At 43.5% G+C, this 72089-nt stretch overlaps 1 protein-coding gene across 2 annotated transcripts; it reads right to left on the reverse strand.

The window, feature by feature from the left end:
* Positions 1-26826: 26826 nt before the first annotated feature.
* Positions 26827-42935, reverse strand: MCM3 (minichromosome maintenance complex component 3). Of its 2 annotated transcripts, XM_004018889.5 has the most exons (17): positions 42760-42935; positions 41604-41716; positions 41043-41251; positions 40177-40307; positions 37868-38106; positions 37073-37181; positions 36224-36377; positions 35742-35873; positions 34929-35137; positions 32858-33032; positions 32404-32530; positions 31355-31505; positions 30622-30762; positions 29634-29737; positions 29136-29221; positions 28682-28751; positions 26827-27582 (listed from the first exon to the last, which is right to left on the reverse strand). In XM_004018889.5, exons 1-17 carry the CDS (start codon positions 42835-42837, stop codon positions 27384-27386), a joined length of 2427 nt encoding a protein of 808 aa, XP_004018938.3. In that variant the 5' UTR covers positions 42838-42935; the 3' UTR covers positions 26827-27383. The 2 variants fall into 2 exon arrangements, with proteins under 2 accessions (XP_004018938.3, XP_011956233.1); XM_012100843.4 differs by lacking the exon at positions 41604-41716 and having other exon boundaries at positions 42760-42812.
* Between the last annotated feature and the right edge of the window lie 29154 nt (positions 42936-72089).

Genomic DNA, 72089 nt, shown 5'->3' on the forward strand with positions numbered 1-72089 from the left:
TTTTAAAAGCAGATTTCATATATATATATATTTATAATTTTTGTGACTTGATTTTTTTTCTTTAATATTGTGTTTTCAAGAATCCAACCTCTACTCTAGATTTTTAATCTTTGCTTTTTGGTATTTGTAATCAATTTTGTACCTTTAAGAACCCAATCTTCAGTACCCATACTTACTTGGGAGTGAGATTACTGGCTTGACTGCTCTCTCCCCCTTTGGACTCTCCTTTTTCTCCACCAGGTCCCCTCTATCTCCTCCCTCCCCCTTCTCTTCTCTACCCAACTCTGTGAATCTCTTTGTGTGTTCCGGACTCTGGAGAACACTTAGGGAATTGATCACTGGCTGGATCTGTCTCTCTCCTTTTGATTCCCCCTTTTATACTCCTAGCTACCTCTGTCTCCTTCCTCCCTCTTCTCTTCTCTATGTAACTATGTGAACATCTCTGAGCGGTCCAGACTGTGGAGCGCACATAAGGAAGTGATTACTGACTAGCTTGCTCTCTCCTCTTTTGATTCCCCCTCTTCTACTGGTCACTTCTATCTTCGTCCTACCTCTTCTCTTCTCCATGTAACTCTGTGAACCTCTCTGGGTGTCCCTCACTGTGGAGAAACTTTTCATCTTTAACCTAGATGTTTTATCATCGGTGCTATATAGATGGAGAAGTCTTAAGGCTACTGTAAGAATAAGACTGAAAACAAGAGGCGTGAGGCTTAAGTCCAAATCCTGAGAACACCAGAGAACTCCTGACTCCAGGGAACATTAATTGATAGGAGCTCATCAAACGCCTCCATACTTACACTGAAACCAAGCACCACCCAAGGGCCAACAAGTTCCAGAGCAAGACATACCATGCAAATTCTCCAGCAACACAGGAACATAGCCCTGAGCTTCAATATACAGGCTGCCCAAAGTCACTCCAAACCCACTGATATCTCATAACTCATTACTGACACTTCATTGCACTCCAGAGAGAAGAAATACAGCTCCACCCACCAGAATACCCACACAAGCCTCCCTGACCAGGAAACCTTGACAACCATTCAACCCCACCCACAGCAAGGAAACTCCACAATAAAGAGAACTCCACAAACTGCCAGAATACAGAAAGGCCACCCCAAACACAGCAATATAAACAAGATGAAGAGGCAGAGAAATACCCAGCAGGTAAAGGAACAGGATAATGCCCACCAAACCAAACAAAAGAGGAAGAGATAGGGAATCTACCTGATAAAGAGTTCTGAATAATGATAGTGAAAATGATCCAAAATCTTGAAAACAAAATGTAGTTACACATAAATAGCCTGGAGACAAGGATTGAGAAGATGCAAGAAAGGTTTAACAAGGACCTAGAAGAAATTTAAAAAGAGTCAATACATAATGAATAATGCAATAAATGAGATCAAAAACACTCTGAAGGGAACCAGCAGTAGAATAACAGAGGCAGAAGATATGATAAGTGAGGTAGAAGATAGAATGGAAGAAATAAATGAAACAGAAAGGAAAAAAGAAAAATGAATTAAAAGAAATGAGGACAATCTCAGAGACCTCTGGGACAATGTTAAACACCCCAACATTCGAATCATAGGAGTCCCAGAAGAAGGAGACAAAAAGAAAGACCATGAGAAAATACTTGAGGAGATAATAGTTGAAAACTTCCCTAAAATGGGGAAGGAAATAATCACCCAAGTCCAAGAAACCCAGAGAGTCCCAAACAGGATAAACCCAAGACCAAACACCCCAAGACACATATTAATCAAATTAACAAAGATCAAACACAAAGAACAAATATTAAAAGCAGCAAGGGAAAAACAACAAATAACGCACAAGGGGATTCCCATAAGGATAACAGCTGATCTTTCAATAGAAACTTCTTCAGGCCAGGAGGGAATGGCAGGACATACTTAAAGTGATGAAAAAAATAACCTACATCCCTGATTACTGTACCCAGCAAGGATCTCATTCAAATATGAGGGAAAAATCAGTAGCTTTATAGACAAGCAAAAGCTGAGAGAATTCAGCACCACCAAACCACCTCTCCAACAAATGCTAAAGGATCTTCTCTAAACAGGAAACACAGAAAGGGTGTATAAACTAGAACCCAAAACAATAAAGTAAATGGCAACGAGATCATACTTATCAATAGTTACCTTAAATGTAAATAGGTTGAATGCTCCAACCAAAAGACAAAGACTGGCTGAATGGATACAAAAAAAAAGACCCCTATATATGTTGTCTACAAGAGACCCACCTCAGAACAAGGGACACATACAGACTGAAATTGAAGGGCTGGAAAAAGATATTCCACGCAAATAGAAACCAAAAGAAAGCAGGAGTAGCAATACTCATATCAGATAAAACAGACTTTAAAACAAAGGCTGTGAAAAGAGACAAAGAAGGACACTAAATAATGATCAAATGATCAATCCAAGAAGAAGATATAACAATTATAAATACATATGCACCCAACATAGGAGCACTGCAATGTGTGAGACAAATGCTAACAAGTATGAAAGGGGAAATTAACAATAACACCATAATAGTGGGAGACTTTAATAACCCACTCACACCTATGGATAGATCAACTAAACAGAAAATTAACAAGGAAATAGAAACTTTGAATGATACAATAGACCAGTTAGATCTAATTGATATCTATAGGACATTTCACCCCAAAACAATGAATTTCATCTTTTTCTCAAGTGCTCACAGAACCTTCTCCAGGATAGATCACATCATGGGCCATAAATCTAGCACTGGTAAATTCAAAAAAATTGAAATCATTCCAAGCATCTTTTCTGATCACAATGCAGTAAGATTAGATCTCAATTACAGGACTAAAACTACTTAAAATTCCAAGATATGGAGGCTGAACAACACGCTGCTGAATAACCAACAAATCACAGAAGAAATCAAAATATGCATAGAAATGAATGAAAATGAAAACACGACAACCCAAAACCTGTGGGACACTGTAAAAGCAGTGCTAAGGGGAAGGTTCATAGCAAGACAGGCATACCTCAAGAAACAAGAAAAAAGTCAAATAAATAACCTAACTCTACACCTAAAGCAACTAGAAAAGGAAGAAATGAAGAACCCCAGGGTTAGTAGAAGGAAAGAAATCTTAAAAATTAGGGCAGAAATAAATGTAAAAAAAGAGAGAGAGAGAGAGAGAGAGAGAGACCATAGCAAAAATCAACAAAGCCAAAAGCTTGTTCATTGAGAGGATAAATAAAATTGACAAACCATTAGCCAGACTCATCAAGAAACAAAGGGAGAAAAATCAAATCAATAAAATTAGAAATGAAAATGGAGAGATCACAACAGACAACACAGAAATACAATGGATCATAAGAGACTACTATCAGCAATTATATGTCAATAAAATGGACAACCTGGAAGAAATGGACAAACTCTTAGAAAAGTACAACTTTCCAAAACTGAACCAGGAAGAAATAGAAAATCTTAATAGACTCATCACAAGCACAGAAATTGAAACTGTAATCAGAAATCTTCAGCAAACAAAAGCCCAGGACCAGACCGCTTCACAGCTGAATTCTACCAAAAATTTAGAGAAGAGCTAACAATTATCATACTCAAACTCTTCCAGAAAATTGCAGAAGGTAAACTTCCAAACTCATTCTATGAGGCCACCATCACCCTGATACCAAAACCTGATAAAGATGCCACCAAAAAAGAAAACTACAGGCCAATATCACTGATGAACATAGATGCAAAGATCCTTAACAAAATTCTAGCAATCAGAATCCAACAACACATTAAAAAGATCATGCATCATGACCAAGTGGGCTTTATCCCAGGGATGCAAGGATTCTTCAATATCCAAAAATCAATCAATGTAATACACACATTAACAAATTGAAAAATAAAAGCCATATGATTATCTCAATAGATGTAGAGAAAGCCTTTGACAAAATTCAACATCCATTTATGATTTAAAAAACCCTCCAGAAAGCAGGAATAGAAGGAACATACCTCAACATAATAAAAGCTATATATGACAAACCCACAGCAAACATTATCCTCAATGGTGAAAAATTGAAAGCATTTCCCCTAAAGTCAGGAACAAGACAAGGGTGCCCACTCTCACCACTACTATTCAACATAGTTTTGGAAGTTTTAGCCACAGCAATCAGAAAAGAAAAAAAGAAAGAAAAGAAAAGGAATAAAAGGAATCCAAATTGGAAAAGAAGTAAAACTCTCACTGTTTGCAGATGACATGATCCTCTACGTAGAAAACCCTAAAGACTCCACCAGAAAATCACTAGAGCTAATCAATGAATATAGTAAAGTTACAGGATATAAAATCAACACACAGAAATCTCTTGCATTCCTATACATTAATAATGAGAAAAATAGAAAGAGAAACTAAGGAAATAATTCCATTCATTATTGCAATGAAAAGAATAAAATACTTAGGAAAATATCTACCTAAAGAAACAAAAGACCTATATATAGAAAACTATAAAACACTGGTGAAAGAAATCAAAGAGGACACTAATAGATGGAGAACTATACCGTATTCATGGATTGGAAGAATCAATATAGTGAAAATGAGTATACTACCCAAAGCAATCTATAGATTCAATGCAATCCCTATCAAGCTACCAACGGTATTTTTCAGAGAACTAGAACAAATAATTTCACAATTTGTATGGAAATACAAAAAAACTCGAATAGCCAAAGCAATCTTGAGAAAGAAGAATGGAACTGGAGGAATCAACCTACCTGACTTTAGGCTCTACTACAAAGCCACAGTCATCAAGACAGTATGGTACTGGCACAAAGACAGAAATATAGTTCAATGGAACAAAATAGAAAGCCCAGAGATAAATCCACACGCCTATGGACAACTTATCTTTGACAAAGGAGGCAACAATATACAATGGAGAAAAGACAATCTCTTTAACAAGTGGTGCTGGGAAAACTTTTACAAGTCAACCACTTGTAAAAGAATGAAACTAGAACAACTTTCTAACACTATACACAAAAATAAACTCAAAATGGATTAAAGATCTAAACATAAGACCAGAAACTATAAAACTCCTAGAGGAGAACATAGGCAAAACACTCTCTGACATAAACCACAGCAGGATCCTCTATGACCCACCTCCCAGAATATTGGAAATAAAAGCAAAAATAAACAAATGGGGCCTAATTAAAATTAAAAGCTTCTGCACAACAAAGGAAACTATAAGCAAGGTGAAAAGACAGCCTTCAGAATAAGAGAAAATAATAGCAAATTAAGCAACTGACAAAGAATTAATCTCAAAAATATATAAGCAACTCCTGCAGCTCAATTCCAGAAAAATAAATGACCCAATCAAAATATGGGCCAAAGAACTAAACAGACATTTCTCCGAAGAAGACATACAGATGGCTAACAAACACATGAAAAGATGCTCAACATCATTCATTATCAGAGCAAATAAATCAAAACCACAATGAGGTACCATTTCACGCCAGTCAGAATGGCTGCTATCCAAAAGTTTGCTGCTGCTGCTGCTGCTGCTGCTGCTGCTGCTGCTGCTGCTGCTGCTGCTAAGTCGCTTCAGTTGTGTCCAACTCTGTGCGACCCCATAGATAGCAGCCCACCAGGCTCCGCCATCCCCAGGATTCTCCAGGCAAGAACACTGGAGTGGGTTGCCATTTCCTTCTCCAATGCATGAAAGTGGAAAGTGAAAGTGAAGTCACTCAGTCATGTCCAATTCTTCGTGACCCCATGGACTGCAGCCTACCAGGCTCCTCCGTCCATGGGGATTTTCCAGGCAAGAGTATTGACTGGAGTGGGTTGCCAGTGCCTTCTCCGATCCAAAAGTCTACAAGCAATAAATGCTGGAGAGGGTGTGGAGAAAAGGGAACCCTCTTACACTGTTGGTGGGAATGCAAACTAGTACAGCCACTAATGGAGAAAAGTGTGGAGATTCCTGAAAATACTGGAAATAGAACTGCCATATGACCCAGCAATCCCACTGCTGGGCATACACACTGAGGAAACCAGAACTGAAAGAGACACATGTACCCCAGTGTTCATCACAGCACTATTTATAATAGCCAGAACATGGAAGCAAACTGGATGTCCATCAGCAGAAGAACGGATAAGAAAGCTGTGATACATATACACAATGGAGTATTACTCAGCCATTAAAAAGAATACATTTGAATCAGTTCTAATGAGGTGGATGAAACTGGAGCCTATTATACAGAGTGAAGTAAGCCAGAAAGAAAAACACCAATACAGTATACTAACACATATATATGGAATTTAGAAAGATGGTAACGATAACCATGTATGTGAGGCAGCAAAAGAGGCACAGATGTATAGAACAGAGTTTTGGACTCTGAGGGAGAGGGACAGGGTGGGATGATTTGGGAGAATGGCATTGAAACATGTACATTATCATATGTGAAACGAATCGCCAGTCCAGGCTTGATGCATGATACAGGATGCTTGGGGCTGGTGCACTGGGATGACTCAGAGGGATGGGATGGGGAGGGAGCTGGGAGAGGGGTTCCGGATAGGTAACACACATGTACACCCGTGGTGGATTCACGTCAATGTATGGCAAAACCAATACAATATTGTAAAGTAAGTAGCTTCCAATTAAAATAAATAAATTTAAATTTTAAAAGGAAATAAAGAATAAATAAACAGAGATGAATAAAACAATTACTGGGTTAAAAATACTCTAGAAGGAACCAATAGTAGATTAATGGAACCAGAAGGATGGATGAGTGAGCTGGAAGACAGAGTGGTGGAAATAACAGCTGAAGAGCCGAAAAAAGGAAAAAGAATGAAAAGAATTGAAGATAGCCTCAGAGACCTCTGGGCAGTATTAAATGCAACAACATTCAAGTTATAGGAATCCTAGAGGAAGAAGAGAAAAAAGAAAACCCCTGAAGAAATTTTTGAAGAGATTATTGCTGAAAACTTCCCCAGCATGGGAAGGGAAATAGTTGATCAAGTCCAGGAACCAAAGAGAGTCCAATACAGCGTAAACTCAAGGAGAAACACATCGAGACACATACTAATCAATGGATACAAAAATGAGACTCATACATGTGCTGCCTACAAGAGACCCACTTCAGACCTAGAGACACATACAGATTGAAAGTAAAAGAATGGAAAAAGGTATTCCATGCTAATGGAAATCAAAAGAAAGCTGGAGTGGTAATTCTCATTTTAGACAAGATAGACCTTAAAATAAAGACTATTACACGAGATAAAGAAGGATACCACATAATGATCAATGGATCAATCCAAGAAGAAGACATAAAAATTGTAAATATCTATACACCCAACATAAGGGAACCTCAATACATGAGGCAAATACTAACAGACATAAAAGGAGAAATTGACAGCAATACAATAATAGTAGGGGACTTTAACACCCCACTTATACCAATGGACAGATCATCAAAACAGAAAATTAATAAGGAAACACAAACCTTAAATGAGACATTAGATCAAATGGACCTAATTGATATCTTCAGAACTTTTCACCCAAATACAGAATACTCTTTCTTCTCAAGTGCACATGGAACATTCTCTAGGATAGACCACATCTTGGGTCACAAATCAAACCCCAGTAAACTCAAAAAAATTGAAATCATATCAAGCATCTCTTCTGACCACAATGCTATAAGACTAGATATCAATTATAGGGAAAAAAAACTGTAAAAAGCACAAACATATGGAATTAAACAATATGTTTCTAAATAACAAACAGGTTACTGAAGAAATCAAAGGGAAATCAAAAAATTCCTAGAAACAAATGACAATGAAAACACAACAATTGAAAACCTATGGGATGCAGCAAAACCAGTTCTAAGAGGGAAGTTTATAGCAAGACAATCCTACCTTAAGAAACAAGAAAAATAGCAACAACTGGGAAAGAATAAAAAAATACCCAAAGTTAGTAGAAGGAAAGAAATCATAAAGATCAGAGTAGAAATAAATGAAAAAGAATGAAGTAAACAATAGTAAAGATTAATAAAATTAAAATCTGGTCCTTTGAGAAGATACAATTGACAAACCATTAGCTGGATTCATCGAGAAAAAAGGAGAAAAATCAAATCAACAAAATTAGAAATGAAAAAGGAGAGGTTACAACAGACAATGCAGAAATAAAAAGGATCATAAAAGACTACTATGAGCAACTATATACCAATAAAATGGGCAATCTGAAAGAAATGGACAGATTCTCAGAAAAGGTCAATTTCCAAGACTTAATCAGGAAGAAATAAAACTTATGAACAAGCCAATTATAAGCACTAAAGTCGAAACTGTGATAAAAAATCTCCTCCCCCTCACCCTGCCACCCCAAGAAAACAAAACCCAGGGTCAGATGGCTTCACAGGTGAATTCTATCAAACATTTAGAGAAGAGCTTATCCCTATCCTTCTAAAACTCTTCCAAAAAAATTGCAGAGGAAGGAATACTTCCAAACTCTTTCTATAAGACCACCATCATCCTGATACCTAAACCAAACAAAGAAAACACAGAAAAAGAAAATTACAGGCCAATATCACTGATGAACATAGATGCAAAAATCCTCAACAAAATTCTAGCAAACAGAATTCAACAACACTTTAAAAAGATCATATACCATGATCAAGTCGGGTTTATCCCAGGGATGCAAGGATTCTTCAATATACACAAATTCATTAGTGTGATACACCATATCAACAAATTGAAATATAAAAACCATATGATAATCTCAATAGATACAGAAAAAGCTTTCAACAAAATGTAACACCCATTTATGATTTTTTTAAAAATTCTTCAAAAAGTGGGCATAGAAGGAACCTACCTCAGCATAATGAAGGCCGTATATGATAAACCCTCAGCAAACATTACTCTCAGTGGTGAAAAACTGTAAGTATTCCCTCTAAGATCAGGAACAATACAAGGGTGCCCACTCTCACCACTATTACTCAGCATAGTTTTGGAAGTCCTAGCTATAGCAATCAGAGAAGAAAAAGAAATAAAAGGAGTCCAGATTGGAAAAAAAGAAGTAAAACTCTCAATGTCATTTGTAGATGACATGATACTATACATAGGAAACCCTAAAGATACCATCAAAAAATTGCTAGAGCTAATCAGTGACTTAGCAAAGTGGCAGAATATAAAATCAATACACAGAAATCACTAGCATTCCTATACACTAACAATGAAATATCAGAAAAAGAAACTAAGCAATCAATCCCATTTAGCACTGCAATGAAAAGAATCAAATACCTAGGAATAAATCTACCTGAGGAGATAAAAGAACAGTATACAGAAAACTATGATACACTGATGAAAGAAATCAAAGACAACATAAACAGATGGAGAGATATTCCATGTTCCTGGGTTGGAAGAATCAATATTGTAAAAATTACTATACTATTAAATGTAATCTACAGATTCAGTGCAATCCCTATCAAATTACCAACGGCATTTTTCACAGAATTAGAACAAAAAATCTAACAATTCATATGTAAACACAAAAGACCTCGAATAGCTAAAGCAATCTGGAGAAAGAAGAATGGAGTTGGAGGGATCAACCTTCCTGTCTTCAGACTGTATTACAAAGATACAGTCATCAAGATAGTATGGTACTTGTACAAAACAGAAATATAGACCAATGGAACAAGATAGAAAGCCCATAGATAAACCCATGCACCTATGGATATCTTATGTTTGACAAAAGAGGCAAGAATATACAATGGGGCAAAGATAGTCTCTTCAAAAAGTGCTGCTGGGAAAACTGGACAGCTATGTGTAAAAGAATGAAATTATAAAAGAATGAAATGTTTACTTCTTAACACCATACACAAAGATAAACTCAAAATGGATTAAAGATCTAAATGTAAGACCAGAAACTATAAATCCCTTATAGAAAAACATAAGCAGAACACTCTATGATATAACCCACAGCAAGATCCTCTATGACCAACCTCCTAGAGTAATGGAAATAAAAAGAAAATACACAAGTGTTACCTTATTAAACTTAAAACTTTTGCACAACAAAGGAAACTATAAACAAGGTGGAAAGGTAACCCTTAGAATGGGAAAAAATAATAGGTAATGAAACAACTGACAAAGGATTAATTTCAAAAATATACAAGCAGCTCATACAAATCAATACCAGAAAAACAAACAACCCAATCAAAAAATGAGCAAAAGACTTAGACACTTCTCGAAAGAAGACGTACAAATGGCTGATAAACACATGAAAAGACACTCAACATCACTCCTTATTAGAGAAATGCAAGTCAAAACTACATTGAGATATTACCTCATACTGGTCAGAATGACCATCATCAAAAAAAATACAAACAATAAATGCTGGAGAGGGTGTGGAGAAAAGGGAACACTTTAGCACTGTTGGTGGGAATACAAATTGATACAGTCACTATGGAGAACAGTATGGAGATTCTTTAAAACACTAGGAATAAAACCACCATATGAAACAGCAACCCCACTACCAGACATATATCCTGAGGAAACCTAAATTGAAAAAGGCATATGTAACCCAATGTTCATTCCAGCTCTATTTACAATAACTAGGATGTGGAAGCAATCTAGATGTCCAGCAATAGATCAATGGTTAAGGAAGCTGTGGTACATGTATACAATGGGATATTACTCAGCCATAAACAGTAAGCCATTTGAGTAAGTCCTAATGAAACGGATGTATCTAGAGCTTATTATACAGAGTTAAGGGAGTCAGAAACAGAAAAACAATTATTGTATACTAACATATAAGCTAGAATCAAGATTGCCGGGAGAAATATCAATGCAGATGACACCACCCTTATGGCAGAAAGTAAAGAAGAACTAAAAAGCCTCTTGATGAAAGTGAAAGAGGAGAGTGAAAAATGACACCACCCTTATGGCAGAAAGTGAAGAGGAACTAAAAAGCCTCTTGATAAGAGTGAAAGAGGAGAGTGAAAAAGTTGGCTTAAAGCTCAACATTCAGAAAACGAAGATCATAGCATCTGGTCCCATCACTTCATGGCAAATAGATGGGGAAACAGTGGAAACAGTGTCAGACTTTATTTTTTGGGGCTCCAAAATCACTGCAGATGGTGATTGCAGCCATGAAATTAAAAGATACTTACTCCTTGGAAGTAAGTTATGACCAACCTAGATAGCATATTCAAGAGCAGAGACATTACTTTGCCAGCAAAGGTCCGTCTAGTTAAGGCTATGGTTTTTCCAGTGGTCATGTATGGATGTGAGAGTTGGACTGTGAAGAAAGCTGAGCACCGAAGAATTGATGCTTTGAACTGTGGTATTGAAGACTCTTGAGAGTCCCTTGGACTGCAAGGAGATCCAACCAGTCCATTCTGAAGGAGATCAGCCCTGGGATTTCTTTGGAAGGAATGATGCTAAAGCTGAAACTCCAGTACTTTGGCCACCTCATGCGAAGAACTAACTCATTGGAAAAGACTCTGATGCTGGGACGGATTGGGGACAGGAGGAGAAGGGGACGACAGAGGATGAGATGGCTGGATGGCGTCACTGACTCGATGTACGTGAGTCTGAGTGAACTCCGGGAGTTGGTGATGGACAGGGAGGCCTGGCGTGCTGCGATTCATGGGGTCACAAAGAGTCGGACACAACTGAGCGACTGAACTGAACTGAACTGACTGAACATATATATATGAAATCTAGAAATATGGTACTGATGAACCTATTTGCAGAGCAGTAATGGAGACACAGACATTGAGAACAGACTTATGGCACAGGGAGTGGGGTGAGGAAGGAGAAGGCAGGAGATATGGAGAGAGTAGCATGGAAACATACACTACCTTATATAAAATAGATAGCCAATGGGAATCTGCTGTATGACTCAGGGAACTCAAACCAGGACTCAGTAACAACCTAGAAGGGTGGGATGAGGAGGGAGGTGGGAGAGATGTTCATGTGGGAGGGGACATAGGCAAACCTATAACTGATTCATGTTGATGTTTGGTAGAAACCAGAGCAATACTAGAAAGCAATTATCCTTCAATTAAAAACAATTTTTTTAACATAAAAAATTTAAAAAAGAAAGGGGAATCTAATCAGAAATACTGGTACAAGCTAGCAGTATACATGTGGATACAGAAATTAATGCCTAGAAGTGAAGGGCTTCCATAGCAGAAGGCTGAAATTATGGCATTGTCCATGGTGGTCAGGTGGTAGACCATGAAGACAATGAAATCGGAGGCTAAAAAATGATGACCAATGTTGGTGGCTCAGATGGTAAAGAGTCTGCCTGCAATGCGGGAGACACAGGTTCATTCCCTCAGCTGGGAAGATCCCCTGGAGAAGGAAATGGCAACCCACTCCAGTATTCTTGCCTGGAAAATTGTATGGATGGAGGAGCCTGGAAGGCTACAATCCGTGGGGTCGCAAAGAGTCGGACACTACTGAGAGACTTCACTTCACTTTAATGTTATGAATGGCAAAACATTTGGTAAATGATTGCGTGCAACAACTTCAGAGGCAGACATTGTACTTAGAGATCCAATAATACCTCCAGAGGAAAGTGAAAGTGTTAGTTGCTCAGTCGTATTCGACTCTTTGCGATTCCATGGACTGTGGCCTGCCAGGCTCCTCTGTCCATGCAATTCTCCAGGGAAGAATACTGGAGTGAGTTGCCATTTCCTTCTCCAGGGGATCTTCCTGACCCAGGGATTGAACTGGGGTCTCCTGCATTGGAGGCAGATACTTTATCATCTGAGCCACCTGGAGGGCCCTGGAAAATAGAATATCAGCTATGTGTGTTGGAAGCCATCACCTGTATTTAGCAAGGTAACACAAGGAAGACAGCTCAGGAAAGAGTTGGCAGGTCTGAGAAAAAAAAGAAAAGAAAATGAAGAGAGTCTAGAAATTCAGGGCCTTTCAAGATGGAAAAAATCCCAACTATTTCTATCCCTCCCCCAAAGCAAAAGATACAATTGGAAAAGCCTTTGAGACAGGAATCCCTGGTAAAAAACCTTTCATCCAAATAAGTTTCCTAAAGGCATGAATCAAAATGAAGCATTTGGAAATTTCTTAACATAGGTAAAAGCACTCAGAAAAAAATGGTCTAAGGGTAGAATTCTAGTAATCTACCATTAAATCAAGAGAGGGGGGAGTTATAGGAATGAAAAAGCAAAGAAGTAGAGATGTTCTAGGAATTAAGCCACAAAGAGAACTGACTTAAGTAAGAAGTTCAGGAAATTTTTGAGTTCTCAAAATTAATCATGAACCAAACCTCAGTCCCGTAACCATCTAGTAGCTGGGACAGGGCACCAAGGGAGCTACACTTGCCATGACTATTTCAGATGTGGCCAAAGAGATCATTGGGGGAGAAAACCTCCCAGGTAGGAGGTGGAGGCAATGACCTCAAAAAGTATTGAGGAGGTAAGCCCCCCTCGAAAAGCAGAATTGGGGTATGATCAAAGAACATTCCACATGCTCTGGCCATTGGATCCCCACAGTGTCAGCCAAGCAGGATTTCAAGGTTGTAACAGATCAAAACTACTGCATACATTTCCCATTCTTTCTCTGTCTAAATGGAAGAGTTTTACCCTAATCTAAACTGACCGAGAGAGAGATAGTAAATAATTTTATAGGGTTTTCTGCTTATTTTCACTTTTCATCAGAGCTCTGACTCATTATTAACAGCCAGTTAAACAATGTTGTTATATAACAGGTTTAAAGAATATTTATAAAGAGTTAAATGGCAGATGAATGGATAAGAAAGCTGTGGTACATATACACAATGGAGTATTACTCAGCCATTAAAAAGAATTCATTTGAATCAGTTCTGATGAGATGGATGAAACTGGAGCCAATTATACAGAGTTAAGTAAGCCAGAAAGAAAAACACCAATACAGTATACTAACACATATATATGGAATTTAGGAAGATGGCAATGACGACCCTGTATGCAAGACAGGAAAAAAAGACACAGATGTGTATAACGGACTTTTGGACTCAGAGGGAGAGGGAGAGGGTGGAATGATTTGGGAGAATGGCATTCTAACATGTATACTATCATGTAAGAATTGAATCGCCAGTCTATGTCTGACGCAGGGTGCAGCATGCTTGGGGCTGGTGCATGGGGATGACCCAGAGAGATGTTGTGGGGAGGGAGGTGGGAGGGGGGTTCATGTTTGGGAACGCATGTAAGAATTAAAGATTTTAAAATTTAAAAAATAAAAAACTAAAAAAAAATAAAAATAAATAAAGAAAGAAAGAAAGAATTAAATGCAAAAAATAAATTATCACTATCTTATTATCATATCATTCACTATCTTATTCACCAAACAAAAACTATTAGCATATAATTTAATTTAACTCCACTCTTTTTTTCCAAATGATATTAAAATACTCTCTCTAATTTCCCTGAAGCACTGATTTATATTAGAGTTAGACTCCCTGAATATGGGCTAAAACATTATGTCAGAATGGCCTCAAAGCATTATGGTTTTATTCCCAACCTTCAAGTTTTCTTGCAGCTCTTCTCCTCAAGCACAAAAATTCTTCCTCCTCTTGGTCCATTCAAATGAATTAAGTATATGTTTTATTTGCCTTTTCAGTCTGGAGATCATTTTGAAAGTCCATGTCCCATTCCCTTTCATAAACCATCTTCTCCATCCCCTACTGGACAAAAAACATGGATCATTCTTACAACTATAAAGTCAGAGACCCTACAAACTCCACATGATCGTTTTTTCTCCCTTTCAATGCAAAAGATTGTTTCTAGTTTCAGCCTTCTTTGTATCCAATTCATGTTTACCTATTTGAGTCAAATATTCAAACCCACTATGTGTTGGGTTAGCCAAAGATATAAGATGTTACAGAGAAACTCAGATGAATCCTTTTGGCCAACCCAATATTTAATAGAACCTCTGAAAAGTGACACTCCATAGCAACCAGTTCTTTTTTTTTTTTTTAAGGTCAGTTTATTTCCACTGTGAAAAGATTTTCAAGAACAAAACGGCTCTACTTTCGGTTTAAAATCAGAATTCATTACAGTGACTGTTTGTCGGGTGCAAATACTGCCAGGGTCTTCATATGCTGATGTCTGTGGGCATAGGAATTACTTGGGGCTTAAACACAGAAACCTTCTTCCCTCTCACTTTTCCTTTCCCTCTCCTTCTCCCTCTCTCTCCCTTCCTCTTCCTGTCTTTCCCTCCATGGGTGTGAGGATGTGTATATCTGTCTATTGCCCAAAAAATCAGTACAATTCCTGATCTTCTGATGAAAAGGTGAAGAACCTATGAAAGAATTACAGGGGATAGAATTCAAAGGGGACAGAAATGAAGGAAGAGGATTGGAAGCAAAGGCTAAAAAGGAGAAAAGTAACCTATGATGCGGGGAGACTTAGGAAAGGATTTTCCCAGAGTGCTGCATGAGAACCCTGGATGGAATAGAGTTGAGGTTACTGGAGAAAAGTTCCAGACTGCATGCAGGACTACTTAATTCTGAATCTATTCTATGAACCATGGAGCTATTTGCACCAGAATTGTATCTCCTTGTTAACAGAAACACCATTTATTAAATGCTCATTCTGTGTCAGTCACTGTGCTGAGTACTTGACACAGATAACAAGAAGAAAAATAAAAGTACTATCCAAAGAAGAAAATCAACATTACAGTTTCCTCCACCCAGGAGTGCTGTGAACTTTCTGTCAGACCAGATAGTATTTCTGTTTTGGAGAGAACTCACCTTGGGCCTTTTTGGAAGTGCAAAGAAAAAGCCATCTCTCTCCAGGGTAAACACAGAGAGGGAAGTTCTATTCTTAGAGGGTGAAACAGAGAAGGAAATTGTTACATATACAATTAACAGGAACTTGAGTTATCACTCCAGAGAAGAGAAATGGAGAGAGATGCCAGTTAGAAACTTCAGAAGCTGACATAACAAGGGAACTTTACAGACTCCTGAGTCTAGTATTCAAACTGTTTCCACGTCTACATTGTGCTTTAATTCTCTTCCATGATTTCCACGCCTGGAATAAAATTCTTTATGTGCAAAACAGTCCTATGAGGGCCACATAGCAGCCAAGTGACGCAGAAAGAAAGACAAGGCAGCCTCAGGAAAGGAGCCAGCAGAAATGGGTCAACAAGAATTTGGAATGAAAAGTACTTTCCTGGTGGTCCAGGGGCTGAGATTCCTGTGCTCCTAAGGCGGCGGGCCCAGGTTCGATCCCTGGTTGGGAAACTAAGTTTCCACATGCAACAGCTAAGACCCAGCACAGCCAAAAAATAAATTTTTAAAAAGAAGAAGAATTTGGAATGAGAAAGTAAGCACAATCCCCCCAACCCCCATCTAGAAAACTAGAAGCTGGGAACTTGTTAAAAAGGCAGAATCTCAGTTGATGGATGTTAATCAGACTTAGTATGGTGATCATTTAGCTATATATGCAAAGATGGAATCATTGTTTTATACCTGAAACTAATATACCAGGTCAATTATATCTCAATTATATATATAAAAAAGAAAAAGTAAAAATGTTTAAATTAGAAGAAAATAGATAATGAATATATGAAGAAACAGGTTAGCCTCAAAAACAAAGTAATGTAAATTAGAACAGAATTCCATATTTAGGCTATGAAATTGGCATAGATTTTTAAATGTGAAATATTAACAGGAGAATAGTAAAAAGGGGCATTTTCAGGTATTTTAGCCAGGAGTATATTGGTACAACTTTTGTAGGGTATTTGATAATGTAAAGCAAAAACCTAAAAAAATGTTCAACCCCTGGGAATTGTTCTAAAGAAATAGAGAAGTACTCAAAGATCCACGTACAAGAATATTCAGTGTGGGAAAATTGAAAATATACTGGATTTCTAACAGTAGAGTAATAGTTAAGTACCTGTTAGCATGTATTTATGATAAAACCTACGTAGCCACTAGAAATTATTTTCCAAGAAAATTTAATAACTAAAAATATCTTTTTCATAACAAATTTTGAAAATGTTAAGGTGCAGTTCTTCATATAAAGCAGAATGTTCCTTTGATGTAGATAGAAACATACTATATACATGCCTGTATATATTTGTGTATATATATATATTAATGTATACTTGGAGAAAAGCCTGAAAATATATGCAAAAAATAAATGCAGAATCTTGGGCCCTCATGGCAAATCTATTGAATCAGAGTCTTCCTTTTTATAAAATTTCCAAGTGATTCTCCTCACATGAAAGTCTGTGGTGTACTGCTGTAAGGAACATTATAGAAAGTGTGGGACATGAGAAATTTCTCATGAAATCACAGCGGGGCTCACTGGACACATTCCATTTTCTAAAGCTAAGAAATTCAATCAAGTACCCTTGAGAAGTGATTGGGATAAGATCAGAGCCTTAAATCTCAGAGGTGCACTCCCTTGAAGCTAAGAACTGTGCACCTCATCTCCTGCTCTGGAGGGTCTCTTGGCAAGGCTAGGGATAGAGAGACCAGGAAAGTGAGGTCCTTTCAGGTCAAAACTCAGCAGCCACTGCTTTGGGTTGACCTGACCAAGCCACTCATAAGCAAGCTGCCCGCAACTCAGGGTTTCGTGCAGGCTTTCACTTACTCAGCAAAACAAGCTAGTTTCCTGCATTGAGGTGAATGGTATTAGTCAACTGACTACCGGAGTGCCATGCTCGGGGAAAGCCCAAGTGAGTGTTTGTCAAATGTTCCTGGCTTCCTCCCACCATAATTTCTCCCCAGCTGTTTCTACGAGGGTCGTTCATTAACCAGGGATCAGCAATGTTTGCTCCTGGACTTTCCCCCAGTCCCATGCAGACAACCCACAGAGTTTTGGGGGTGGTGAGTGGGGATGAAGGAGCTTGCCCCAGAAAGATGCCCTTGTACTCCACTCTTGCCTCTAGGTAGGGATGACCAACCCCTGAGACAGTGGCCTAAATCTGATGCATGGTCCCAACCTAGTTTGTTAAAGGAAATCACCTTCCCAAACCATCCACATGCAAGAAACTCATTTTCCAGATTCTGCTCCACAAAATGTTTTGTATTTCTGAGCCCTTCTCCTCTGAAGATCATATCAGTTCTTCTGCTGATTTAATCTCTCAGTTGTGTCTGACTCTCTGCACCCCATGGACTGTAATGGACTGTAGCCTGCCAGGCTCTGCTGCCCATGGAATTCTCCAGGCAAGAATACTGTAGTGGGTAACCATTGCCTTCTTCAAGGGATCTTCCCAACCCAGGGATGGAACCCGGGTCTCCAGCGCTGCAGGCAGATTCTCTACCGTCTGAGCCACCAGGAGATTTAGGATCCACCCAAACTCCTGGACTCTTCCACAAAATCCATCTCCTCTGATGCAAAACCGACTTCTATCTGTCTCTCTTCTGGCCTCTCTGCTTGCTCTCATGGCATTTCATTCAGCAATTTCTGGAGAAAACTTTTCTATTGTCCCCTTGAATGGCTATTTTTATGTACTTTGGCTTTTTAAACTGAAAAGCTTAAGTGTTTGTTCCTAATCTGCTCTCTGAATCTAAAACTCTTTAGAAGAGACACCCATGACTTCTGCACACCCACATGCCAACAAAGACATCAGCCATGGCTGATGCTCAGTGCATACTTACTCACTTGGCTTAACTTGATGGTCATACTAGTAAGCTTCTTCTTCCACCCAGTTTCTTACTAACTGAGGAGGATTAGAATATGCCACACAAAAGATGCCACTTTGGCAAAAGGATTAATTTGAACTGAAGGCAAACTGAGAAACAGCAGACTCAGGAGAAACTCTCTGCCTTTCCCTGTTTCTGTCTAAACATGCTCGACTCTGTGTGATCCTATGGACTGTAGCCCACCAGGCTCCTGTGTCCAAGGAATTTTCCAGGCAATTTTCCAGACAAGAATATGGAGTGGATTGCCATTTCCTATTCCAGGGGATCTTCCCAACCCAGAGATCAAACCAGAGTCTCTTGCATCTCCTGCTTTGGCAGGTGTATTCTTTACCACTGCACCATCTGGGAAGGCTTCTGTCTAAACACCAGGCATTAATTTCCCTTTGTAAAGGTAACATAGATCTCTATTTGTAAAGGAAATTCACATATTACAAAGAGGGGGACAGCTCTTATTGATGGAAAAGACACCAACTTGAGTCGGCATAACAAAGCCTACTAAATTACCCTTATCTTTAATTCACTTCAGTTCAGTTCACTTCAGTCCCATCATACTATGTTGATTTACACACCTGTACCACCAAAGAACCCTGCCTCTTAGTTAAGGTGTCACCACTTGGGGATTGCCTGTATAAGGGACTGATCCGAGGTACTGGCAGTTCTATCTTCAGTTCAGTTCAGTCGCTCAGTTGTGTCCGACTCTTTGCGACCCCATGAATCGCAGCACACCAGGCCTCCCTGTCCATCACCAACTCCCAGAGTTCACTCAGACTCACATCCATCAAATCGGTGATGCCATCCAGCCATCTCATCCTCTGTTGTCCCCTTCTCCTCCTGCCCCCAATCCCTCCCAGCATCAGAGTCTTTTCCAATGAGTCAACTCTTCCCATGAGGTGGCCAAAGTTCTGGAGTTTCAGCTTTAGCACCATTCCTTCCAAACAAATCCCAGGGTTGATCTCCTTGTAGTCCAAGGGACTCTCAAGAGTCTTCTCCAACACCATAGGTCAAAAACATCAATTCTTTGGCGCTCAGCTTTCTTCACAGTTCAACTCTCACATCCATACATGACCACTGGAAAAACCAGTAGACGGACCTTAGCTGGCAAAGTAATGTCTCTGCTTTTGAACATGCTATCTAGGTTGGTCATAACTTTTCTTCCAAGGAGTAAGCATCATTTAATTTCATGGCTGCAATCACCATCTGCAGTGATTTTGGAGCCCCCCAAAATAAAGTCTGACACTGTTTCCACTGTTTCCCCATCTATTTGCCATGAAGTGATGGGACCAGATGCCATGATCTTCGTTTTCTGAATGTTGAGCTTTAAGCCAACTTTTCACTCTCCTCTTTCACTTTCATCAAGAGACTTTTTAGTTCTTCTTCACTTTCTGCCATAAGTGTGGTGTCATCTGTATATCTGAGGTTATTGATATTTCTTCCGGCAATCTTGATTCCAGCTTGTGCTTCTTCCAGCCCAGCATTTCTCATGATGTACTCTGCATAGAAGTTAAATAAGCAGGCTGACAATATATAGCCTTGACGTGCTCCTTTTCCTATTTGGAACCAGTCTGTTGTTCCATGTCCAGTTCTAACTGTTGTTTCCTGACCTGCATAGAGGTTTCTCAAGAGGCAGGTCAGGTGCTCTGGTATTCACATCTCTTTCAGAATTTTCCACAGTTTATTGTGATCCACACAGTCAAAGGCTTTGGCATAGTCAATAAAGCAGAAATAGATGTTTTTCTGGAACTCTCTTGTTTTTTCCATGATCCAGTGGATGCTGGCAATTTGATCTCTGGTTCCTCTGCCTTTTCTAAAACCAGCTTGAACATCTAGAAGTTCATGGTTCACGTATTGCTGAAGCCTGGCTTGGAGAATTTTGAGCATTACTTTACTAGCGTGGGAGATGAGTGCAATTGTGCAGCAGTTTGAGCATTCTTTGGCATTGCCTTTCTTTGGGATTGGAATGAAAACGGACCTTTTCCAGTCCTGTGGCTACTGCTGAGTTTTCCAAATTTGCTGGCATATTGAGTGCAGCACTTTCACAGCATCATCTTTCAGGATTTGAAATAGCTCCACTGGAATTCCATCACCTCCACTAGCTTTTTTTGCAGTGATGCTTTCTAAGGCCTACTTGAGTTCACATTCCAGGATGTCTGGCTCTAGGTGAGTGATTACAGCATTGTGATTATCTTGGTCGTGAAGATCTTTTTTGTACAGTTCTTCAGCTTTCCCCATATACTCACCCTCCCACTATCTACTTGCCCTAAAAATTCAACACTCCCTCCTTCCTTTGTCTAGTTATGTCTCTACATTTATGACTCTTTGTTAAAATGGTATCTAAGCCACTGAGTCTAATTGCATCTTTGAGTGTTCACGTCTTTTCTGCAAAAGCCTCTGTATACACACATAATAAATCCTTTCTCTGGAAATCTGTTTTTGTCTGTTTAATTTGCAGGACCCAAGGTACTGAATCCAAGAGGGTAAAGGACAAAGTTTTTCCTCTCCTTCATTATTTTCAACTTCTAGTAGACCAGTAACTTATGAAAAGTCTTAATTAGGACTTCCCTGGTGATAAGAATCCACCTGCTAATGCAGGGGACAGAACATAGGTTCGATCCCTGGTCCAGGAAGATTCCAGGTGCTACAGAGCAACTAAGCCCCTGCTTCACAACTAATGAACCCACACACCACAGCTACTGAAGCCTGAGCCCTAGTCCGTGCTCTGCAACAAGAGAAGACCACGCATGGCAAGGAAGAGTAGACCCTGCTCACCACAACTAGAGAAAGCCCACACAAAGCAATGAAGACCCAGCACAGCCAAAAATAATTAAATTTCAAAAAATCTTAAAGAGGGATACTTTGGCGGAAAAAACAGCTTACAGGCACACAACATTGGTTTCAAGTATTTAGAAAATTTCTTGAAAGGGAGAGGGATCAGACAGTCACTAGACCATACTAAAGCTTGATAAACATCTGTAGTGACATTCCAGAGAGGAATGTTGCACCGGGAGCTCTGTTTGAACTGAACCATCTCCATGTTCTCTTCCAATTTTGGAATCTGTCTCAGTCTTGGGAGTAGAGGTGTGTGAGTGCACACATTTTTGTGAGTGTGTGCATATCTGTGGGGGGTGAGGAGTAAGGTATCTTCAGTTTTTTCCTTTTTCTGAAAAGCAATTTGAATCATTCTAAGTGCCATCACTTCATGTTTTCCATGAAAATACAGATTAAGAAGAGAAAAAAATGGAGTGGGGGAGGACCAGAGAGAAAGCCACTGAAACCAGCACATTTCGGAGAAATGTGTCACTTTCACTCCTGTGTGGACTGACTCAGAATGACAAACGAATCTCAGGTTATCCTAGTGTTCCTAGAAATGCTGTAGAACCACAAGATGAAATGGGTTTCCCATGAGAGACAGTTCTTCATCTTTGCTGAGGCGAGGGGATGAAGAATGCTTGAAGAAGAGGGTGGAGGAGAACGAAATCAAGAGAGAAGAGGGGAGGGAGGGAGGAAGGACAGTGGAAGGGGCGAAACAGAGAGGAAGTGCTTCCAGTGGGCAGAGCTCCTCCCAGATCTGCTCCATTGTACTCGTCCAGCAGGAGATCAGAGGAAGGTGGTGGGGACATGGAGAGAAAATGAGGACTCTTGAGAAGGTTCTTGGCCACACAGACCTGAGCACTTACCTAAACTGGAGAGGAAGCTGCCTGTAAATTGCACATGACCATGTGTATTACGCAGGTTTTATGCCAACCAAGAAACCAGAGGGGACCTCATTGCCAGATTTCCTATCCTGTGATCCTGTCACACCCACAGGTGTCCTGAGCACCCCTTCACCTAGCACCCAGGTTAGATTATACCTTGGCTTTCTGCCTCTATTGTGACTTTCAGGAGTAATCTGACTCAACCCTCTGACTAACAAGGGTGTTGGATGGTTTTCCTACAGATGGACCCAGCAAGTGAGCCTTGCCTGGATCCAGGCTTCCCACTAGTCTCCACCTACAAATGAAGGGATCTCTCTCTCCAGCTCTTCCAGGGCTGTTTTCCTCTTTAACAAAATGCTACGGGGAGGAGGAAAATGATTATAATATTAGTAGCCTTACATTGTAGATAAAGCCATACAGCTCACAAAGTTCTTTTCAAATATACCACTGTATTTGAAGCCCACAACAAACCCATAAATCTCTCCACTTCACAGGTTAAGACTGCAAGGAAGCAGTCATGTTTGACTCTTTGCAACCCCATGGATTGTAGACCACTAGGCTCCTCTGTCCATGGAATTCTCCAGGGAAGAATACTGGTGTGGGTAGCCATTCCCTTCTCCAGTCAAAAGTCACAGTTTTTAAATAGCAGAGCAGAAATTCAAACCCAAGGCTCATGATTCTGAGTCAAGAGAAGGAAAAATAACTTCCTCCAGTTGCAGGCTGGAGAACATGCAAAACCCGGCTCCCAGGGCCTGGTGGAGAGTGAGGGGTTGTCAGAGGATCAGACTTGCAGGATGAGCAGAATCTTCTAAGCCATGTCTGCCCTGAAGTCAGGACATCTGAGACACTCTGCCTGCTCTCTGAAGAAGATGGGAAATGAAGCCAGTCTTTCATCTTTTTTTAATTTTAAATACTTTTTAGCCTTTGCACGTAATCTTACACACATTTATTGGAATACCAAGATAAATGAACATGCAATCAGATGGTTTCAGTGACAGCTCTTAAGATGTCTCACTCTACCAACTTATCACCTCTGGTTCTCAAAGATGGTAAAGTGGTAGACAGTTGTCTTTTCTGCATTTGTTATGTGTAATGATAGGAATAACTTACCAATTACTAACTCTAAATTGCTAGTGTTACTGAAGGTATGATATGAAAAGAATTTAGAATCTTAATTCTCTCCCTTGAGGGAAAACCGAAGAGAATGAGGTAGGAGTTCATTCTAGTAAGTAAAGAACCAGGCAGAAACCAGCATTCATCACCGAGGCAGCAGACCAGAAAAAAAAAAAAGAAAAAGAAAAAGAATTTATTAAAACCAATAAAAGTGAAGTTAAACAAAAATTAATTTTATTCTAATTTTTTTTTCTAGGAATTAAATACAATTCCCTGAGATAGTGGGAAACATCCTGGAGTTCTAGTCACAAAATTGAGAAGCACAAATATCACTAACCTTAAAAAATGTGTTTAACAGGATGGTAGACTCATTCTGACCTGCCTCCAAGTGGTACCAGTGCTAATGTGTCTTCTGGGTAGAACTGACCCCAGTGTCTCATGCATTACTGGAAGGGACCTCAGAGATCATCACCTACTTCAACCACCTCCTCTTCCAGATCAAGAAACCAAGCACTTCCCTGTAAGGAAGTGGCTCAGCCAGCCTGGCACATGAACTCAGCCACTTACTGCCGGAAAGGAACTCAAGCTCAGGGTCCCTGCTGCCCAGTGTGGGGCAGGGTGTATGTGTCTCACTTCCTCTGCCAGCTTTAGGCTCTTGGGGGAAATTACCTGACCATCCAGAACCAGGGCACGATGCCCCATCTTTCAACTCCCCTCCCGTTGAGTGGAAGTGGTGGCATTTGGCTCCTGGGGAGAGAAGGGGGATGCTCGGGGAGGGAAGGACTTAGTCGGTATGAGGATGGAGTAGCTGGGGAGCTGACCTACAGGTTACCCCAGCACCTGCCTGATTCCACCGACTACAGCCTCTGGGGAAACCTCACCCCAGAAAAAGTCTGAAGTCATTAGGACAATGGGTGGGCTGAAAACTCAGGGAAAATGAGAAGGGTACAACCTATGGATTCTTGGTTTCAGAGAGTCTTTCCCCTCCTTTCCTTCCTCATCCATGTTGTTCTGATGATCCCACCTTGCAGGGCTCTTGTGAGGCCCGAGGTGACACTGTCCACCTTAAGCAGGCTTTGTCTCTGAGAGACAGCCAAGAGCCCATTGTCATACACCAAGGCAGGGGTCCTCCCTGTGAGATGGACCTGGGTCAGAGCTATATGGACTTGAGGACAGGAACCATCAAGGAAAGCTTGGAAGGACCTCCCTGGGGGCCCAGTGGTTAAGACTTCATCTTCCAATGTAGGGGGTGCGGGTTTGATACCGGGTCAGGGAGCTAGGATCCCACATGCCTCCTGGCCAGAAAACTAAAACATAAAAATGGAAGCAATACTGTAACAAATTCAAAAAAGATTTTTTAAGTGGTCCACATGAAAACAAACAAAAAAAATTTTTTTTAAAGAAAGGAAAAGCCTGGAAAGGCAGGAAAGAGGACAGAGCTCTGGGACTCCACATGGCGAAATCGTTTTCAACGATTTCAATCCAAGGATAGAGAGTCTTTTTCACACATCAAAATGACTCACTTTGTTTTAGTGAAATTTGGAATTTGCGGTGATAAGGGCAGAACCATGGAATATTTCCCCGCCGGCTAGCAACTAACAGCTGCCCTCAGTCACCTCACAAAGGTGAGGTGCACCCTGCAAAGGCAGAAGTTAGCCCCATTTTACAGATGAATTAGCAGCTCAATACTTGAAGTTACTTGGTAAGTGGCAGAGGACTGAATTCCATCCACATTGACCAACTGTCTGCTTTGACAACTCTCCTCTCACACTGACATGTTGTTTATCTAGGAGGGTTCAGGAATAAGATAACATAAAATCTTTCAAGATGTAACTGATTTCTCAAAGACCCCCGAAGTATTTGACCTCTTTTAGACGGCACACATAAATGGAAACAAACTTCTCTTTTGGAAAGAAGTGTTTTTTCCCCTGGTAAATTTGGGCCACCTCTGCCATCTCTGTGGCCATAGCAATGCCCTCAGAGGACACTGACTCACAGACCAGATCCCCTCTGCCCAGCAGCCTCATTCAGGTCCTTGTAGCTGGAAGAGGGGGGTCTCTGGGCAAGAAGAATTGTTCCTTTAAATACTCAGCAATGCTCTTCTGTTGCTACAAGTTGGGAAACAACACACACACATTTTTAGAAACTCAACGCAGAGATTCACTGAGTACCTGAGTCAGGTTATTTTAATACAGGTAACATCTATTTTGACAGCTGATACTCTTCTACCTTCCGTTCTTATGGCTAAATGTGGTATTACAGCTGTTGCCGAATCACCTCATTCACATAATTACTCTCCCACCCCGTGCATGCCTGTTTCATCAGGTGTGAAGGAGAGAGGACAAAAGTCCACTGACAAAGCATTTGGCCTTCTAAGAAATGCTCCCCTGAGACCTTAGCTCTTCTCCCTACAGCGCCACATCAGAAGCTCCCACCTCGTCCTGACTCTCCTGGCCCCTCAGTTCCTTCAGCTCTCATTTGCATATATCTTGTAGTTTTCACCTCTTCACTGACACATTAGACATGTGTGTATATCCCCAACCTGGAGTCCTCCAGAGCATCAGGTCTTCTATTTTCACCCGGCACAATACGAGACTTGCTGCCGGTCCTCCTCTGCTATCACTGCTCACTCCCTGGACTATACTCTCTGGGGCTCTGCAAACAGAATTTGATACTTCACATCTGTGAAAAAAACATGAAGATAAAACTGAACTCTTCACTACTGCTTCACGGCCTCAGGGTGACAGGGCCCCTCAGCAACAGGGGGAAGGAAGCAACTCCCAGATCTCACAGCTGGGAACCCACACCACCTCTTCTCGGGGCAGCCTCCAATCCATGCAACCTAGGCCCCCCATCGAGCCACAATTTTTTTTTTTTAATTTAAATAACCTCAAAAGTTCCTCAGAAGCTACCAAAACTATACAGAGGATAGAAGTCTTGCCCTGGACCCTTCACTGACTTCTGTGCAAACAGACCCCAAGGGCTGGACACCAGGAGTTAGGTTTCACAAGAATCCTGTAAGGAGATCTCTTAATGGGCAAGAATTCACCAGTTTTGAGGGTCTGACATACTGGGTATTATTTTTGCATGAAGGGGCTTTGATTCCTGTTCAGAAAAGCCATGCAAAGGGTCAATTCTCCTGGACATTCACACACTGGCCTTCTGTGGCTGCTAAGCTGTTCTGAGTTGGCAATGTTTGGTTTGCAGTTTTAACAGATAAATGCTGATGTCCTTGGGGAAGAAATCAGCCCTGAGAAGGCCTAATCCCCAGAGAGCACGGCAGCCTGCTGCCACCTATTGGTGACGCGGTGCAAACGCAGTCAGCCCATCGCACAGGGTGGAACATTGGAGGAAAATACAATGAAATGTGTCCAAAAAAATCACAGTATTAAGGCCACGTGCAGAGTATAAAGAATGAGTGTTTATTTAATGTCTTGGATGTTTGGGTCAAAACTCCATATGAGTCTTAACTGGTGCTACCGCAAAGCAAGCTTTCCAGGCCTGAGGACTTGCCTCAGAGTCCTTCTCCATCAGCACAGAACCACCAGAGTCTGTTCTAGACCTAAGTGCTCAGGAGTGGAAGCCAACACTGAAAGGATGACAGAAACCAGCTGTGGCCCCCTAACATACTCAGAAGTTGTGCCGTCTACAGTGAAGAATGGTGCGGCTTGTTTGGGGCGGGCAGTGGGGGTGGGGAGGGACCCTTGTGGTTAAGTCTTGTGCAGTGAAGACGCATCACATTGGCCCCGTCCTCCTTCTCTTGACCCCACGGCAGTTTTCCTGACCCGTCCTCAGGCTTCCACCAAGTCCTGACTCTGCGTGTCACCTGTCCTCCATTTCAGTTCAATTCAACACTGACATTCAGGGAATGAAAGCGAAGGCTGGGCTGGGGGGAGGGCAAAGAGGAAACTGGAAGGAACTTTCTTGGCTGGACCCCACAGTCCAAAGATGAGAGTCCTCAGATGAGGAAGACGATGCCCTCGGAGACCATGACCTGGTTGTCGTCCTGCATCCTGCTCAGCGCAGCCTGGATCTCCGCAGCAGAGAAGGGCTCTTCGTTGTCTCGGTTGACGGATTCCGTGAGGCGATTCATGCCAACCGATTGTGCATGAGCTTCCCGGAACACCTCTAAGAGGGCTGCCTTGAAGGCCTTTAACCTGCCCAGGACGGGAGAGAGAGGGTGATGGGAGAGGAAGCCGCCAAGACGACGTCAGAGCCCATGAGCCTCGGTGTCCCCTATAGACTGCCCCTGATGGCCACTCTGCACCCAAGCTTCCCCCCTCAAAGCTAAGCGGTTGTGTTACAGAGCTTCCTGCTCATAGAGAAATAACAGCATTTTAAAACCCAAAGGCCACTGAGGATGAGGGAAACTGGCGTCTGCACACTGTCGGTAGAAACACAAACTGGGATGACATCTCTGGGACGCAAGTTAGCCACATGTGCTATAATTCTGAGGTGCATCTCCTCCGACTCTGGGAATCCATTCCTAGAAACTGACCCCACAGCTCCATCCTCACCGAAGCAATGACATGTGTTAAGATTGTGTTTTACTGTAAACAGCAGTCTTAGGGAAGTCAGCCATCCCTCATTAGAAAACGCAAGAACATACACACTCATACTATGGAAACCCCGCAGTCATTGAAGTGAGACCTCCAAGATTCAGAGAGTGCTTTCAGATACAGTTCATTCGCTGTCCTGGGGGCTGGAGTGACACTTGATCTTAATGTTTCCTCCTAAATACTTTATGATGCGTTTCAACTTTTTTCAGTGAACACTGTGTATGTTAAGGTATTAAAACAAAAAAGCAAACCTTAGCCATGGAGCTCCTCTGGTATCCAGTAAATAAAAGGTTTTCAGATAAAACTGTTTCTGAACCTCTACTGGTAAAAACTGATTATCTCAAAACAAATGACAACCATCCAGAGAGAAGAAAAAATACACATATTTAACCTACTGAGAAGACTCCAAGGTTTCAGTGAGACACAAATTCTATCCTTGCTCTAAGACTCCTCTTCCTAATGGCACAAGGATACCAGGTTTTAAATTCTCACAGAGAATTAACAGCAAATGGTAAAACCTAAACAACCGGAGATTCTAAGAATGTATGAGTTCTTTACACAATTTTCATAATTTTTTTCAAGCTTGAAATTGTCATCAGAACAGAAAATATTCTAGAAACCCTTGGGCCTCTAGTTTGGAGCTCTGCTGGTAACAGCTTGTTTCCTACCTCCAGGGAAGAGGTCCTTCCCTGCTCACCTGGATTCACTCAGCTCCACCTTCTGGGACTCCTTGGTCTCCTGTGAGTCTGTCGCCTTTGGAGTGTGCACTTGAGGGGAAAAGGTTACAGAGAGCAGAGGACAAGGTGAAGCCATGTCCACGACCCGAGGCCCCTCTCCACTTCCTGAGCCTGCAACCCTGGGGCTCACGTGGGGCCAGCCAAAGCAGCTTCAAGAAAGGCTCCGGTCAGGCAGGAGCTCCCGAGCCCACGGGATCTGGCACGCTCGCACCAGGCTTGGCAAAGAGCATGGTGCACCAACGAGGCAGACGAGGGGGCAAAGCTTATTTCCAAAGTTCTGAGTTTCCTCGATTCTTGGACACAGGGTCCCAAGCAGGGAGCCGAGTGGGAACCCACAAGCAAATGCGTAACACAGAGCATTAAAAAGCCAGGAGACCTAGACCACCTTGTTACCAGTGGAGGCTGCTCACTCACCCTGAGGCATTTCCTCCTCTGTGTTGGTGAAGTCATAGGGGTCATAGGAGTCCCCTTCCTTGGCATCCGAGGGACTGGTCCTCCTCCTAAAACACCAATAGTCCAAATGGAATGCTGGGCCCGGCCTGTACAAACCGCTGCCTTTTCTCAAAGAGACCAAAGGTCCACGGTCTAGAGCACAACCAGACCCTGCTTCCCAAGGCTCTCTGCCTGTCGCCCACCCTCAGAAATTCAGTCTCAGGCCTGAAACGAGAATCCGGAGGAAAGACTTCTGACATGTGAACCCAGCAGTCTCCCAGAGCTTCTCTAGCAGCAAAGAAGCCCAAATCCTCACACAGAGGACAAAGGAGGCTGTAATCCTCTCTGTCCAAGTCACCTCCACCCTCCAACCCGCTGCAGCACTGGTCTGGGCGACCCTTCCTGCAGCCTTGCCCCCTCACCCACACCCTCCCCAGTCCCAACCAGTCTTTCATCTCCTTCCTTTGCGCCCCATCGAACCTCTTCGTCTTCTGCTCCTGGTCCTCCTGGCTCTTCTCCACTTCATCTTCCGCATCCGATTCATCCTCACTTGGCTTCTTACGTTTCTTCTCCTTCTCGAGAACCTAGGACCAAGCCACGTGTGGGTGGGTGGGAGGGTCATGGATGCTGGAGACTGAATGAAGAACAGTCCCACCTGCCCGACCACCAGCAGCAGCAGAGAGCCCCCCTGGGTCTGATGCCCTGGCCTCACTCATCCCCGAGCCCAGGACCGGGGGCAGGGGGTCGGCTGTGACCCATCTTTAAAACTGCTGGGAGCCATGTGCCACACCCTTCTCAGAGTGTGCCCTCCAGGAGTGTCCACTGAATACTGAAGTGAATGAGAAAAAGTCTATCCCATAATGCTTAAGTGGAAAAACAAACCATTTCTTTGTAGATTAGGTATTTAAATTTAAGACAACTCCCACGTGAACAAAGAGATTGTCAAGAAAACCATCAGACCCACAGTTGAACCCCCAAGGGCTACAATCCATCCAACTGGTGGGTGGGGAGGACAAGGTGGAGAAGGGAGTCAAGGCCTCCAGGCCCACTGTGTCACAAGACAGACACACACTGTGTCACAGCAGCAGACATGCGGGAACTTCCAGGAGGAGCGGAAGGTGTGAAGGACACCTGAAGAAGCTGCCAAGAGGAAGGCTGAGACTCTGGAAACACTTGCTTCTTCAAGAGGCAAAAGAAGGAGCAGACAGAGGAGCAGTCAGCTGAGGTGCCACTCATCAATGAAACCAGAATCTTTGAGACCTCCAGGGGCTCTGACTTCAGTATTTTAAAGCCTTCCAGCTGGTTCTGACATGCACCAGGGCTGAGAATCACTGGAGAGGGAGGGCACTGGAAAGGCTGCTGTTCTCTGCCAATGTTCCAGATGCCAGGGTCAGCCATGCGTGGCTGGGAGGCCGGAGCACAGATGACCCACTCAGAGGAGCTGCGGGCACTACATCTGGACACTCACCTTCTTGAAGTAGGCGTACTGGACGAGCTCCACAGCCTCCTCTGCGTCCTGCAGGTCCACGGTCTTGCTCATGCGGGCCTTGGCGTGGGCCGTGGCCAAGCGAATCAGGGTTTCCAGGGTCCGGGCTGTCACTGGGGACGTCTGTGGGGAGAGAACAGGTGAGACCATCCTCCAGAAACCCTGCAGCGTGCCCGTCAAACCCACCTGCCCTGGGAGGGAAGTCCAAGCCACCTAGCCAGAGAAACTACATAAAATTCCCAAAGAAAAGTAACTGGGGAAACATGACAGAGGGTTGAGGGAGGGGGGACAAGCTGAACAGGGAAGAATTCAACCAGGTGTCTCCCGGCCAGAGACCAGGCCTGCCACACGCCAGGACCCCGCTGTTATGTTCAGTGTCAGCCATTAATAACCTGGAGCAGCTTTAGCGATGAGGAAAAGGGGACTCGAAGAGCTTCAATACTTTGTCCAGAGTCACACCCACATGTGGGGGAGGGGGGCGGTTATGAGAGGGGTCACCTGAGGACACTGTTTCTAAAGCTGGGTGAACCCACTGAGGCCCAGATGACGGGCAATGGTACAATAGGAAGCCTTTCAGGCCAGAGAGGAAAAGGGAAGGAACCACGACACTGAAATGATTCCAGCGCTCCTGGCGAGCAGGCACTCCGTCCCCAGCCTCATCCTGAGGGGCTCCGGGCCCCACTCTCCGCGTTACGGTCCCCCCAGGCGGGCTCACCCTGGCGGTGTCCGAGCTCATGCTGTCCTGACTGCGCAGGCGTGAGTACTCCTCCGCGATGTAGGCAGCCGACTCCTGCGTCAGCACCGGCTTGATGATTTTCGCCACGTGGATGTACTTCCGCATGAACGCCGCACTCACCATCTTCTCCCTGGAACCACCCCCCCACACACACGCGGTGAATGTCACTCTCCTGCCCTAGCCCAGGCACCTGCCTGGGGTCGTGGCCTTGCCCCTCCTTGGGGAAGTCAGAGTCATGTGACAGGGCAGACATGGCCTGGAACCCAGGGTCACAAACCCCTTTTATACAGGACGTGTACAAAACTCTCTCACGGGTTTTTATTCAATTCTATAGTATTACTTAGGCATTACTTGTGATGAAGGTAGTTTAGGTGTTATCTGTCCTACTCTAACAGTGGGAGAAGTATGGCTCAGAGAATTTTATGTGGACTCAAATTTCATTTTCTGACTCCAAATTCTACATTCTTAAACCAGTATGTTTCAAGATTACAGTGTTTCCTACTGCACCACAGACAAATATAGAGGAATGCCATGGCTACGCACTCCAATATTCTTGCCTGGAGAATTTTATGGACAGAGGAGCCTGGTGGGCTATAGACCACAGGGTCACAAAGAGTCGGACACAACTGAAGCGACCGAGCACAGCACACCTGCAGGCTCTGAGCACTTGAGCACAAGTCTCCTTTATCCAAACCTACCTGCAGACTTTCCTGTGTTTGTGATCTACCATCCCCTCAACATGCGCTCAAAGGGCCGTGTGATTTGTGCAACACTTCACATCATGAGTAACAAGACACACCCACCACAGGTTAGGCGGGTCGTCAAAGCCTTCCATTTTAGGAAAAGACCAGAACCTAAGCTTGATCACCCACAAACACTCACAAGGCGAGTGACCATGTAAAATTCTGCAAATCCAGAAAAGAAAACAGTTCCCATGATGATGACTCCAAGCATGATCTTGGCCTGGGCAGCTCTAACATGACACAGATGTCAGGTTCCCTCCAGGAGGTGGTGTGGAGAATGCTTACTTCTTCTTCTTGACGCCATGCAGAAGGTTGTCATGCTTCTCGTAGATCTGGGTGTCCTGCTGGTCGTCAGGGGTGAAGTTGGGATCGTCCGTGGCCAGGATATCCACAGCACTGCCTAGAGGCATAGCTGAAAAGCCCAAGTTGGGAGAATGGAAAGTAAGAAAGAGCTGAACCCAGAGAAAAATCGCTTCTTCTGAAGACAGGTGAGACTCGGGAAGGACCCAGAAGGAAGCAGACACATGGGCCCCACAAATAAAGAGGCCATTTGGTCCATAGGAGATGCTCAGAGGTGCTCCCAGACCCCAAAATGGACAAGAGACACACCGTAGGAACCAGGGAGGTGAGAGCACCTTCCACATCATCCCAGATGCCGCCACGCCCACCGCCCCAGGCTAAGCCTGGGCCGTGGCCTGTGTCTGGGCTCCCCCCCAGTAGTCCGTCTCCCCCGCCTCACCGTCACCATCTTGCTCTCCGGGTGCCCTGTAGCGGTGCATTCGGAGGACGTGGTCCGAGATCTCCCGGTCCTGCTCGGGATCCATCTGGTCCAGCATGATGAAGAGGAGGTCGAATCGGGAGAGCAGCGAGTCCTGCAGCCCAATGTTCTCCATGGGGGTCTTGTACTGATCGTACTGTAGGGGGAATACCAAAGAAAACGAGCGGGGAGACAATGTCAATCACAAGAAAGAACAAGAAGGCCAGATCAGCCATGGGAGTGAGAACAGAAGACCAGACCCTCGAATACAAACCGAACAAGCAGCGAAGAAGTAGAGCATCTCAAAGCTTCTAAGAAACAGAACTCATCTCCTCTGCGTGCAGCCCTTCCCTCATCTACACTCTGTGACCAGAGCCCCAACCTCCCAGCTCCAGTGCCTCTAAAAGGCCGAGTGTAGGTTTCAGAGCCAGCCTCCTCCTTCTCAAGCTTTACTCTGCTCTCACTCCCAGGCAGATCAGCTCTGGAAAATGAGTCTCTCTCTCTACCTGTGATGAAGACATGATGAGCTGGCTAAGCCAGAAACACCTGAAACCTTGGGCCTCCTTACTCAGAAGGTACTGGATAAAGTCTCAACAAAAATGGGTGATAATCTATAAGCCACAGTATCTTAAGGACCCAGGGAGGTTTCCTGGGATTCAAGAATGCCCATACTCTTATCCTTCAACTCCAGGCCTACCAGCCGATGGCTCCCCACAGTCAGAGGCCTGACAACCTCTCAGGTAACATTAATGACCCTGAATGCGTTCACATTTTAGGACCTGCCATTTTCTCCCTACATTTGCCAAATAAATCATTCAGAATGACATATCACATGTTACCATTAATCTAAAAATCATACGCTTCTCAGCCCACACTAACCCATTAGAACCAACCTACGGAGCCTTCCTAAACCATAGCCCCCAGGAACCCCAATCCAGAGATCTGGATTCAGAGACTCTGGGCTGGGGACTGAGTACCTGTATATTTAAATATGCCACCAGAACAGGTGTTTCCATGCACTGTGGGATCATAAACTGTCAGCGCACAGCACGGGCTCTGGCTTCAAACCCTCTCTGTCATTTTCTGGTTTGTGACTCAACCAAGTTACTTAACCTTTTGTGCTTTTATTTTCTCATCTGTAAAATGAAGATAATACCTCCCCTCCCTCACACAGTTAGTGAATGAAAAGAGATAATAAATGTAAAGAGTCTGTAAATATTAGTATAACAACGGTATAGTCTTTAAAGGGGTAAGTTGGCAATCTCTACCATAAACATGCATGTAACTGTTAATCTAGTAATCCCATTGCCAAGTATTCATCCCTAAATGTTTAACACAATGCACATTAAGGGGTATTCACTGCAGCTTCAGTCGTAAGAGCAGGCAGGAAAAAGGGAAAACACCGAATGTCTAGCAGGTGGAGACTCGCTAAACATCTATATCATACGTCCATACAATGGAATAGTAGACAGCTGCTTAAAAAAAAAAAAATCAACCCCCCAAACTAAGCAAACCCCAAGCTCCATAAATATAAAAGATTACACCTAAGCACATCATAGTCATACCAAGAAACAAAGACAAATAGATTAATTCTTAACAAGGAGATAATGTATTTACTGGCACGAGCTTAAAAAAGTTTTGGTTTTCTGAAGCACTCAAAGCTGTCAGTGGTTTTCTCTTGGGAAACAAACAGGAGAGAGAAGGCGGGCTATTAATTTCCTTATTATATCTCTCTGCTCTGTTCATAAACCCTTCCACCACCTGCGTACAGTACTCTCATTTCAATGTCAATGTCAGTTACCTGGGTTGTGATGCTGCAGGTCACTTTGGTTTTCTTCCTTGTAATTTTAAAAATGTGTTTTAAATAACTTTCCAGGGGATTCTGATGTGGATGAATGGGCGAGGAACCACTGTCCTAAACCAAGGGCAGTAGCAAGATGATGAACTTACTGTAGTCTATGGTCTGGGTCACCTGGAGTAAACTCCACAGCCCAGTTACTCGGCAAAACCAGATGAAGGTGAGGACAGCAGGTGAGTGCCCGACTCTACTCACCCTGCCGTAGACGGGGTTGGCAGCTGCCAAAACACTGCAGCGGGCGTTGAGGCGGGCGTGGATACCGGCCTTGGCGATGGTGACTCGGCCCTGCTCCATCACCTCGTGAATGGCCGTGCGGTCCATGTCAGACATCTTGTCAAATTCATCGATGCAAACCACGCCCCGGTCAGCCAGCACCATGGCCCCGGCCTCCAGACGGCGCTCACCTGGGAGGTGGGGAGGGAAACACACACACTGCCATCCAGGTTGTGGGAGACAGGGGGAGATGCCAACCTACTTCCTAAGCATCCTGCACCATCACTTGAGAGGGGGACTGCAGTGAAGACGTGTCAGCTTCTAAGACTCGGAGCAGACCCTGGGGTCGTCTAAGCTCCGATCTGGACAGTATTACTTGTCCCACTTTGATACCTAAGCAGCCAGCCTCCAACGGCCTTCCTTCACAGATTTCCTCTTTGAGCCTCATCTTCTTCAAGCCATTTCCCAACTAGATCTCTGTTCTCTTTTCACTGGCCTTCAAAACCTTTCCTCTAATGTATACAGTAGTAACAATCTTCATTTTTATCTCTTCAAATGTCAGCTTTCTCCTTCAGAACTCTGACAGCCTTCCAGGAGACATTCTTGTCACTAGAGGGCCCCCCAAACCATTTACATCGTTCACTCACTGTTGCCAGATACTCAGTCCCCTCCAGGCAGGCCTACTCTAACCTCTCAGGTGTATCTTCCCAACAACCAGCCAGGGCCCGGAGCAAGCTCAAAGCATCTATGCTCATCTCACCGCCGGACCTCTGCCAAGGACCCTTCCACGCTTACCTGTTTCCTGGTCTGTGGTGACAGCGGCTGTGAGACCCACACCGGAGGAGCCCCGGCCGGTGGTGGGGATGGCCCGCGGTGCCGTGCACAGTACATACCGCAGCAGCTGGGACTTGGCAACCGACGGGTCTCCTGTAATGGGACGGGGCAGTGGTGACTCTCGGAACCCCCCACCCCTCCAGCGCCCCCAGCCAGTGCTGCTTTTCTAGCGCAGATCTTGACACAACAGAAATATATAGTAACAGGTTATTCGTGTTATTTTTTTCAATTTTTCCTTTACCATTCCTGGAAAAATAGACATTAAAAATTCAGAGAACCCAGAGATAATAAAGACATAACTTTAAAAATTCATTTCAGACTTCTGCCCTTTAAAGGAACTGAGACACAGCTAGGTACAGACACACACATTAACAGATGCCAGATGCCCGCAACCACACTCCACAGGGGAAGACCAGGCGGCTACACAAGTCCCCACACCATACCTATGAGAAGGATATTGATGTCCCCACGGATGTGGCTGCCGTTCTCGAGGTCTCGCTCCACCCCACCCAACAGCAGGCAGAGGATCGCCTTCTTGACATAGTCGTGCCCATGGATACTGGGCGCCAGCGACCGGGCCAGCTGGTCAAAGATATCCTAGAGGAGGGACAACCACAGCGTGAACAGCCTGAGGAAACGCCCTGGGGTTGGATGAACCGGCTTCATACTTCAGGCCACAGAAGATGCTTGAAGAAATATTCTGTTTCTAATTATAAAAGCTTCTTCTCCAAGACTTCCACACTGATTGCAGCATTATCAAGACAGACACAGAGAAAGCCTGGATTCCAACTCCTGCTTGGAGCTTTAATTTTTAAGGAAAACAAAAAAAGTGTTTCCAGGCCCAAAACATTTTGGGTTTAATAAGAATGTGTACTGCGCTTCAGCAGTAACCTTTGCCACACATGTACATATTCTGTTCAGTTCTAAATATGGGCATCCTGTCTTTAAAGATAGAAATTTTTTAAAGAAAAACAAGGGAACTAAAACAAAAATAACATATTTCACATTTAAATAGTAATCAATGTATCACTGATACATCCCATATAGACTTTGTACACTAATATTCTAACTCCTATTCTAATATTTATATTAGGTTCACTTAATATATGGAGCACAACAGAAATATTAAAGAAAAATACCCTTTTGCTTACTGACTCAAAACTAGAAGCTGCCACCAAATACTTCAGAGAAAAAGCCTTGACCTTCCTCCTGATCCAGGACAAAGATGGCCATGCCTAAATAAGACCCTAACAAATCTATCCCCACCCTCAGATCCCCAGAGGACGCCACACCTTGGAACGGGTTTTACTGAACTTCTTGATCTTGGCTATGTCCTCAGCGGAGAAGGAAGGCTGAACGTCCTTGCTCATCTGTTTCACGTTACAGGCAATCAGGACAGTCCTAGGACAGAGAGGAAAGCATGAGGCTATTTTCAATTGCTAATACCAAGACCTTCTTAGGCTCCTAACCTAGAATGGCAAATCAAGAAAGAAAGGAAGTAAAGGGGAGGGAGAGGTGGGAGGAAAGAGGGGGTAAGGAAGAAAAAAAGAAAAGAAGAGCTGTTCTGAATTCAATCACTGATTCTCTTCAGCTACACTAGTGGTAAAGAACCCGCCTGCTAATGCAGGAGACATAAGAGACGTGGGTTCAATCCCTGCATTGGGAAGATCCCCCGGAGAAGGAAATGGCAACCCACTCCAGTATTCTTGCCTGAAGAATCCCATGGACAGACGAGCCTGGTGGGCTACAGTCCAAAGGGTCGCAGAGTTGGACATGACTGAAACGACTTGGGATGCATGGCATAAATATGCTCATGGCGCCTCACCTTGTGAACCTAGCCCCTGATGACCTACAGAAATGAGTGTACTGGAAGGAGGTGGAAATATGCAAGAAACCCCAAGGCAAGCCAGGAGGCTGTTAACCATGAGACCAGTAATTTCAGCTCTTAGCAAAAGACAGTTCATCTTGCAGGCAGGCAGTGTGCTGTCCATCTAATGTAACTCTCAGGACGATGGCAAATGGGAAAGACTGCTACCAGAATGCACCCTGCCAGCTGCATTCCAGGCACCTCAGGACGGACCATGTACCTGAAGGTGCCTGAGGTGTAGCCTCCCTTCTTTCCAGGAAGGCAGCGGTAGGTCCCCACCACCTGCACCCGGTCACCAGGCTTCACTCTGTCCACCAAGTCATCATCCAGGATGACGTCCACAGAACGGGGAAGCTGGCCGGCGGGGGCCTTCTCCGGCATTTCCTGGATGGTGATGATCTGGTGGTCCTTGTAGACAGAAAGGCCGTATTCTGTCTCAAGGGGATTGTTTTCCTCATCCTGGAAAAGGCACATGGAATAGTGGTCACCTCAGCCCTATCTTAGAAACGCCACACACCCATTTTTTATTAGCAACAAATGTAATTCAGATACCCTCACAAGATTAGTATCTAGGAACGTAAAGCCCCAAGTACCTTCTCCAGTTCTTCACAATCCTGTCCTAGTAACAAACCATCAAATGGAAGGGATGATCTACATACAGCCAGAAGGGACCACAGTTATATTAACCCGTACATTTAAGATTGTCACTTCCTCTGTGCTAGGACTCGTTATTTCCACTCCTAGATTAATACCCAACACAAATGTTCACCCAAAGCCACATATTACAATGTTCATAGCAGCACTACTCGTTATAGCGCCCAACTAGGAAAAATCCAAATGCCATCAGCAGGATGGTTAAATAAGTGTGTTACATCCATACACGTGAACACGACATAGCAGTGAATGTATGGAGTGCACCTATACACGTGGATGAATCTCAAAAACATACACGGAACAAAAAAAGCCTGACAACAACAGATGTTAAACATAAAAACAGAGAAAACTACTTGCAACTGCGGTAGATGTCAGGATCTCAAGGGCAGAGTGGCCTCAAGGGGGACTTCTGAAGGCTATTAAGACGCTGCTTCCTGGTCTGGATGGTTGATTTTACGGTATATTCATCTTGTGAAATTTCCCTGAGCTGTACACTCAGTGTAAGCTTTTCTGTTCATTTTGTGTGGTACACGCTGTGCTCAGTCATGCCCGACTCTTTCTGACCCCCTGGACTGTGGACCACCAGGCTCCTCTGTCCACGGGATTTTCCAGGCAAGGATACTGGAGTGGGTTGCCATTACCTTCTCCAGGGTTCTGTATATTAAACTTGAATAAAAAACCTTTTAAAGTTTTACTTCCTTGCCATTTACATTTTCTAAAAACACAACAGCTATCATATAACAGAGTGCCTACTATGTGCAAGGCACTGTGGTCTAACTTCACAAAATTATCTCATGGGATCATCACCACAACTCAGTTCCCAAAGCAGACGTTTTTCACATTTTACAAGTAAGGAAACTGAAGCTGAGAGAGGTTAAAGAAGTTCCCCCACGGTGATCACCAAAGACCATGCTCTTAAGAATCATGCTGGATGGTCCCCAGAACACCTTGTCTGGTGTATTTCAGGTCCTGAGCTAAGAAGTTTGGCCACAGAGTCAGCCAGATCAGAGTCTCATCTTGACTATTTTTTTTCCCAATTCTAACATAAAATGAATTTGACTGGAAAGGGAAACGGCTACTGGGAAGCAATTTGCTACTGTTACAGTTATCCGTACATTCTTTGTTTAACTGAAAAACTAGAAATGGAGGTAAAGAATTTAAGACAAGAGTACTGACTGGATGATTAGCACTGGCTTTTACCTTTTTGTTCTAACAGCAGGAAAATAATTTCCTTATATCCCCCTCCTTCACCTGTATCAATTTTGTTTTCTACTGTTAATTACATTGTATATTTATAGTTCTTTGCTTACTGTTGTGCATATACTGGCAATAAAAACATTACTTGAAAAAATCTGATGGCAGGGACAGAATGAGTTCAGACATCAAATAATCAATATTAATCATCTTCTTTTGTCTCATTAAGTAAGAAGGCCTTACACCATCCTCAAGTCAAATCAATCTGAACACCAAGACTAAAATCATGGTCTACGCCAACCTTCTCTCAAACCCAGAATAAAATATTCTCAAAGATTTCAGAGTAACGTGACTGCATTAAGTATTTTTCCATATTACTCTAAGTAGATTATGAAATCATGATACTTTAACTTTGCTAAAAGATAAATGTACATTAGGTGACCTTTTTCCTTCCTTCAACTCTTCTCTAATTTTCCAAATTTCCTAAGAGAATATTTTCCTTAAAAGAAAAATTGTGGCCTTTCATATTAAACTATGGCTAGCAATCTTCCTTCAAATTAATCCTTACTTTTCACCCTATTTACATCTAGAGGAAGACTTTAGATATTACCTAATTACTTGCATTAAAAAACAACTTTGAACCCAACCTCTGAAGAGGTCCGACTAATTCATTCCCCTCACCTTGGTGGGATAGACAGAGCTGGAAGGAAAGGCCACCAGGTTGGTGAGATCAGAGTAACGTCGCTCTATGGTCTTCTTGGTAGCAGGACAATAGTGGACACTGCGGACGACTTTGGGACGAACTAGAGAGCCTAGGAATAGAAAGTCACCCAACTAAACAGCAAGAAGGGGATCTGACCCAGGCAAGTCCATGATGACTCCAAATTACGTTCTTCCAACTAGTGGGGCTATCCCAATACTAACTGTTAATTCATTTTTATATTTACACACAGAATAACACCATATCCAGGTAAAACCTTAAAGTACCGCTGATCCCGACCAAGCAGCAGGAGGAATTCAGGGTCAGAATGAGGAGACTCACTGCCAAGAGCCAAGACTCCTCCATTCTCGGCAGATTCACCATTCCGCTGGCACAGGCGGTCACTCAAAGCTCCCCTAGTTATTGTGCAAAACTTGCGTTTCTTCAAGTTTCACCTGGTAATTTCAGCGCTCCACCTTTTTCAAGCCATAAGCTCCCCAAGCTCGGAGAAGGCAATGGCGCCCCACTCCAGTACTCTTGCCTGGAAAATCCCATGGACGGAGGAGCCTGGTAGGCTGCAGTCCATGAGGTCGCTAAGAGTGATTCACTTTTCACTTTCATGCATTGGAGAAGGAAATGGCAATCCACTCCAGTGTTCTTGCCTGGAGAATCCCAGGGACGGGGGAGCCTGGTAGGCTGCCGTCTATGGGGTCGCACAGAGTCGGACACGACTGAAGCGACTTAGCAGCAGCAGCAAGCTCCCCAACCTACTCCACCTCTCCTGCCTTCCATACCCCCAAGTCTACCCCACCTCCATTCCGTGGGTCTCCAACTGTAGCCCACTTACATTTAGTAACAATGCCCTCCACACAGACGACACAGCTCAGGAAGCAGGAGGTAAGGGTCCGAGGAGAGACATGCTTGGAGCCGAAGCTGCCCTCCAAGCCTATGTAGAACTCCTCGTACTGCTTGGCATACGTAGCATCGATGGAGGCCACGAAATCCTTCAAGGCCCGCTGGAAGGCAACCAGCTCCTCAAAGGCATTGCTCAGAAGGCTGCAAAGAATCATCAGGCAGAGACCACAGATTTCAAAAAACTTGACCCACAAAACAGAAGTGGACATTCTTACTTGATCAAAGCTTAGGAGTGAAAAATCTTCTACTTTCTCCTGCCATTCTACAAGGCCCAGTAAAGTACATCAGAGCTGCGGGCCAGTTATAACTCAGTGATGGGGAAATGATACTCAGCGAAGAAGTAAAAAACACAGAAGCAGGGGAGGGTGATGTACTAAGGGCTTCCTGGTCAAATATAGTTCATCCAGGTCCTCCCCTGGGAAGCTTGCTCCAACCTAGGGAAGAGAAGGAGCCATTCTCACTCAGAACTAGGGATGCGCTCTTGGAAACTCACCGGTTAGCCCTCTTCTCGTTCTTCCTACGCAGGTCATTCACGTTGACAATCAACCGGTACTGGTTGTCACTAATCAGCTCCCGAACTTTGCTCTGATAAATTCCCTGGTCTTCCTGCAAAATAACCACCGCATGCTACAGCAGCTCACAAGTTCAAAAACTGGATGTTTTTAAAGAGAGGCAGCTCTCACAGCAAGATAAATATATCAATCTCTGTGGCAGACCTGAGCCCCCATTTCACCCACATTTTCACTCATTAGCTTCCGATTCCAAATGCACCCTAAAAAGCCAGTGTATAAATTATAACGACTTCTTCATTATTCCTATTATCACCAACAGCTCTTCTGTGCCCACGCATCACTTCTTAACTTTTAACTGGGAATTAAAATGAGCTTCTAAGAAGTCTAAAAAGACAAGTAAAAACCTTGTCAAAATGTAAATTAAAGGGACTTTTAATATATCAAAGTAACTTTCCGTTGCAGAATCTTGTATTTAATTAAAATATTTTATTTCCCTATCATCTGCATAACAGAAAAGGAGTTCTCATATAAGGGACCTAAGAGTTGGGAGCCTTAGTTACATTTACAAACACAGCACTATCAATCCAAGATGCTTTACCAATATTCCATGGCTGTCAATCCAAAATTGCCTATAAAATCCCCTTTATTTGCGTACCAACCCTCTTTCTCCGCTTCCCATCAGGTATGGAAAAAGAATGCGGCAAAATTAGAACGTCCTTTTCTCCGGGTAGGAAGTCAGTCACTAAAGCCTGAAGGCCTATAACGCGGCGGGTCACTATCGTTTTCCCGCGGTCCTTCCCCCACTCTCCCCCCAGATTAAGAGAGTAGGGAACGATCTCCAAAAGGTCAACGTGGGCTTTACACTTGGTTTGCACTTGGAGAAAACCTGTTGACTTTCGCGAGACCTAGCCACCATTTGTACTCGAGAGAAAAATTACAGAATCGCTCTTAACCACTGACTCCGCCGCCAGGAAAGCTACCAGATCGAGGCGGAAGGTCCCAAGCAGCAGCCCCTCCGCCGCAGCCTGGAGTCCGGCGGTCTCCCTTGGCCCCTAGTGTCTCCGCGGCCTTTCTCGGCTCCTGCGCGGCCCCTGGGCCTCCGAGCACCCTAATTTCGTGACTCGGCGCCTCTCTCACCTCATCGTCCAGGAAGTCCAGGTAGTCTCTCTGCGCCTCTCGCAGCTCCACATCGTCCAGCACCACCGTCCCCGCCATGCTCGCGGACCGGGAATTTCTGCGCAGAGGGCGATTGGCTGGCAAGCCCCGGCGCGAAAACTTCCCAACTTTTCCCGCCAAGAAAAGTAACCTCAAGCAAGGGGGCGGGGTAGCGTGGAGCGTATGTACATTCCGATTGGCTGGTTTTCTTACGCTACAACAGCGAGCATCCAATCGAGAGCTGCTTCTTTTCCGGGTTTTCCGCGCCGCGTCTCGCGGTGGCGGGAAATGTTCCATCCGGCGCCCTCCCCTCTCCGCCTTTACTGACAGGAAAGCGGACCAATTGGACGAGAGGATGCTCGCGAAACCTGGTCATTGGAGAGCCCGCGAGACCCAGGAGCTGCATTCTGGGAGTTGTAGTGGTCCCCCTTTCCCCTGTAATTTTACAAACGTTGGTGGTTTTTTATCTCAAGTTGTGGTTACCTGCCCCGCTAAAGAGTGAAGAAACTCAGCTCCGCTATTGGACTGAAAGTAGCTTAGACGTCGGAAAGCAGAGGTTTAGAACGCAGGGCGATAAAAACATAAAGGCCAGTCGTTTAAAAAATATATTCAAATCAGTTGTGTATGGATATGTTTTGCAGTCAACCAGTCTCTAGTGGTATGCCGGGGGAGAAGTGAATTTCGAGAATCAGAGGGGGAAATAGACTCATAACATCTTTGGAGAGGTTCTGTAGTTCAGTGACTCGTTTGCTAACTGAATACTGGGGCCTGAAGTACCTCATAAAAATACCAAGCCGGAGAGGAGGGAAAAATGAGAGAAAAATTGTCGGGATATTACCCACTCTCACCCCCACTTCCCGCTGCCGGCCGAGATGGCCTTATATATGTTACACGAAATTGTGGACGTAATTACTACACCATCCTACTTGCAAGCTGGTAAGTTAAAGGCTTTCTCCCCTTATTAGCAAGTCACAGTTCAGTTCAGTCGCGTCCGACTCTTTGCGACCCCATGAATCGCAGCACACCAGGCCTCCCTGTCCATCACCAACCCCCGGAGTTCACTCAGACTCACGTCCATCAAGCCAGTGATGCCATCCAGCCATCTCATCCTCTGTCGTCCCATTCTCCTCCTGCCCTCAATCCCTCCCAGCATCAGTCTTCCAGTGAGTCAACTCTTCGCATGAGGTGGCCAAAGTACTGGAGTTTCAGCTTCAGCATCATTCCCTCCAAAGAAATCCCAGGGCTGATCTCCAGAATAGACTGGTTGGATGTCCTTGCAGTTCAAGGGACTCTCAAGAGTCTTCTCCAACACCACAGTTCAAAAGCATCGATTCTTCAGCGCTCAGCTTTCTTTGCCGTCCAACTCTCACATCCATACATGACCACTGGAAAAACCATAGCCTCGACTAGATGGACCTTTGTTGGCAAAGTAATGTCTCTACTTTTGAATATGCTATCTAGGTTGGTCATAACTTTCCTTCCAAGGAGTAAGCGTCTTTTAATTTCATGGCTGCAATCACCATCTGCAGAGATTTTGGAGCCCAGAAAAATAAAGTCTGACACTGTTTCCACTGTTTCCCCATCTATTTGCCATGAAGTGATGGGACCAGATAACATGATCTTCGTTTTCTGAATGTTGAGCTTTAAGCCAGGTTTTTCACTCTCCTCTTTCACTGTCATCAAGAGGCACTTAAGTTCTTCTTCACTTTCTGCCATAAGGGTGGTGTCATCTGCATATCTGAGGTTATTGATATTTCTTCCGGCAATCTTGATTCCAGCTTGTGCTTCTTCCAGTCCAGGGTTTCTCATGATGTACTCTGCATATAAGTTAAATAAGCAGGCTGACAATATACAGCCTTGACATACTCCTTTTCCTATTTGGAACCAGTCTGTTGTTCCATGTCCAGTTCTAACTGTTGCTTCCTGACCTGCATAGAGGTTTCTCAAGAGGCAGGTCAGGTGCTCTGTATTCCCATCTCTTTCAGAATTTTCCACAGTTATTGTGATCCACACAGTCAAAGGCTTTGGCATAGTCAATAAAGCAGAAAGAGATATTTTTCTGGAACTCTCTTGCTTTTTTGATGATCCAGCGGATGCTGGCAATTTGATCTCTGGTTCCTCTGCCTTTTCTAAAACCAGCTTGAACATCTGGAAGTTCATGGTTCACGTACTGCTGAAGCCTGTCTTGGAGAATTTTGAGCATTACTTTACTAGCATGTGAGATGAGTGCAATTGTGCGGTAGTTTGAGCATTCTTTGGCATTGCCTTTCTTTGGGATTGGAATGAACACTGACCTTTTCCAGTCCTGTGGCTACTGCTGAGTTTTCCAAATTTGCTGGCATATTGAGTGCAGCACTTTCACAGCATTATCTTTCAGGATTTGAAATAGCTCCACTGGAATTCCATCACCTCCACTAGCTTTGTTCGTAGTGATGCTTTCTAAGGCCCACTTGACTTCACATTCCAGGATGTCTGGCTCTAGGTGAGTGATCACACCATCGTGATTATCTTGGTCATAAAGATCTTTTTTGTACAGTTCTTCTGTGTATTCTTGCCACCTCTTCTTAATATCTTCTGCTTCTGTTAGGTCCATACCATTTCTGTCCTTTATTGAGCCCATCTTTGCATGAAATGTTCCCTTGGTATCTCTAATTTTCTTGAAGAGATCTCTAGTCTTTCCCATTCTGTTCTTTTCCTCTACTTCTTTGCATTGATCGCTGAGGAAGGCTTTCTTATCTCTTCTTGCTATTCTTTGGAACTCTGCATTCAGATGCTTATATCTTTCCTTTTCTCCTTTGCTTTTCACTTCTCTTCTTTTCACAGCTATTTGTAAGGCCTCCTCAGACAGCCATTTTACTTTTTTGCATTTCTTTTCCATGGGGATGGTCTTGATCCCTGTCTCCTGTACAATGTCACAAACCTCATTCCATAGTTCATCAGGCACTTTATCGATCAGGTCTAGTCCCTTAAATCTATTTTTCACTTCCACTGTAAAATCATAAGGGATTTGATTTAGGTCATACCTGAATGGTCTAGTGGTTTTCCCTACTTTCTTCAATTTCAGTCTAAATTTGGCAATAAGGAGTTCATGATCTGAGCCACAGCCAGCTCCTGGTCTTGTTTTTGTTGACTGTATAGAGCTTCTCCATCTTTGGCTGCAAAGAATATAATCAGTCTGATTTCGGTGTTGACCATCTGGTGATGTCCATGTGTAGAGTCTTCTCTAGTGTTGTTGGAAGAGGGTGTTTGCTGTGACCAGTGCATTTTCTTGGCAAAACTCTATTAGTCTTTGCCCTGCTTCATTCTGCATTCCAAGGCCAAATTTGCCTGTTACTCCAGGTGTTTCTTGACCTCCTACTTTTGCATTCCAGTCCCCTATAATGAAAAGGATATCTTTTGGGGGTGTTAGTTCTAAAAGGTCTTGTAGGTCTTCATAGAACTGTTCCACTTCAGCTTCTTCAGCAGTACTGGTTGGGGCATAGACTTGGATTACTGTGATATTGAATGGTTTGCCTTGGAAACGAACAAAGATCACTCTGTCGTTTTTGAGATTGCATCCAAGTACTGCATTTCGGACTCTTTTATTGGCCATGATGGCTACTCCATTTCTTCTGAGGGATTCCTGTCATCAGTAGTAGATATAATGGTCATCTGAGTTAAATTCACCCATTCCAGTCCATTTTAGTTCGCTGATTCCTAGAATGTCGACATTCACTCTTGCCATCTCCTGTTTGACCACTTCCAATTTGCCTTGATTCATGGACCTGACATTCCAGGTTCCTATGCAATATTGCTCTTTACAGCATCGGACCTTGCTTCTATCACCAGTCACATCCACAACTGGGCCTTGTTTTTGCTTTGGCTCCATCCCTTCATTCTTTCTGGAGTTATTTCTTCACTGATCTCCAGTGGCATATTGGGCACCTACTGACCTGGGGAGTTCCTCTTTCAGTATCCTATCATTTTGCCTTTCATACTGTTCAATGGGTTCTCAAGGCAAGAATACTGAAGTGGTTTGCCACTCCCTTCTCCAGTGGACCACATTGTGTCAGACCTCTCCACTATGACCCGCCCGTCTTGGGTGGCCCCACAGGCATGGCTTAGTTTCATTGAGTTAGACAAGGCTGTAGTCCTAGTGTGATTAGATTGACTAGTTTTCTGTGATGATGGTTTCAGTGTGTCTGCCCTCTGATGCCCTCTTGCAACACCTACTGTCTTACTTGGGTTTCTCTTACCCTGGATGTGGGGTATCTCTACATGGCTGCTCCAGCAAAGCGCAGCCGCTGCTCCTTACCTTGGACGAGGGATATCTCCTCACTGCCGTCCCTCGCGACCTTGAACGTGGAATAGCTCCTCTAGGCCCTCTGGCACCCGTGCAGCCACCTCTCCTTGGACGTGGGGTTGCTCCCAGCCACAGCCCCGGCCTTAGGCGAGGGTAGCTCCTCTCGGCTGCTCCTGTGCTATAGCAGCCTGGCACCTGAGGTCAGAGGCGGCGGCCGAGAAAAGGTCACAAGTTCTTTTTAAAGCTTAGTTTATTGAAACTATAAGATAATTGAGTGAGTGAGTGAATTTGCTCAGTCGTGTCCGACTCTTTGCAACCCCATGGACTTGTAGTAGCCTACCAGGCTCCTCCATCCATGGGATTTTCCAGGCAAGAATACTGGAGTGGGTTGCCATTTCCTTCTCCAGAATATCTTCCCGACCCAGGGATTGAACCCAGGTCTCCCACATAGTAGGCAGACGCTTTACCGTCTGAGCCACCAGGGAAGTCCTGTAACTAGGAGAAATTTAAAAAGGTGTTTCAAGCCTCTTAAGTATCGATTAGTAGTTAAAATATAGCAAATTTGAAATTATAAATAATTAAAAGACCAATTGCATATTTGTTTATATATTTAGTTCCATTTTTGAGGTGTAATTTGTAAATTACAATAAAATGCACAAATCTTACATGTACAGCTCAATGAATTTTTATTATGTATACACCCCTGTAACCACTCAGTGCACAGTAAGGAGCATCCTCCCTGCATGTGTTTTTAATTTAATGAACAGGACTAGACATTTGGTAACTATATCTGAAATTTCAACCAATAATTATTAAATTATGTTTGAAAGTCTCCAGGACTCACTGTACACTTAAATATAATCTGCCCAAGCAAAATGTATATGCCATCTAGTTATATGTGTGTATTCTTAGTTATTACACAGTTTATAGTTAGCATATTTTTTGTGTCATCCTAGCGGGCAGATACTTTGATCCTTAGTCAAAGGAAAATGGCTGTCATCTGGCTACCTGCTTTTGTTTATAAAGGAAAAAAAAAAAAAACAACGGAATTCTAGATGAGGATTCTGTTTGCAAGTATGTAGTAAGAGATAATTATTCATTAACTTGAGAATGCCTTTATCACTTGATCTTAACTGTCAGTTTATGACTATATTGAAGGCGATACTGACAATGTCCTCTGCTCTGAAATCAACTTGAAATTAACACTAAAAGAACCAGGAAGCTTAGTTCAAATAAGCAAAAAAAAAAAAAAAAAATCAAGTTATTTGCAATGTAAAGTTCAAAAGAGTAGAAATATGAAAAACAAATCTTACCTTTCCCTCTATTTTTCTTGGCCCTACTGTGGGACTTGTGGGATCTTACTCCCTTGACCAGGGATTGAACCCAGGCAGTGAAATCGTGGAGTCCTAAGCACTGAACCACCAGGGAATTCCCAACAATTTCATTCAGAGTTGTGGAATTCTGCACATAGAACCATCCTGCCATGGTTTTGGATAAAGCCTGGATTTACTTTAATGTCATCATCCTCAGCTGTAAAAGACATTCAGATGTTTTTAAGTTTTCATTTTGTATTGGAGTATAGTTGATTAACAATGTTATATAAGTTTTAGATGTACTGCAAAATGATTCAGTTATACATATATGTGTTTCTATTGCTTTCCCATTTAGGTTATTACAGAATACTACAGAGTTCCCTGTGCTCTACAGTAAGTCCTTGTCGGTGACATTCAGATACTTAGTCTGTATTATCTTCCTTTAATTAAGGAGTGAGATCTTTGAGCTAAGAAAGTGTATTTCCTTCATTATGCTCTGCTTCTCCAAACTGTTCAGAAGGGACAATCAATCAAGTGTTGCTTAAAAAAAAAAGTTAGGGGCATTTGTATGATGCTATATAGAGTCCAGGACAGCCAATGGCCCTCCTCTACTTATTGATAATGAGAAAACAGGTGTCACCTGATGAAGCCCAGCGTTTGTGGTTTCCATTTTTGCTCAGATTCTTGCTTTCTCTCTGCATCTTTTTTCTCTCCACCCTAGGCCTTGGTAGACCTAAACTAGTCTCCTAAGCTGAAGAAACACTAGGGGGCTCCTTGTAGAGCAAAACTATGCAGGAAGCCAGTGAAAAACAGATTGCAAAGTATAGGTAATACTTAAATTTTCCCTTGTCTCCTAGGAACAAAAGGTACCCGTAGGCACAAAACAAACTCATAGTAAATATACTAAATGATATATGTCTTTGTTCAAACTGATGAACAATATTATAAGTTGCAGAACTTTTTAAACAACACTCATGATTAATAACTAGTTTTAACAGCACAGGGAATATAGTCAATAATACTGTAATAACTTTGTACGGTGACAAATGGTAACTAGACTTATCCTGGGGATCATTTTGTAATTTATAAAATAGATCACTGTGTTGTACCCAAGAACTTAATGTTGTAAGTCAATTATACTTCAATTTTTTAAATAAATAAGTAAAAGTAAAAGAAATATTTGGAACACACAAAACCCTAGCTTTAGGCACTCAGGAAAGTGCTCAAATCCATTACAGTTTTTTGGCATTACCTCAAAGACCTCAAAATTTTGGAGGTCAAAAACTCTGCACCTCTAGGTGTCAGAGCAGCTTAAAGAAAAACCTAGGAGTCCAGACTTTCCCTGATGAAGCAGATCTATTCTCTTCTGTATCAGAACCTTCTCCCAATGCTGGAGTCTAGGGTCAGGAGGAGGCTTCCTTGGGCTCAGTGGTAAAGAATCTGCCTACCAAGAAGGAGATGCAGGTCCAATCCCTGGGTCAGAAAGATTCCCTGGAGACAGAAATGGCAACCCACTTCAATATTCTTGCCTGGGAAATCCATGGACAGAGGAGCCTGGCAGGCTATAGTCTGTGGGGGTTGCAGAAGAGTCAGACATGACTTAGTGACTAAACAACAACAGGGTCAAGAGCACCAAGACAAGCAGACTCATTTTTCTTTTGGGCTGCTCTACTATGTGACTGTGGTAGCCAACTTAATCACTCTGTACCTCGGTTTTCTTTCCTCCAAAATTAGAAGCGGTATCTAGTTCAAAGAATGGTCTGAATATTGTCTGGAACCAGTCCAGACACTTCGTTGAGTGAGACCTTCTTTGCTGCAAATTGGCTAAAGGAGGTATTGTTTGGCTCAGGCCCTGCCAGTGTGGAAAGCCATCAGAGGCGTTTACTTCATGCTTAAAGAACATTATGGAAGAAGATCACAAGGTCCTTGGAGTTAGCCAGAGTGTCTTGTAAAGACAGGAGGGCTGCACAGCCTCTGCTCCATCTTTTGCTTCCTGCAGTCCTTTGAATTAGTTGTGTTACAAAGAGCAGAAAAATCCAGGAGCCAGAGAGCTTCAGTGATCCTAATTCGCCCATTAGATTTGACAACATAGTTGACCTGCCAACACTTGTGGTTCATTGTCATTTGCCAAGGTTAATTTCAGTAGCCAGGTTTCTTAGTCCCTGAAAAGTAATCATTCTTTTGGTTTTTTTTTTTTTTTTCGGCTTTCTTGTAGTAAAAGTGACAAATAAAGGGTCATCCCCATTCTTAATTTGCACAGATTTCACAGAAGCTGTGTTTGAAGAATTTTACTTCATTCCGTAAAGACTTCCAGAGACAAATTACAAAAAACTTGAGTGAATATAGTATATGAAATTTGCTACTAATAATCCTAATCTATGAAATTTGCTATTAATAACCCTACTCTGTAAATTGTGTCTAGATTTATGTGCATTAAAAAAATAGTCCTTTATGCTTTTAACTGCCAATGCAATGAAATGATGAAGAGATTTAGCTGTATCAATCAACCAATCAAATATTAGTTTAGCATCTATATATTTTTGTTCTTAACCAGAGACTTTAGGTCAGCACTGCCCAACAGAAATAGAATGGAACACAGATATATAAAAATTTTCTAGTACCTACATTTTAAAAAGTAAAAAGAAACATGTTGTATGTGTATAACTGAATCACTTTGCTGTACACTTGAAACTAACACAACATTGTTAATCAACTGTACTCCAACATAAAAGCTTTTTAAAAAGGAAAACTTTTGAATACTAACAGAAAAACAAGTGAGATTAATTTGACAATATGTTATTTAACACAATATATCTAAAATAGCATTTTAACCTATGTGTGTGCTCAGTTGCTTCAGTCATATCCAACTCTTTGTGACCCTATGGACTGTAGCCCACCAGGCTGTAGCTCCTCTGTCCATGGGATTCTCCAGGCAAGAATACTGGAGTAGTTGCCATTCCCTTTTCTAGGGGATCTTCCCAACCCAGGGATCGAACCCATGTCTCCTGCAGCTCCTGCATTGCAGGTGGATTCTTTACCACTGAGACGCCAGGGAACATGTAATCAATGTTTAAAAAATATTAATGAGGTATTTTGCATTTTATTTATAATGAGCTTTTAAAATCTGCTGTGATTTTTATACTTCCCCACAACCCAGTTCAGACTGACTACATCTCAAGTGCTCAGTCATCACATGTAGCTAGTGGCCAGCATATTAGACAGCCCAGCCTTAGCCTGTGCTGTCTAGTGATCTCCTGAAATAGCCTATAGGGCTATTTGCTGTGCAATATGGGAGGCACAGGAGACGTAGGTTCAATCCCTGGGTCAGGACAATCCCTTGGAGAAGGCAGTGGTAACCTACTCCAATATTCTCGCCTGGGAAATCCCATGGACAAAGGAGCCTGGCAGTCTACAGTCCACGGGGTTGCAAAGAGTTGCACATGACTCTGCAGCCACGCCTTAGCTTGAAATAAAAGCAACCATTTACTGAACATGTACTTTAGGCCAGACATTCTGCTAAGTATTGTGTAATCTCATCTAATCTTTTCTATGCCTTGTTACACGGTTTTTAAAAAATATTTATTTGTCTGCACCGGGTCTTAGTTGCAAAACTTAGTTGCAGCATGCAGAATCTTTAGGTGCAGCATAGGAACTCTTAGTTTACTGCATGTGGGGTCTAGCTCCCTGATCAGGGGTGGAACCCAGGCCCCCTGCATTGGGAGTGAGAAGTCTTAGCCATGGGACCACCAGGGAAGTCCTGTGATATGGTTATTTTTAATCCTCATTTTACAGGTGAGGAGACAGCATAAAAGATCCCAGAATCCCATACCAGTAAAGAACAGAGGTAGGATTTGGCCCCAGTCTATATGACTTTATCAAATAGCATTTAAGAACAAATGAGTATGTTAAGATCCAAATACAAAATCTAACTCATAAAATTCAATAGAATTTACTTAAATATTAAGCAAACAGGTATTTTGTATTTTAAAATACTTGCATTAAAAACACAGTATATTGTATTTTTACATTAGTATATTATAGTTTTGCTTATCCATTTTACTGTCAAAGGTATATAGGGACCTTTCTCTGAACATGATGGATAGTTTAAGATGGAGTAGCGTCATACAACCTTATAGGTCAATTATACTTCAATTTTAAAAAAGTTGGAGTAGCATCTGTCTGTGTTTTGTAACATTTGCTTATTCATTCATTTAACCAATTGCATGTAAGCTATGTATGAGACAGTAAATTATATATAATTTATAATCAGTTTTTATTCTATCTTTCAAGTATACCATACATCATTATTTGAAGTTGCAAAATATTTAAAATACCTGTCTTTATTCAGCTTTGAGATGAATTCAGCTTTGAAATGCTGGTATTTATTCATACTGTAAATAATACTACTGGTATTTATTATATGCAAGATATTTAGGGGGATACAAAGGTAAGATGAAACGTGTACAATCCAGTATCTAAAATAAGGCACAAGCATAAACAACCATGAGAAAAGGCACATGTGTTCTAGCATGGTGCAGGGTGCCATATGCATTAAAAGAGGCAGATTTTGATGCATATGTTTTTGAGGCACCTTACAGTACAAGCTGCAGATACAAATTTGCAAAGGTGTGATGAGGGGAAGCAAAAGAAGGAGGCTAGTATTTGGTTTGAGGATCAAAAGGTGGGCAGTAGTTCCTCTAGGGAGATGTGACAGCAGTGACATTCTAAGCAAAACGTAAAGGCAGCATTGACTGGGAGAGGCTGAGGTGGCTGGAATGAAGGGTCCTGGGACAGGCGGGAGCGGGGTAGAACTGGCAGCAATCAGGTACAGACACTGTAGCAGACACTGACCAGCAGGGAAAGGAGACTGTGCTTCAGTTAGTAGGCAAGAGGGAGCCATAGATAGCTTTTGAGCAAAAGAGAGACAATATTAAATTTGTGCATCAGGAAGACTAATGTAGACAGATCATGTGCAAAATGGATTGTTTTAATCAGATAAAAAGAAAGGAGACCTGAATAAGGTACTCAAAGAAGAGACAGAAAGAAGAGGATGAGAGTGAGATATTCCAGAGTAAAAATTGGGCAGATCCAAAAGCTGTTTGGATGAAGTGAGAATGAGGGGGAGAAGGAGATAAAAATTACCTATATGTAGAATAAATACATTCTCACACACAGTGCCTCAAGGACTTACAAAAAGCATATAGTTGGTAAATGATCTTTAGTTAGAATCAATAATTATTTTGCAATTAAGACACAGAAAAAGAAACTTAAGACACAAGCAAGTCTCTTAAAACACCAGTAGTTGGGAGAGGAATACAACTCTAGCATCAGTTTCACAACTTTATCTCAGGCAGTATGGAAAAGGAAGGAAATTTATATTTTGTTGAATTTTAAAACAAGGTATATGTAAACTATACCCCCATAAAGTGAAGTATGTATAAATTATGCCTCAGACAAGTTTATTCTAAAAATGTAAGCTAAGAAAATAAATCATAAAAGCACTATGTGTGTGGTCAGCTTGTCCACATAGTGAGGACTATGTGGTCAGCTCATCCATGATGGGGAGGAAGAGCCAGTGCTCTTTGAAGTAAGCTGAATATTTATTCTAGTTGGTACTGTGCCATTTATCTAAAAACGTACAGTTCTAGTCCATAGCATTTACAGTTTGATAGATCAGAGGCCAGGGTTTGGAAAGACTGAATCTCTTCCTATTCTCTATTCACTAAACATTTGACAACATAGGAGCAGATTTTGAAAGATATATTTGTGAAGCACCTTGGTATACAAGCTTTAAAAATGGTTGTACTGATCACTCATCTGTCTTTACAGAGATATACTTAGATCACCTCCTCTATGCCCCACCCTCCATCTCATACCCACAGTTCACTTCTAGGACCTTACTACATTCTTCTAGCTCAATTGTAGAAATCTTTAGATAAAAACTAATACAAGCCTTTGTTATCGTTCTTCCAGCCCTGCACTATTCTGTTTTTTTTTTTTTTTTTAAGAGTGTAGAAAAACCTTTAACTCTCTAATTTTATGTGTTAAGTGCTGCTGCTGCTGCTGCTAAGTCGCGTCAGTCGTGTCCGACTCTATGCGATCCCATAGACAGCAGTCCACCAGGCTCCCCATCCCTGGGATTCTCCAGGCAAGAACGCTGGAGTGGGTTGCCATTTACCAAAACAAAAATCTCTGACAAGCAGAGAGGTTTAGTGTTCACCTCTTTCCCCAGCCTTTCACTGGATTCTTTGATGAGCCTCCAGAAATATCTCAGATCTGAAACCAAACCCAGATGGGGATATTTTTCCTGGCCTGCATTCATCTGGTTAACCACCTGTTTCTCTCTGTGCTAATACAGGAAGGGGATATGAGAAAATGGAAGGTGTTGGCTCGGAGCCCTAGAGGTCTGGGGAAGGTTGCTTTTAAAATAATTATCCTTTATTCACTGCCATGTTCCAGCTCTGCCTTCATTAATGTAAATGCAAAGTGTGCCAACAATGTTTATTAAAAATAAATGAATATCAGAATTGCAGAACTGGAAGTCACCTTAGAAGCCATTTAGTCTAAAGCCTCATTTTATAATCTAGACAACTGAAGTCCAATTTGATTCTGAAATCAATATATTTAAACCAGATTTTTTTTAAGGTAAAGAAATATTCAAGAGACAACAAGACCCTGAAGGAAGGGTAGATTTGAGCAAATCAAACTTTTACAGTTAAATAGTTATTGAAAAAATAAATTAAGGTAGTCAAAAGCAGAATAGAAACATTTTAAACTAGAAGATGGAGCTGAGGAAATTGCCATAATGCAGCAGAGTGGGGAAAATGAAAACTAAAGAGAAATTAAAAGAATTAAATGATAGAATGAAAAGGTTCAAAATATATCCAGTGGGAAGTTTAGATGGAGAAAAACAGAGGGAATAATAGCTGAAAAATTTCCAACATTGATCAAAGACAAGTATCCTAGAATCCTCAGACTAAAGAATCACAATGAATCCTAGGCAAGGAATATTAAACCTTCACTTAGACTCACTGTAATGAAGCCCAGACATATGGGGAAACTATTAAAAGCAATCCCAAAGAAAAGAGGAACGTCCTGAATGATAACAGATTTCTCAATGTAATATCAAAGGCCAGAAGCAATGGAATAATAGTTTAAAGGTCAAAAAAACCCACAAAAAGCCTAACAACCTATAATTTTATACCTTGTTAAACTTATTAAAGAGGTAAAATATTTTCAGAGTAACACTCTGGACCTTTGTTGAATGGACTCTATATTTGTCTCTAGGGCTGCCATAACAAAATATCATAGGCTGGATGACTTAAACAACATGTGTGGAGGCTGGAAGTCCCAGATCAAGATCTGGAAGGGTTTGGTTTCTGATGAGAGCTCTTTTCCTGGCTTGCACATGTCCACCTTCTTACGGAGTCCTCACATAGCCCTTCCTTTGAGCATGTGCACAGAATGAAAAAGCTCTCTTACACTTGTAGTAAGGCAACCAGTCCTAGTGGATTAGGGCCTCACCCTTATGATCTCATCTAACCATAATTATCTCCTAAGGACCCTATCTCCAAATACAGTCAAATTGTGGGTTAGGGCCTCAGTTCAGTACAGTCGCTCAGTCGTGTCCGACACTTTGCAACCCCATGAACCACAGCATGCCAGGCGTCCCTGTCCATCACCAATTCCCGGAGTACACCCAAACCCATGTCCACTGAGTCGGTGATGCCATCCAACCATCTCATCCTCTGTTGTCCCCTTCTCCTCCTGCCCTCAATCTTTCCCAGCATCAGGGTCTTTTCAAATGAGTCAGCTCTTCACATCAGGTGGCCAAAGTATTGGAGTTTCAGCTTCAGCATCATTCTTTCCAATGAACTCCCAGGACTGATCTCCTTTAGGATGGACTGGTTGAATCTCCTTGCAATCCAAGGGACTCTCATGAGTCTTCTCCAAAACCACAGTTCAAAAGCATCAATTCTTTGGTGCTCAGCTTTCTTTATAGTCCAACTCTCAATCCATACGTGGCCACTGGAAAACCCATAGCCTTGACTAGACGGACCTTTGTTGACAAAGTAATGTCTCTGCTTTTTAATATGCTATCTAGGTTGGTCATAACTTTCCTTCCAAGGAGCAAGTGTCTTTTAATTTCATGGCTGCAATGACCATCTGCAGTGATTTTGGAGCCCAGAAAAATAAAGTCTGACACTGTTTTCCCATCTATTTGCCATGAAGTGATGGGACCGGATGCCATGATCTTAGTTTTCTGAATGTTGAGCTTTAAGCCAACTTTTTCACTCTCCTCTTTCACTTTCATCAAGAGGCACTTTAGTTCTTCACTTTCTGCCATAAAGGTGGTGTCATCTGCATATCTGAGGTTATTGATATTTCTCCCGGCAATCTTGATTCCAGCTTGTGCTTCTTCCAGCCCAGCATGTCTCATGATGTACTCTGCATATAAGTTAAATAAGCAGGGTGACAATATGCAGCCTTGACGTACTCCTTTTCCTATTTGGAACCAGTCTGTTGTTCCATGTCCAGTTCTAACTGTTGTTTCCTGACCTGCATATAGGTTTCTCAAGAGGCAAGTCAGGTGGTCTGGTATTCCCATCTCTTTCAGAATTTTCCACAGTTTATTGTGATCCACACAGTCAAAGGCTTTGGCATAGTCAATAAAGCAGAAATAGATGTTTTTCTGGAACTGTCTTGCTTTTTCAATGATCCAGCGGATGTTGGCAATTTGATCTCTGGTTCCTCTGCCTTTTCTAAAACCAGCTTGAATATCTGGAATTTCACGGTTCACATATTGCTGAAGCCTGGCTTGGAGAATTTATGAATTTTGTAAGGACACAGTTCTGCCCACAGCCAGCTCCCAAAGGAAACATTTCAGAAAGAAAGAAATTGAATATGAAAGTAAGGAATAGGGTGTAAAAACATTGGTGAGCAAAGAAATTGGTAAACATAAAAGTAAATCTAAAGAAGTATTGACTCTAAAAAACAATACTGATAATGACTAATTTGGAATGAGGTTAAAAACTAGATGGAAATAACTAGCGTTGCCCGATAGTACCTTCCAGAATGATAGTATTCTATATCTGCTTAGTTCAGTATGGTAACCGTTAGCCACTTGTGGCTGCTGCTGCTGCTGCTGCTAAGTCCCTTCAGTCGTGTCTGACTCTGTGCGACCCAGAGACAGCAGCCCACCAGGCTCCCCCGTCCCTGGGATTCTCCAGGCAAGAACACTGGAGTGGGTTGCCATTTCCTTCTCCAATGCGTGAAAGTGAAGTCGCTCAGTTGTGTCCGACTCTTCGTGACCCCATAGACTGCAGTCCACCAGGCTCCTCTGTCCATGGGATTCTCCAGGTGAGAGTACTGGAGTGGGTTGCTATTGTCTTCCTTAGCACTTAAAATGTGGCTATGCAACCAAGGAAATGAATTTATTTAACATTAATTAGTTTAAACCTAAGTAGCTACAGGTGACTTGTGGTTACTGCCTTAAATAACACAACTTTAGGTAACAGTAACATGGCAAAATTAAATGTTTTAAAAATCTTTATTCATATGGAAGGAGAATGACATTTTGAAGGCAGTTATGTTAAAAGTTTATGTTAAAATTTTTTAGGGCTTCCCAGGTGGCTGAGCTGGTAAAGAATCTGCCTGCAGTGTGGGAGACCTGGGATCAATCCTTGGGTTTGGAAGATCCCCTGGAGAAGGGAACGGCTACCCTCTCAGGTGTTCTGGCCTGAAGAATTCCATGGACTGTATAGTCCCTGGGGTTACAAAGAAGTGGACATGACTGAGCAACTTTCACATACACACATGTTAGAAATTTAAGGACAGGGGCGTCCCTGGTAGTCCAGTGGCTAGGACTCTACGCTCCCAGTTTCGGTACCTGATGGGGAAACTAGATCCCACATGCTGTGACTAAGAAGTTCATGTGCTGCAACTAAGACCCAGTGCAGCCATATAAATAAATACATCTTTTTAAAATTTAAGGATAAAGACTAAAAAAAATTTATCACTGCCAGAGCAATAAAGGGAAAAGAGAAATAAAACACTATTGATCCATAGAAGACAGTAAAAGAGGTGAGGGAAAAATCAAAGAAAAGCTGAGTGAATAGCATGAGAACTATTATAAAATAAATAAGGAGTGAATTGGTTATTCTTATAATGGAATGTAGAAGTTTAATCAGGAGACTGCCACGTGAAAAAATCAGGTAGCCAAAGATATGTACAGTCCCTTTTATATGAACGCTCTCCTGGCCTCTCATTGAAGTCCTCCAAGCCTTTCTCATTTGCTTCACTACCTTCATACGTCCTCTTTGAGACGTTTAGAATTTTAAACCTTGAAGTCTTTTCTCTCTCCAGCTCTAAGCTAGGACACTCAAACCAGCTTGTGGGGCTCCCCCAGGGTGCTTTGTCAGGAAGCCAAGGGAGACAGACTAGGGGCAGTGTCTGGAAATGGGAACTTTCTGGGGGTCCCAGAAGCAGCACAGAATCTTACATCTGCCTTGTCTTACCTTGTGGGAGCTGCAGCAGGGAGCCGTGGTCAGGAGGGTAGTGGAGAGGGACGTGACAGTTGCTGACACCTAGTGTTCATGCTGTTCCTACCCTGTGTCCCCAGCTGAAGTGTGGAGCCCCCAACAGCCTTCTCACACCCAGCCTTGGCCTTCCAAAGCCAGCCGTGGTCTTTGTAACAGTCCTCTCTTTTCAAGAGGAGTCAGCTGGTGCTTACAGCTGTGGGTGGTATCTTAACAGAGACAGCAGTCTGGCCCAGCAAGATATTTCTGTCAGCCGTGCTGTGCAAACTGATCTGTTCTGTTTGGTTTCCATTGCAGGGATTTTCCAACAAAGATGTTTATGTAGATGGTATGATGGAGGGTGACTGGCCCTGCCTTGAGCCTGCTTCCTCACTGAAAGATCTGCTGGCCTTCAGCAATAAGCAGTGCAGGGGCCCTGTTGAAGTGGAAGCAAGTAAGCAGGGGGCCAAGTGAAGCTCCCTGCACAATACAGTGAAGCAGACACACGAGGGCTGAGCAGTGGCTCATTTGGAGGAAGCCTGCTGTTTGTGTCAAGAGGGGCAAGACAATAGGCCCATACTTACTTCTCCCTGTTGACAGATTGGGGTGGCTGTGGTGGGTAGGAAACTCCTTGTTGGGTCCTGGGCAGGTCTAGATCAGCCTGGATGGATGAAAGCCAGGAGACCAGCTCTCTGGTTCTGTCCCTCCCTCCACGGGCTCCAGCTGGAATGAAGCAGGGGTCTAGCCTAAGGGCCTGGGACATTGGGAAGCTCTCCTATCTTGGACCCTCCACAGCATCATCTGTTGTCCCAGGCACATCCCTAATTATCTCCAGCTGCTAAAGGAACCCCAAAGGCAGCAGCCACAACAAATTCTGCAGCAGTGGGGCTTCTCTGGGAGTCCTTTTCTCAATAACATCGTCCTTCACCTACTGCCATTCCGGCCGCTCTCTGAAATAGAGGTAGGAACAGAGTGCAGAGCCTTTTGTGTTAAGCTGGCCTAGGTTAAGCTAGGTTTAGCTCCACCCTGACCCTCCCATAAGCCCCAGCGCCTTCCAGGGTGTCTACAGTGCCCCCTACAACACAAGTGAGCAAGTGCACCAGCTCCAACCCAGAGCCACAGTGTCAGGTGCCACCTGACTGTTGCTGCCATGATTGCCTCTGATACAGTAGAGAACAGGCGCCTGGTCAGCAAAGTGGCCTGGGAATCAGCTGCTGGGCCGCCGAGACCAGTACAGTTCCCACATGGCAGTCCTGGTCCAAGACTCCTACACCAGGCTCTAGGAGGCAGAGCCATTCTCCAGGACAGTGTGGGCTGAGAGTGACAACTGACTGCCTGACCTGACACTGGAACATTCTTGTGTGGTATTATGGTAGGTGTTTTGTGTACAAATGGTTTTAGTCTTTGTAAGCATAGATACTGCCCATCTGGGGCCTTAGGGTCTCAAAGCATCCTTGGTGTCTTATTTAGGGTCATGTAGTAGAGAGTAGGGGGCTTCCCAGGTGGTGCAGTGGTAAAAAAAATCCACCTGCAAATGCAAGAGACATGGGTTCAATCCCTGGGTTGGGAAGATCCCCTGGAGAAGGAAATGGAAACCCACTCCAGTATTCTTGCCTGGGAAACCCCATGAATAGAGGAGCCTGGTGGACTACAGTCCGTGGGGTCTCAAAGAATCATACACAACTGAGCACGCATTCCCACAGTAGAGAGTAAATACACAGATAACTCATAATGATCACCTCCAGCTCTCATCCTCAGGGGGAGGTGTGTTAGTGGATATTTTCAAACCTGTGATGCTTTCACCAAATGATGCTGAATCTGTGGGAAAGACTCCTCCCTCTGTGCTTTTGACTTTCTCAACCTCTGTTCTATTGTTCAGCTTCCCCCTCTTAGCCCGGCCTCACTGAGGCCATGATCAGACCTCCTTCTGTGGTTCCAGAAGGTTGAGAATGGCAGGAACAGGAGAAGCAGGGTCCCTTCCTCTCCCTTTCCACTGCCACCCAGCTCCACCCAGGAACTGGGACTGACTCTGATCAGCAGCCAAACTTGACCGATGCCCCAGAGAATGCTGCCGGGTCTACAGTGAGTGAGCGCAGTGACAACGTTTTCACACGAGAAGCCGAGTGATCCTAGAGCACCCCGGTCTCAGTCGGGCTTGCTCGTGTTACAGAGAGACAAGCTGAGACCTGAAGAGATTCCAGGACCTTGGGGTCCTAGGAGATGGGCTTCCCAGTTCAGAACTTGTCCAAGTTTAGGATCCACCCAAAGCTTACCTTAACACACCCCCTCAGCTCTCTCCCCAGAAGTTTTCTCTTGGCAGAGTGCAGGCACAAGTGAAACATGAGCCTGGACTGTGCTTTAACCCTCCGGATCCAAGGACTGAGTGCCACTCCTCCATGGTCACTGATTCCAGCTGCTTAGGGTCCTTGGTGCCGCAGGACCAGCCTTCCTCTTGCCTCAAGCCTGATACAGCTCAAGACAAGGCTCGTTCCTCTTCTTTCTCACCTCCAAAGTGAAGACGCTGAGTTGTGTCTGACTCTTAGTGACCCCATGGACTGCAGCCTACCAGGCTCCTCCGTCCCTGGGGTTTTCCAGGCAAGAGTACTGGAGTGGGTTGCCATTGCCTTCTCCGTCTCACCTCCAAATTAGCAAATAAACTCCTGTCCCATGTCAACTGTGTCCCCTGAGCAAAATAAAGTCTTCCTCCTGTACTTTGTTTTCATCATTAACATTAAAAACCACCTATTACCCCACCGCCACCGCCCCCCACCCGTAAACCTTAAAGGAGGGGGAAAGAGTAACAAAAGCTTTTATTAAATTACACTTTTTAAACTAGTAGAGCTTTCTCATTGTGGTGTAGTTTTCACCCTGAAGTCGTCCCCACAGCCCCCGCCCACCTCCCCACCCTCCCTCCACACACAACACGTTCACCAGTGAGTTTTTTCACTTCTAGGACACTGTGAGGGAAGGAGAGAAAACTTAAAAAGGGGCAGGACACCAGGTAAACACAGCTAAATCAAATCGCAGCTGGATCTAGGGGTTGTCTGGCTCCGCTTCAAAAGATGGGGAAACCAAGGCTCCTTTCCAGCTCTGCACAACTCCAGCCCACCATTTGCCTCTGACAATTGTAGCCTCAGCTAGGTGGGTGAGGGTAGGCTGGAAGAAGGACTGAGAGAGACCAAGGAAATGGTCTCGCCTTCTGAAAACTGTAAGGGTCAGGGCAGAAACTACCTCTTTCAGGAATCCCTCTGGTTAACTCAACCCGGAGAACGAACAGCCCCATCATCCAATGAGCTACTGGGCTGCAGTCCTACAATGGCCAATCACAACTGGAAAAAGGCGGGTGCTTAACAACGAAGAAGTTCTTATGTAGTCAAGTTGATTAGCCTACACACACACACACACACATAGTCTAATTAACTACCCCCCCCACACACACACACACACAACTGTACAGTTCACTCTCCACCCTCCCCGTATAACTCCTGCTCACCTCCTAGCTGGTCCTCCTGTCCCCAGCTCCCTCTCCTTCCCCCTCCAGTTCATCCCTCTTTACTCCTAAAGGGTTATCTTTTTTTAAAGGCCAAAGTGATCATGTCACGTCTCTGGGTGATTTCCATCAGTGCTTCTCTTTGGCTCTTAGGAAAATGTTCAAGCTCCTTAGCTTGGATCCTCTGCAGCCCCACAATTCCCCCTCTCACCCCACCCTGCAGAACTAACCGCAGTTCTCCCAAGGGACCACAGTGTGTCACCCCTGTGCCTTCGGCAAGTCCCACTTGTGTTACGTTGCTAAGTTTGTGGCAATTTGTTACAACATATGTGCTTTGCATGTTTGCATGCTAAGTCACTTCAGTTGTGTTTGACTTTTTTCAACCCTGTGGACTGTAGCCTGCCAAGCTCCTCTATCCATAGGTTTCTCCACGCAAGGACGCTGGAGTGGGTTGCCATGCCCTCTAGGGGATCTTCCTGACCCAGGGATCAAACCCATGTCTCATGTCCCCTGCATTGACAGGCGGGTTCTTTACCAATAGTGCCACCTGGAACTGATACAGCAACAGTAGGAAACTGATAGAGATTATTATTTGAACAGAGTTGGTGAAGAGAAGGGCACATTTGTGTGTGTACTGGTGTAAAGGGAGGTAGATAAATGTTTATGCCTTTATGAGTGATCAAAGTGGGACTCAAGAAATTTAAAGTAGAACCAACAGATGTTTATGTCAGCCACTATCAACTGCTTGGGCTATAAAGCAGCCACGCACCTATAACCAAGTGTTTATAGGCTCCTTTGACAGTGAAAAAAATTTGTTCTCCTATGGCTGGGATGACCAGCGTGCATGCCCTCTCGGCACTTTATAAGAAGATACAAAACCTTGGAGCCTTATTAATACAAACATCAGCAACAGTACTTTATTCTCAGGAATGGAAAAAGGAGGGTTGATGTGGAAAGAAGGAAAAGGACCTGAAGGGGAAAGTCAAATGAAAAAGCAGGATGGATAATTATCTCCTTGGGTTGGCCCGGCCAAAAATGCCAGGTGCCGGCTGTTGGCTTGACGCACCTGGAACCTCAGCAGCCTTTGTGCCTCATCCTTTGCGGTTCTGCTGTGTGTAGTGAGGGTGGAGGCTGTGGTCCAACTCTGGGCTTTAGACCTTTCCTCAAACAACCCTGAATATTCATTGGAAGGACTGATGCTGAAGCGCCAATACTTTGGCCACCTGATACGAAGAGCCAAGTCACTGGAAAAGACCCTGATGCTGGAAAAGATGGAAGGCAGGAGAAGAAGGGGACAACAGAGGATGAGATGGTTGGATGGCATCACCAGTTCAATGGCTATGACTTTGAGCAAGCTCTGGGAGATGGTGAAGGACAGGAAAGCCTGGTGTGCTGCAGCCCATGGGGTCACAAAGAGTTGGACACAGCTGAGCAACTGAACAGCAACAACCACAATGCAGATAATGGAGCCAGCAACAGCCAGTGATCACCTCACCGATACATTCCACTTCCCAGTGGCTACACTGCTGCTGGCCTGTCAGCTGCCTGAAGGCCTGCTCCACAGCGCCCCAGATAGCCCAGATCACCTGTTGAAACACAGCTCCTCAGGGGTGACAGGTTGGTGGTACTGAGCTGTATGCCACTGAAATAGAGGGTACGTTCCACCACCCACTGGGACAAGCCCTGTGACACCCCTCTATTTATTTCTGGACAGCGGGTAAGAGAGTGGCTGCATCTCCCCTATGGCAAAGCTGACTTGCTTCCAACACATGTGAATTATGGCTGGATCCAAGGCAACTGACAAACACTTGGCTGAAATAAAGGTCGAGACCAGCAGGACATGAAAGACACTGACAGCTGTTAAGATAGTTTTCTATGTATGCCTCCAGTAGCCCCACCTCACGTTGGGATCTTTCCACGACCTCCTGTAGGTCAGGCTGCCTTTTCTGGAGGTCCTGAAAGATAGCACAGATGGCATCTCCAATGTCTCGAAAGGCATGCCCAGCTCTAGATCAACACTCAAGGTCAGAGGCAGCAGGGAGGCCAGCCAATACGGTCTAACAGCTGCTTTCTGAGGCACAGAGAGAAGCAGTTTCAAGTGGGTGGCCTCCCTTTGAAGATGCAGGCCAGCTTTTTGCAGATATAATAAAATGTCTCCTGAGACATCTGGAAGGCTGGCCTCCATCTGTGGGGGCTTAGTCTACACACTCAGAGGTCCTGCCAACAAATGTGAAGCAGTGTGGGGAGCACCCTGGTCCTGGGGGCTCATCTTCCAAGGTCGGGGGGACAAAGTGTCTCTATAAGCAAAGTGGATGACCACAGATGGAGGATGGCTTGATTCAGTTGGACGTGCACGGCCTGGGCCAGGGCAGCCACTGCTCAGCCTCCCCACTCCCAGCCACAGCATGGCAGCCATGCAGCACTTCCCCAGCTGGATCCACAAAGCATGCCTGGGGGCTTGTGGGCAACACTGAGCTGAGCTGGCCAGAGTGATGTGTGGGTGTGTATGCTTTTCCTCATGATGGTCAGTGAAATGTTTCTCCCCCAGGTAGGTGTGGGCACCCACCAGGAAGCTCAAGGTTGAATTAGCTGATGAATATCAGCCCTGCCATTATGAACCGGTTAAGGGTGTGAATGTCATTACATCTGTGTAAACCACACGTCGGCTTCCTCTGCCCATTTTCTTACAGACTCAGCAGGACAGTAGCCAGGACAAAATGGTGGTGATTTAGTCACTAAATCCTGTCTGACTCTTGTGATAGAATGGCCCAGAACAAATAAGACTAGGTTCTTAGTGGGGATTTAAGATTGTCTTCTTTTCTTCACAGATGATTTCTGCTAAAGGACTTTTAATTTCTCCAGGCCTTCTGACTATCTTCTCCAAGCTAACATATTAGTGAAATTCAGTGGAAAGTCCCCTCCCATGCACTAAAATCAAAAAATGCCTTGAAAAACCAAACTACTTCACAGATTTTACTTGTCCTGATCATGCAGTTCCCCCACAAAGAAACACATGAAGAGATAGTATTTTGGGGGGGGGGACAAAAAAGACAAGATCCTTTTCAATGTCAGAGTTCTGGCTTTTAGTTAAAATTTTAACTCTGGATTTTGACTTTATTATTATGAAGAAGGATCTGCTTCACAGGAGTGCAGAAAAAGGACAGATACGTTATTCCTTAACATTTTCAGGATGAAAACCACAAGGAAGAGTAGACTTTAACATGAGAGTTCTGGCGTTGCCAACTCAGGTGGAAAGCCCTAAGAACTGCCTAGAGCTGGAACTAAGAAGCTGCAGAGGACTTCTGCTCACACCACTGCAGTGCCTTTCCTGATGCTTTTCCTCCTAATGAAAATCCACTTCAATAATATTATGTGTCCTTTAGGTTCCTCCTTCTCTAAGAGCTAGCATCCATCCTAGACAGAATTAGAAGTCAGAGATACTTCATTTGTATCCTAGCTCTATTGGCTGTGTGACCTTAGAAAAGTTACCATCCCTCTCTGGTTTTCAAGTGTTTCTTGTAGAACAAACAGGTTAGCTCGCCTAACCCTGAAGTCCCTTGCTGCACTAACATCGTTATGCCTGTGTGCTCAGTCACTTCAGTCATGTCCAACTCTTTGCAACCCTATGGACTATAGCCCACCAGGCTCCTCTGTCCATGGAATTCTCCAGGTAAAAATACTAGAGTGGGTTGCCATTTCCTACTCCAGGGAATCTTCTAGACCCAGGGATAGAAATGGCATCTTCTGCATTGCAGGGGGATTCTTCACCCACTGAGCCACCTGGGAAGCCCACTAACATCCTCAGGTTATTTTAAAAGACCAGATCCCACAGGATGTCAGCTGAGAAGATGGCTGAAACGCTATATCTCAGGGTTTGTCTCCAAGGTAGTTTAATAAATATAATGGGGTAAACATGAAATCAACAGTTCATTCCACAAATATTTATTGAGCCTTACTATGTTCTAGGGATTGTAATAGGCACAGAGTGTAAAGTGAAATAACCCTCATAGATATAGAAACCAACCAAATTTCATGTCGGTTATTGGACCAGCATCTTGGAGAAGGAATATACAGTGGTCATCCCCTTCTAAGTAGTTGTTAATAACTGGAAAGTCTGCTTGTTATTGATGGCTGATTTTTTACTTGGACGGACTGAATCTTCTGACACTTAAGCCTTTAAAGATTAAGATTTTTCCCTTTATGAAGTAATTAAACATATTTCCTAAAACCCTATCCGGGGTAGAGTTTATTAGTCACTGTCACAATCTTGGGGCTGACTGCAGTTTCATTGCGATAGCATATTCCCTGCCCACCTGTCTGGAAAATTATCTCACTAAACTTTTATCATCTTTCACTTGGAAATAGCAATGTAGCCAACCCCCGCTGAACTAGAGGAAATGTTAAGTTTCTCTTCTGCTTTCTCGGCCTTATGATTTCCTTTGACGTAAGCCCTCTTCATGACCGGTCTTCAGCAATAACTCCTCCTAAGATCTTCACAACTCTGGGCTTCCTCCTTAGTTACTACTAACTCATTACCATCTTAGGGCTTCTCACAAATCATTTAAAGTTCCTCTGAACAGTCCTAAGCTGATCTCACTGGACCGAATGCAGAGAGATGGAGATGAAGGGGCGTCTCCTGCTGATTTTCTCCCATCCCACCGCTACATAAGAAACAACTGCTTCTGCTGCTAATAAGCCGCTTTCTATTAATTCGTTGGTGAAAAGAGAGGGAAATTAAGGTTCCTACCTGGCCCCGCCCCACAGCTGGGAAAAAAAAGAAATGCATTTGGAAGGTTTAAGAACTTTATGTTCCCATTCAGGTTCAAAGCTTCTCTCACAGAAGCTGATCCCCAGGTCCCCTTTACTAATTGCTCAAATCACTCCGTTCTCCCAAAAGTTTCTCTCCCTCCAAGCAGCCCCCCAACCCGCGCCACCCGCAGTTTCTAAAGGAAAAGGTGTTCTGTTAAACATGAAAACAGGTCCTTGCAGTGCAGAAGCCACCGATTAACAAAGACCGAAAGCCTCGCTCTCCCGCCTTCCCGGTTCACTTCGAGAGGGGCTTCTGTTCACTGAATTTGAACTTCAGGCTCCAAGCAGAGGCAGGTGAGAACCGCCGTCCCCGGCCCGCCCATAGCACCCTTTTCCCCGGAGCACACTGGAAGCCCGTGGTCCACGAACTGTGCATTCGCAGCCAGCACCCACCTTGCAGTCCCGACGGCCCACCGCCCCGCCCCCTCTCTCGCCCCGCCCTCGGCTCCGCCCCTCGCTCCTCCTGCCCCCAACATAGTCTCCGACCCCCTCTCAGACTCTCTGCTCTTCCTCTTTACATTCTTCCTTTCCTCCTCCTGGCTTCCTCCAGACAGAACTTAGTCACTTTTTAAAAGTACTTAAAAAAAAAATTTTCCAGTTTATGAGAAAGTTTAAAAAAGGGTCAGAGGAATCCCCTTCCGCCATTTATCTAAAGTCGCCAGTCTTCTTTTGCCGCATTTGCCCTCCGTCAGTAGGAGGGGTCCTCTCTCCCTCCCCAGGCCATCCGAGGGTCTCGCTGCCACCCACTGAGGGCCTGCAGTTCCAGGGATGGGAAGCCGACTGTGATGTTAAAGAGTTAAAGTACTGCAAAACCTTCCTCAGGAGGAAACAGGCGACCTTGAGTACCTTCTCAGACCTCGGGGCGGGGTGGGGAGAAGGAATCCCTGGGCCGCTGACCTAGCTGCTATTCACTCTTGAAGTGAGGGAGTTTACTGGCCTTATTCCAGTCAGATTCTTGGCTGAGAGCAAAGGAAAGTAGGTCCTCAGAGACAGGCCCAGGGCGAGGGTGTCCCCGTCCAGGACCGTCTGAGTTGGATTCTGCAGTTTGGGAACTTGGCGCTCACCAAGGGAGAGCTAGAATGAAAAAGAGAGAGAAAAGGGAAAGAAGAAAGAAAAAAGTACTCCAGTGAAAGAACAAACAACCCCAAACAAAACAAAACCTACACTTTCTGGCTTCCCACTTCCTCTGTTTGCAGTAAAGGTTTTCCTGAGCAACTACAAAACAAAATTCAGAAGTGATAGTTCTTGGTGTAAGACGTTGGCCGCTAAGGAACCTAGAGAAATTTACACTTAAATACCACCCTTGACAGTGAAATTGCTCAGGCTTTGTCAGCGTGCATCTACAACCAGCTGTGTAGCTTCCAGAGTCCCATGTAGATGACTGGGGGGCTGTTTGCACCTGAAACATTGAACATTCTGAGGCCAGGCTCTTGGTCCAGTGGGCTCAACCTGAAACTGCACAATTCAGACGTAACTCAAACCCACAGTCTTCTAACTGAAACCACACAGTCTGTCTTAGGACTTAATGAAGCCCAGGTTCTTTTTGTCTGGGCCAGAAAGAATTCAGCAAAGTGATAGGTAAGAAGTAGATTTATTAATAGCCTTTGTAAAGCGGTTGCAGGAAAATGGGGCTCTAGAGGATGGTCATGTCCCAGGTCTCAGGAGAGTTATGAAATAGGCTAGCACGTGAGGGTCTTTAGCTTTGGGTAGGAAAGAATTCAAGAGCAGAGCCATAGAAAAGTGAAAGCATAGATACACAGTCCATAGGCAGAATGAGGTCTGTCTTAGGAAGTTAGAATGGTCCCCAAAATATGAGGTAGTTAGCTTTTATGAGCTGGATAATTTCACAGGCTAAAGAGTGGGAGGATTATTCCAACTATCTTGGGGTAAAGAGGTGGAGATTTCTAGAAATTGGGCCACCACCCACTTGGGACTTTTTATGGTCAGCCTCAGAACTGTTACAATGAGTGTATACTGAAGCTCAAAGTCTACCATCTTGGGCCTAATCAGTCTATTTGGTTCTAACCAGTTTATGTCATATCCTCAATGGCTGTGTTGTGCCCTGCCCCCTTCCCTCCTGTGTCAGACCTGTCTGTGGTCTTATGTTCTTTTAATTTTTAAAAGTTAATTGCTAATACTAAAATACTAGGAGACTTGTTATCAAATCTGGATTTCCAGCTTTGGGGGAAAAAAGATTCATTCTTTCCATCAACCCTGGACCTTTATTTCCTCACATTTTAGCAGAAGACAGTTATTAGATACATTAGATGCTGTCTTTACCACCCCAGATGCACATGTTGCTTCCTGTCCAGTCCCTGTGGGAATTTGAGTGTGGGCCCCTGCCCTAGCTCTCTGCCCCCTGGGAGCTCTCCTCCCAAGAAGGCTGACTCTCATCTTCTGCACTTAGCTTACTCTCATACCTCCCAGGAACTCTTTGGAGCCTTGCCCTGCCTCTCCCAAGTCTTGAGAAAATATTTTAGGAAGTCAAGTTAAAGCCATCAATTGATATAAAACCAAAGGAAACTGAAGGGAAAACAAAATGAATATGGTCATAGATGACAGTTAAACAAAATTTACTTCATCAACATAAATAAAAAGGAGTTGATAAAAGACTATTAGAAGACCTATGAAAGGATATGGTTATTACTAACACTGGTATCCTGTGCTTCATTCTTTCCCTCATCTAGTCCCATGACTTAATAGTTTGTTGAAAATAATAACAGTTCTCTTTATTGCATATTTACCATACACAAAAGATGCTAACCCTAACTCCCCAGGTCGGTAGGTGCCCAAGAGAATGCACTGATCATAGCAAACACCCTCTTCCAACAACGTGAGAGATGACTGCTCTACATATGGACATCATAGATAGTCAATACCAGAATCAGATTGATTATATTCTTTATAGCCAAAGATGGAGAAGCTCTATACAGTCAGCAAAAACTAGACTGGGAGCTGACTGTGGCTCAGATCATGATCTCTTTATTGCAAAATTCAGACTTAAATGGAAGAAAATGGAAAAAACTACTAGACCATTCAGGTATGACCTAAATCAAATCCCTTATGATTATACAGTGGAAGTGACAGATAGTTTTAAGGGATTAGATCTGATAGACAGAGTGCCCGAAGAACTGTGGATGGAGGTCTGTAACATTGTACAGAAGGCCATGATCAAAACCATCCCCAAGAAAGAGAAATGCAAAAGGGCAAAATGGTTGTCTGAGGAGCCCTACAAATAGCTATGAAAAGAAGAGAGGTGAAAAGCAAAGGAGAAAAGGAAAGATATACCCATGTAAATTCAGAGTTCCAAAGAATAGCAAGGATAAGACTGTGTTCCTAAGTGATCAATGCAAAGAAATAGAGGAAGAGAGTAGAATGGAAAAGACTAGAGATTTCTTCAAGAAAATTAGAGATGCCAAGGTAACATTTCATACAAAGATGGGCACAATAAAGGGCAGGGACGGTATGGACCTAACAGAAGCAAAAGATACTAAGAAGAGGTGGCAAGAATATACAGAAGAACTATACAAAAAAGATCTTCATGACCCAGATAGCCATGATGGTGTGATCACTCACCCAGAGCCAGACAAAGTCAAGTGGACTTTGGGAAGCATCACTATGAACCAAGCTAGTGGAAGTGATAGAATTCCAGCTGACCTATTTCAAATCCTAAAAGACAATGTTGTGAAAGTGCTGCACTCAATATGCCAGCAAATTTGGAAAACTTTGTAATGGCCACAAGACTGGAGAAGGTCAGTTTTTATTCTAATCCCAAAAAAAAGGCAATTTCAAAGAATGTTCAAACTACTGCACAATTTCACTCATCTCACACGATAGCAAAGTAATGTTCAATATTGTCCAAGCTTCCCAGTATGTGGACTGAGAACTTCCAGATGTTCAAGCTAGATTTAGAAAAGGCAGAGGAACCAGATATCAAATTGCCAACATCCATTGGATCATAGAAAAAGCAAGAGAATTCCAGGAAAACATCTGCTTCATTGACTATGCTAAAGCCTTTGACTGTCTGGATCACAACAAACTGTGGAAAATTCTTCAAGAGATGGGAATACCAGACCACCTGACCTGCCTCCTGAGAAATCTGTATGCAGGTCAAGAAGCAGTTAGAACTGGACATGGAACAACAGGATGGTTTCAAATCAGGAAACTAACTTCACTGTTCCTTGTGTATGATTCAGTTCACTTCAGTTCAGTCGCTCAGTTGTGTCCAACTCTTTGTGACCCCATGTACTGCAGCACACCAGGCTTCCCTGTCCATCATCAACTCCCAGAACTTGCTCAAACTTGTGTACATCCAATCAGTGATGCCATCAAACCATCTCATCTTCTATTGTCCCCTTTTCCTCCTGCCTTCAATCTTTCCCAGCATCAGGGTCTTTTCCAGTGAATCAGTTCTTTGCATCAGGTGGCCAAAGTATTGGAGCTTCAACTTCAGCATCAGTCCTTCCAATGACTATTCAGGACTGATTTCCTTTAGGATTGACTGGTTTGATGTCCTTGCAGTCCAGGGGACTCTCAAGAGTCTTCTCCAACACCATGGTTCAAAAGCATTAATTATTTGGTGCTCAGCTTGCTTTATGGTCCAGCTCTCACATCCATACGTGACTACTGGAAAAACCGTAGCTTTGACTAGACAGACCTTTGTTGGCAAAGTAATGTCTCTGCTTTTTAATAAGCTTTCTAGGTTGGGCATAGCTTTTCTTCCAAGGAGCAAGAGTCTTTTAATTTCATGGCTGCAGTCACCATCTGCAGTGATTTTGAAGCCTAGGAATAAAGTTTCTCACTGTTTCCATTGTTTCCCTGTCTATTTGCCATGAATTGATGGGACTGGATGCCATGATCTTAGTTTTCTGAATGCTGAGTTTTAAGCCAACTCTTTCACT

This window comes from Ovis aries, chromosome 20 (assembly GCF_016772045.2).
Source record: "Ovis aries strain OAR_USU_Benz2616 breed Rambouillet chromosome 20, ARS-UI_Ramb_v3.0, whole genome shotgun sequence".
Lineage (NCBI taxonomy): Eukaryota > Metazoa > Chordata > Mammalia > Artiodactyla > Bovidae > Ovis > Ovis aries.

Excerpts from the sequence above, each read along its gene's own strand:
- MCM3 (XM_004018889.5), bottom strand. The coding sequence starts at position 42,837 with ATGGCGGGGACGGTGGTGCTGGACGATGTGGAGCTGCGAGAGGCGCAG. Across the intron at positions 41,717-42,759 it reads TGGACTTCCTGGACGATGAG|GAAGACCAGGGAATTTATCA; the intron begins GTGAGAGAGGCG and ends GTTATTTTGCAG. Across the intron at positions 28,752-29,135 it reads AGAGGAGGAAATGCCTCAGG|TGCACACTCCAAAGGCGACA; the intron begins GTGAGTGAGCAG and ends TTTCCCCTCAAG.